General features: G+C 33.1%; 3 protein-coding genes across 5 annotated transcripts; 2 read left to right on the top strand and 1 right to left on the bottom strand.

Annotated features, from left to right (window-relative positions):
• The first annotated feature begins 422 nt into the window (after positions 1-422).
• On the top strand, positions 423-11,676 carry LOC109150584 (trafficking protein particle complex II-specific subunit 130 homolog). Of its 3 annotated transcripts, none has more exons than XM_019298533.1 (21): positions 423-669; positions 1,327-1,556; positions 2,039-2,220; positions 3,078-3,261; positions 3,832-3,922; positions 4,773-4,933; positions 5,441-5,530; positions 5,681-5,842; positions 6,114-6,175; positions 6,260-6,350; positions 6,714-6,856; positions 7,550-7,745; positions 7,987-8,532; positions 8,622-8,834; positions 8,998-9,388; positions 9,483-9,579; positions 9,690-9,774; positions 10,176-10,365; positions 10,560-10,855; positions 10,977-11,067; positions 11,187-11,676. In XM_019298533.1, the coding sequence occupies exons 1-21, from the start codon at positions 606-608 to the stop codon at positions 11,360-11,362; spliced, it is 3,741 nt and encodes a 1,246-aa protein (XP_019154078.1). In that variant the 5' UTR covers positions 423-605; the 3' UTR covers positions 11,363-11,676. The 3 variants fall into 3 exon arrangements, with proteins under 3 accessions (XP_019154078.1, XP_019154077.1, XP_019154079.1); XM_019298532.1 differs by having other exon boundaries at positions 10,557-10,855; XM_019298534.1 differs by lacking the exon at positions 423-669 and adding an exon at positions 897-1,229 and having other exon boundaries at positions 10,557-10,855.
• A 13,473-nt stretch (positions 11,677-25,149) lies between these two features.
• Positions 25,150-26,511, bottom strand: LOC109150365. Its single transcript, XM_019298275.1, has 2 exons — positions 26,254-26,511; positions 25,150-26,136 (listed from the first exon to the last, which is right to left on the bottom strand). Exon 2 carries the CDS (start codon positions 26,092-26,094, stop codon positions 25,210-25,212), a length of 885 nt encoding a protein of 294 aa, XP_019153820.1. The 5' UTR covers positions 26,095-26,136; positions 26,254-26,511; the 3' UTR covers positions 25,150-25,209.
• A 4,229-nt stretch (positions 26,512-30,740) lies between these two features.
• On the top strand, positions 30,741-31,244 carry LOC109150395. Its single transcript, XM_019298305.1, has 2 exons — positions 30,741-30,875; positions 30,960-31,244. The coding sequence occupies exons 1-2, from the start codon at positions 30,741-30,743 to the stop codon at positions 31,242-31,244; spliced, it is 420 nt and encodes a 139-aa protein (XP_019153850.1).
• Positions 31,245-60,948: the final 29,704 nt, after the last annotated feature.

Raw genomic sequence — 60,948 nt, 5'->3', positions numbered from 1 at the left:
GGCGTGATTTTTGTAACACTGTGAAAAATTAATGTGTAAATAACTTCAGATAAGTCTCGTTAATTGAACCTGACACATAAAATAAAACAGAGGGAGTATTACTCAATCAAAGACAATGTTAGTAAGTAGCCTACTAATGAAAACAATTGCGTGCATAATTTTCATAACGAAAGGTGATTCATTGCACCTTTTTTTTTCTTCTTTGATAATTCAATTATTGTTTTTGCTATGAGTAGAATTGCTATTCAACCTTATCTTTGTTAGATTAGAATTAAACAGAATATGTTAATGTGTTAGGATTTTGTGTAAACATGAGAATAGCAAAAAGTTTTGGGCTTAAAGGGTGAACCGAGTAAAAATTCCTAAAAACTAGTGGGGCCAAACTGTAAGTATCAAAACTTGGATCAAACAATATGCAACTACGGTCATTGACGGGCAGCCAGCAGGCTTCCCGCAAGTCGGTAAATCTCAAACATCGGCGGCGAAATTTCACTTTTCACAGTGCACTTAAACCACTGCTTAGTAATTATTGGCGTCAGGAACGATCAGATCTCAGTTGCAAATTGAAAAACTCGCATCAACACATGGTCTCCGCCGATCGGTAAATGGCGAATTTTTTGGCTCAGTTTCAGAGCATCAAAAACACTTTCGATCGCATCGTCATTGCCGGTAATATACGAATTTAACTGCTCGGACTTCAGCTTTCTCACTCGTTTCCGTAAAACCTGGTTTTGATTGAACTTTGTTGTTGTTTTTATTTGGTTTTCTATAATTCCGAATTTGAATAATGCTAGTGCTGCAATTTGTTCCGTTAGTGTTAAATGCAATTGGACTAAGTCAGCATTTTGATCTCGATGTCGTAGCTATGAATGGCTTCATTTCGGGTATTTTGTTTGTCAATTGAAAGCTTGATACATATGTTTTAGATGTTAGAAGTGGAGCAATCAGCACTGTAAAAGAGAAGTGACAATTGTTGGATTTTTGGTGTGCTCTATTTTCCATATATGATATGATGAAGGTTAAGCTAACCTTCTTCTTTTCAATAATGCTTGTCTTGAATGCCCTAATGCTCAATGTCTTGCATGAATTTGTAAAACCTTACTTTATTCTATGGGGTATTACTTTGAGAGGAGGTTATATGTCTGCCCTTTCTTTGTCCGTGCTGATAAATTTCAGACCAAGAAGAATAAGTAGATCAGGCAATGTACGTTGGAGTATCTGAAGCAAATGTAATGCTTACATCACAATGGGGCTTGTGATGTGCACTTTGAGTAGATAATTTGCACTTCTAATAAAAGTTTGATTGCTCCTATAATCACTTTGCAGTTGAAGATGTGAGCGATTTGTGGCCCCTTGTGAGAAAGGAGTTTGAAGAACGTGTACCATTCAAAAGAGCCGTACTAAATAACAAGACACGTAATGCTGTTCTTGTGGATGAATTCCAAGCCGAGTATGTATTGACAACAGATTCAAGACTCCGCAGTCGGTTTCCACAAGAACAATCATTGTTTTGGTTCCGAGAGCCATATGCTACACTGGTGCTAGTCAGTTGCGAGGTGCAGTTGAATCTGGCCATATTTTTACATTCTGTTTCTTCTAGACATGCACATTCCGATTTTACATTCTCTCTACGTGTTTTATATGTTTGTGGAATAAATTGGGTAGTGTAACATTTTCCATGGAAATCTGTTGGAGATGGATTTAGATATACTTGAATTTACTTCTTCCTCCTATCTGATGGCACATTGCCAGCCATGTTTGCCTACTCCCCAAATGTCATTTCTCCTGCAACAAAGTTTGCTCCTCCCGTCCCCTGCTCCTTCCCCTTTTAGTTTTTGATTTAAGGAGGTGATTATGGAAAAGTTGGACCACAATATGATAACGAAGAAGTAGACGTAGTTTCAATTTAGAGCTTAGGAGAACTTAGGGTGATGTGCTGTTTACAAGTCTCTTGGTTTCATGCAATTTGTGTTCTATTGCTTGATTTCTTATAGATGGTTGATAAGCATTTTGTTGTTTTTCATTTTTCTTCTTCTAGGATCTTGATGAATTTAAGACAATTCTCAAACCAAGGTTGAAGTTAATAGTTCAAAATGATGAACGGGAATGGTTTATTGTGTTTGTGTCTAAAGCACAAGCTCACAATGACCAGGCCACCAAGATGGCCAAAAAAGTTTATGCCAAACTTGAGGTTGATTTTAGCTCAAAGAAAAGAGAAAGGTAAACCTCCCCTTGATGAGTACTATTCTGCGTTTTTTTCTTTTAGAAAGTAAATGTAATTGTTAATGGTAAATATAAATTAATAAATGTGTATCCTCTCTAAAGGCTTAAACTTTTACTTGAGGTGTAACATATACTTCAATATGGTATCATAGTATGCAAAAGGTTGTAGGTCCAAATCTTTCATGCTACCTATCATTAAAATATTTTAACATATTTGAACTGTCCAAAAAAAAAAAAAAAGAAGACAAATCCTGCCACATGAGGGGGCGTGTTGAAGATAAGTGTATAAAATAATGTGTATCCTCATTAGATGCATAAGAATTTTAGTTGAGGTAAAACACACATTTCAATAATAACAACTCCTTTCTTGTAAGGAGCATACTCAGTTATTCAGATTTTTCTTCTGCATTCTCTCTCTCTCCTTTTTCTAGTGGGGATTCAATGATTGGCCATTTGTTCAGAAGATGCATCTCTAGCAAATTCACTATCACCACTTACAAATACTTAATCAAATTCAGTATGTAACATGATTGTAAAGAGGCCTTATTAGTTATTATACGAGTATTGAATTAGTTTTCTGCTACCCCAGGTGCAGGCATTACTTCTGTTTTATATCAACATATTATCTGAAACACTTATACCTGCCTTTGGATATTCTATGGCTTTTACGGTCAAAGCAACCAATAATGTTGATAATAGGTTTGGTTCAAGACTGACATTAAAGCTGAAATAATAGCCTTAGGATGAAATGTTGGTATTCCCATGTCTGGTAGTTCTTTCTGGAACAGTTGAAGAAATAATATTATTAATTCCAAAGTTTTTGTCCTAACTTTCTTAACATATAATTTCTTTAGGTGCTGCAAACTGGATTTGCATGGAACAGAGCCAAATTTCTGGGAAGATTTGGAATCCAAAATCATGGAGTGTATTAGAAATACACTTGATAAGCGCATTCAGTTTTATGAGGAGGAGATTAGGAAGCTCAGTGAACAGCGCTTCATGCCAGTTTGGAATTTCTGTAACTTCTTTATTCTGAAGGTAGAAGTTATCATTAGACTCATTACAAATATTAACGGTGTCCTTACTCTGAATTTTCCCCAGATTGTAGCACCCTATGCATGAAATCATCTTAGTATGCCTGGTTTTATCATACTAACTTATTTTGAACCATATAAACCTCTTCTTTAGTCCAAATTCTATGTAAGGTTTCAGCATCCTATGCATGAAAACACCATAGTCTGCCTGGTTTATTGTTACTAAGTAACTAACATATTCTGAATCATATAGACACTCATGTGTCTTATCTAAATTTCAATAACCATTTCAATGTGCATGAACATGGTCTTTGATTTTTACTTTAGAGAGGCTCTATGTTCTAACACTTTTATGTTCTTCAGTTCTGTCAACACATTAAACTTTAAAACCTAATAATAATAAAAGAAAGGAAAATGTAGTTCTATTGCATATTTGGATGACATGCTTACATTTAATAAATGGATATTGCTCTGGCCAAATGTTTTACTAGCATCCTTTTAACCACATATATTGCTAATGAAATGTGTCCAGACTACTATTGGTTTTATGCTAAAATTGTTTTATCTACTACAGGAAAGCTTAGCTTTTATGTTTGAGATAGCTCATCTCCATGAAGATGCTCTACGTGAATACGATGAGCTAGAACTCTGTTACTTGGAAACAGGTACATAAATGACTCCGTATATTTTTGGTTATTCTCCCTATAGGGTGATAATATTCTTATGAATGTTTACTGCCAAATGCCAACAACTACATTGAACATTCATTGGTTCTGATTCTTCTATTTATGCTGTTATGTTGGATTTGAATGGCAGTTACATTCTCTTTGTCTTACCTTTTGACCTTTTTTCATTGCCACAATATAACATTTGAATTTCGCATTGAGAATATTTTAAAGTCATCTTCTTGACATTCATATCTTGTAACTATATGGTTCACTATTCATTTTTGTATATAAAGTCTGGCTTGGGTTTGTCTTATGGAACAAGATTGCATTTTACGAAGAGGGAACAGATTCCTGAAATAAAGTCTGTTTGGTAAATTTATTTTCTTCCATTCAGAATTTTGATAGTGATAGCATGGGAGCATGTTGTTCTGCCTAAGTTGCTCTAGAAATGAAATTATTTGTGTTGAGGATAAATATACGGCAATATATGTGTTTCCTCTGTGATTAGTTTAAGCTTTTAGTTGAGATAGAATATATCAAATCCCATGCACTACAGGTCATACAAAATTTTCCACATGTTTGACCCGTTTAAAAAAAAAATGTCCGGCCCACAGGTGAGGGGGTGTGTTGAGGATTAATATATGAGGTAATAAATGGATATCTTCACTAACTACTTAAGCTTTTAGTTGAGGTGCAAGACATTTTTCAATAATTTGTTATTTATGTAAGTACAACTTAGGAGACCTGCTTTATTTGTTTTATTGTTGCCTTTCAGTCTAGGTCTTTAGTTGAATTCTTGAGGATATGACTGATCATTAACCTGATATATTTATTGTCTGTGAACCAGTTAATATGACTGGGAAAAGGAGGGACTTCGGAGGAGTGGAGGGTGGCGATGATCAGGCTGCACTACTCAACCCAGCAAACAAAGCACTGATGCAGATTGTGCAGGACGACTCATTTAGGGAATTTGAATTCAGGCAGTATCTGTTTGCCTGCCAAGCAAAGGTGTGGAAGAGTGGGAAACAGTAATTAGTTTAGGCTGGTTGTCTATAAACATAAGCCAATTTGATGGTCTACATAGTATCCTCGCCATTTTTCTCCGTAATGTTAAAAAGTTCACATCTCGATTCATGGTCATCTCAATTATCCTGTTGCCTGTTGGGTCTTGGAAAGATTTACACATCCTTTCCTCTGCTTTTTGAGAGATTGGTTCTTGGGCATTGAACCCATGACCTGATGGTCAGTGGTTGAGCACTCACAACTACACCAAAATGACTGAGTTCAAAAGCAATGAGATAAAAATGACCTGACATCTGTTGACCTTTACTTAAAGAACTGAAAATGCAAGAATATGATTATTTTCAAGTTATTAAATTGGAGATGAATTTTCTATGGTTTAATTGTTGGTGTGCTTTCCTGGCAATGAACTGATAGCTACATTCCTTTTTCTTGTATTTATATGATTCCTGCAACTTTTGTTGATTTTATTCTTCCATCTTATTTAATATGTAGTTGTTATTTAAGCTGAATCGTCCATTTGAAGTTGCATCGAGGGGTTATTCTTTTATAATTAGCTTTTCGAAGGCATTGGCCCTCCATGAGGTAATTCATGCTCCATTGATTAATCGTTTAACTGATACTTTTCCTTGGTTCTCTGAGGGTTTAAGATCTCACTGTTTATTATGTACTTAAATTGTCTATTTACTTTTTATTATGTACTTAAATTGTCTATTTACTCTTTCCCTATTTCAGAGTAAGTTGCCCTTCTGTATGCGTGAGGTGTGGGTAATAACTGGTTGCTTGGGTTTAATTAATGCAACCACTTCCAAATATAAAGATGGACTTGTGGCACCTGATACAGAAAAGGAGTTCTACCGACTAAAAGGGGATCTGTACTCCTTATGTCGTACTAAGGTAATGTTGTCTATGATAAATAGCTTTTCTTTTAGTTAATTGTTGGATATTTAGTGGAGTTCTTGGTAGTTTGGCCTATAATGGCCAGAAGCCCAGAACCTTTCATTCAATTAGATCTATCTGGTTATAATAGGCCACCGATCCACCATATATGCAAAGAGGTAATTAGTGCAGTGCTTCTCACTATCCTGAAGGAGGAGCATGTGGTTTAATTTTCCATGTAAATGGTTTATTATATGCTCTCTACTGAAGTGTTTCATTCATGTGGCAGTTCATACGGCTTGCTTATTTAATTGGCTTTGGGGCGCATATTGAAAGAAGTCCTGTCAACAGGTGAATACTGCATTTTCAGGAAGCATTCTGGTAGACATGTCTTTACCATCTTGCAACCTCATGTTTGTTCTTTCTGTTGAACAGTGCTTCACTTAGCATGCTTCCTTGGCCTAAACCTGCAGTTTGGCCTTCTTTACCACCTGATGCTTCATCTCAGGTGCTTGCAAAAGAAAAGGTGTGTCTTGAAAATATAATGCATCTTTGATGGTTCAATGACTCAATCTCAGTTTAATGTGTTGAAGTGTTATCATTTCATTGGAACATTCTTGCTAAGTTCATAAAGATGACTCTTTTCTGATTTCCCTGTGAAGAAAAAGAACTCTGAGAAGATATTAATATTTTCCTCTGCTAAAAAAGTTAGCATTTCCTTGCATAGAAAGAGCAGCATAATAAGATACCACATATATGCTCCAAAGGCACAGATCTTATGTTGCATGTTGAGGGTGATTACCTGAATTAAAATTGTCTTCACTTTCCACCATGGAACTTTGTATTTTATGAGTATGCTTCATTACAGTACATGTGACTGCATTGGCAGATGATTCTTCAAGACTCTTCACGGCCTAAACATTTTGGAATTCAGAAGAAACCACTTCCTCTAGAACCATCTGTATTATTGCGTGAAGCAAATCGCCGAAGAGCTTCTCTTTCTGCTGGAAATGTGTTCGAAATGTTTGATGGGTAATGGAAACATGTTTAAGTTAAATTTATTATGTCCATATTTCAAGTGTTTGCATTATGTGATAAATTGAGCTTTGAAGGTGGGGTGTGGGATGGGGGTGGGGGTCTGTCTATAGACACACTCATATAGATACATCCAATATACATGAAAGCCTAAAATTATATAAAGAAGGGAAAATGACACTTTTAGTCCCCCAAGTACGAGGATATAGTTGACTCAGTCCCTCAATTATTATCTTGGTGGCAGATATAGTCCCTCCATGACTATTGAAGGAGATTAATCAGCACCAAAATATTTAACAAATTTTGCCGCTGAGGGACTATATCTATCACCGAGGTGATAATTGAGGGACTAAATGTGGAGGCCCCAATTATTGGGGGACTGAGTCAACTATATCCCCATAATTTAGGGCCTAAAGGCACCATTTTCCCTATAAAGAATTAAGAACTTGATATTTGTAAGTTGAAAATTCCATTTTAATTGATTTTTTTGCTGATCTTTTGAATAAATAGTGCCTAAGGTGCTTGTTATGGAGTATTTTTTTAAAGTAGACCATGAGATAGTGGCAGAAGTATCTACTTGCCTGCCTCCGTAATTACATAAAATCTGCTTTTGCTGTTTTGTTGATTATGATTTACTTTTTGTATCTCATTCATAAATTAAGCTCTTATCCAGTGGTCATTTGCTGACAGCTCAGGTTCAATATCCCCACCATCCAAAGTACCTGCAGTATCTATGCCACGAACTAACTCTTCACCTGGATTTGAGGGCTCTATCAGTCGGCCTTTGAGACTTTCTGAAATTTCTGTTGCTGCTGAGCATGCTTTGCAGAATACGGTATCTGATAAAGAACTATGGAAATCATTGTCGTCTCCGGAGGAATTTGAGGTTTTTATCTTCTCCAACAACTACACATGTATAAATCTGTATAATATTTAGAGCCAGTTAAGAAGAGTGAAATCTGTCTGAAAATTAATTCTTTTTTGTTTATAAAAAGTACTCGTTTTCCAACAACTCGTGCTTCTAGGAGTTTCAATTAAATGATTCTTTGGGCATTCCTATATGCATTTTATTTTCATTGGAGCCTTTTTTCACACTTGAAATTCTTTATTTATTTAATTATTGTCAGCAAAAATATTTGGAGCTGACAAAGGGTGCTGCTGAGAACTATCATCGCTCTTGGTGGAAGAGGCATGGAGTTGTTCTTGATGGTGAAATTGCATCTGTGTATCATAAGCTTGGAAACTTAGATCTTGCTGCGAAGCTGTACGAAAAGGTCTGTGCTCTTTATGCTGGTGAAGGATGGCAGAACCTATTGGCCGAAGTCCTTCCCAATTTAGCAGAGTGTCAAAAGATACTGAATGATCAAGCTGGTTATCTCGCTTCCTGTGTGAGGCTGCTGTCATTGGATAAAGGATTGTTTCTGACCAAGGAGCGCCAGGCATTTCAGTCTGAAGTTGTCCATCTTGCTCATAGTGAAATGGAGCACCCTGTGCCTTTAGATGTGTCCTCGCTGATAACATTTTCTGGCAACCCTGGGCCTCCACTGGAGCTATGTGATGGGGATCCTGGTTCCTTGTCTGTAACTATTTGGAGTGGATTTCCTGATGATATTGCTCTTGAATCACTCAGTCTCACTCTGACAGCTACAAATATCACTGATGATGGTGTTAAGGTACTATTTTCTTGACTATGTGCCTTCCCCTCAATTTGTTGCTAAAAGAATGTACATTTCAATGCTACTCATTCTGAATTCTTGGTCAGGCTATAAAACGCTCTGGTGCTACAATATTAAATCCAGGAAGGAATACAATCACAGTTTCTTTACCTCCCCAGAAACCTGGGTCTTATGTTTTGGGTGTTCTAACGGGGCAAATTGGTCAATTGAGATTTAGATCTCATAGTTTTTCCAAAGGAGGACCTGCAGATACTGATGACTTCATGAGTTATGAGAAGCCAACAAGGCCTATCTTAAAGGTAAGCATGCCTACTCAATGAAGAAGGCTGTGATCTTCTCCTATATTTTCTATTCTTCTTGCATCATTCATATCTGTATATGTTGCCAATTCTTATAAGTTGTATCCCTGCACAAGCATGTTGACATGACATGATATTAATATTGTCTTCATTTTTGGGTAAGGTGTTCAAACCAAGGTCTCTGGTTGATCTTGTGCCTGCTATCTCATCTGCTTTGCTTATCAACGAACCTCAGTGGGTAGGAATAATTGTCAAACCAATGAGCTACTCCCTTAAAGGCGCTGTACTTCACATAGACACTGGACCTGGTTTGATTATTCAACAGTCCCATGGAATTGAAATTGAGAATCATGCAGATGGATCTCATAATGAATCCGATTCAGGTGGCCTGGAAGGTTTTGAAAATGATGGTACCCAAGTTACTGCAGAAGTAAAGCAATTGTCTCTTCGAGATGGAAAAATTGAGCTTCCTGACTGGGCTAGCAATGTAACTTCTGTTTTATGGATCCCTGTGCGTGCTGTCAGTGATGGCCTTCCTAGAGGAAGTCCTGCAGGTGATATCATATATTTTACTAACAGTTCAAATATTAAATACACAGTCGGTATTTTATCATGGACAGCTTAACCATCCCTTTTGCTGTCTTTCAGGAGAACGCATACCCCAGAGACAGAGTGTTGTGGATGGGATGAGGACAGTAGCTCTAAAACTTGAATTTGGAGTAACTCGAAATCAGATATTTGAAAGGCTTGTAGTTTCCCCTTTTTCACCTTATTTTTCCCCTGGGTGTGGGGGGAGGAGGATAATTTATCTTATGCACTTTTATGGAATTCTTGACACCAATTTGAACCTTGCAGGACAATGGCTGTGCATTTTACAGACCCATTCTCTGTGAGCATACGGGTTACAGACAAATGCAATGATGGCACTCTGCTTTTGCAGGTCCTCTATCTGCTCTGTTTAGATTTCCTTGTTTTCTGTTCTATGTTACCATTGGTCATTCTATGCATTCATAACTCTTCATGTCTTCTATGGGGTTGCTAGAACTGCTCGGCTAAGAAAAAGGAAAAAGAAAATTAAATAAAAACCATAGCAGCTAAGCAGTTTTCATTCTGCAATTCATGATTTAATAAATTTTCTGAATCTCAACTGATGTTATCTGCATTCTGTTGTGGGGAATGGAAAGTTCTTATGTATGTATATACAAGTCTGTGACCAATCTATATTGTATTATCAAGCCAACTAGTCCTAGAATTGAGCTATATAAAGTTAGGGCTACAATCAAAATATACAATGAATAATATATAATCACTTACTATGTTCATAACACATTGTATGGCTAGGTGATACTGCAATCACAAGTGCAAGCTTCACTGACCATCCATGATGCTTCACTTGATCTTCAAGATAGCTTTTCCCACACAGGAAGCAGTGATGGGAGACCAATCTCTGGATTCTTTCCATTGACGGTGTCTCCAAAATCAAGAGCTTCAATCTTGTTCAGTATATCTTTGAAGAATACACTAGAAAAGGGTATGCTTGGTTTGTTCACTTATCCTTCTCATTCTTCACTTTCCACCTGCTTTATATTGTGTTATGGAATAAGCAGTTTCTTTTGGCTTAATACCCGCCATAGTTAAATCTTCTTGCCCAGCAAACAAAGTGAGTTGTGTTCCGTGCTAGTTTGCTTTTCTTATATTGATGTTTTCTTTTTTTGTCCTTAGCAGATGAAGCTAACAAGCAGCTGTCAGAAAGTGTGTTAAATATTAAATATGGGATTTTGGGTGATAGAATGATTGGAGCTCATTCCCCTGTGGCTGAGGAACGCAGTATACCTGATGACACAACACCAGAGCTGATGTTCAGGAGTTATCTTGTTTTACGGAAACCTGTGCTTGACCCTTGCTTTGCGGTTGGCTTTCTTCCTCTTTCTAGTGGTCTCCGAGTTGGACAGCTTGTTGCCATGAAATGGAGAGTTGAAAGGTTAAAAACATTAGATGAACATACAGCTTCTGAAGCCAATGTAAGTTAACAAATTTCTTCACATCTTAGAGACCTTCTAACTGTTTTCTAATAAATAAAAACAATATGGAGTAATAATGAGGCTGGCATTTTCTTTCTACTGTTTTCTATATTTGCAACAGGATGAAGTGTTATACGAGGTCAATGCAAACTCTAATAACTGGATGATTGCTGGGAGGAAAAGGGGACACATGCCTCTTTCCATAAAACAAGGTTCCCTTTTTTCCCCTCAGAAGTTTTACTATTATATTTTCCGTCAAAGATAACTAATTATATTCCTGTTCCTTGAACGATTTTTGTTACTAACCCTCTCTCTCTGGGTTATATAACAGGGTCAAGAATAGTAATTTCAGTGTTGTGCTTGCCACTAGTTTCTGGATATCTTCGCCCTCCTCAACTGGGCTTGCCAAATGTGAACTGGTCGAACATAAGTTGCAACCCTCCCAGTCCACACTTGGTCTGTGTGATGCCTCCCACTCTCAGTTCCTCCTTTTGTATGCCATCCTAAGCATATATGAATACTTTTTTGCATCCATTCCTACAAAATTGAAAAGCGACAGCGCAGAAACAGGACACCAGTTTTTCTTCCTTCCCAGAAATCTTGTACATTGTGTGTATTTTTTTTTTTTTCGTATTGGAGTTGCGGGAATTTACAAACTCAGCCCCTTAAAGCAATGCTTTTACTCTTGTATAGCAAGAATTTGGGGTTGTACAATACCGGTAGAGACTGAGAAGGTTATTGCCACCTTCCCTTGTATACACGACTATGGTTAAGAAATGATAGTTTAGGGGGAAAGAAAATTTTTAAGTTTTCATGGATAATTTGTGCTTGTTTTCATGGAAAGAAAATGTTGAGATTACTACATGAATATTATGGTATTATCATCTAAATATTAAAGAATTATTACTCGTTGACAACTTGACATTATCCAAATAATATTGGGAAAATTGTTAAATAGGTCCTTAAACTTTACTCGAAAAGTCAATTAGCCTTTTAAAAATTGTAATTAAATGTAAAGTTGTAACTTTTAAAAATTTAAGGACCTAATTGACTTTTTGAATAAAGTTTAAAAGCTTAATTGATTTTTTTTTTCTAGCAAGATTTTACTTAGCAACAGGATACAACTATAATACATGAAAACTCTATAGAGTAATTTGGACTAATGTATAATGGTAAGTAGTACCTCGTCCCAAAATGGATGGAGTTCAATCTATATATGTCAAAGACTTTGTGATTGAGCGATAACTCCAGTTGAGGGCATTGACTCTTTATATTTCAATAAATTGAGTTATTGAGAAAGTATGTATAGACATATATTACATTGTTACCGAGTTAGTAGTACGCATTAAAAAAAAATTAATTGAATAATTATCACTTTTATTTATCGTTTAAGTTTATATTTAGTTTCAGCCCTTTTAGTATTATTTTTTTTTTCAATTTAAGTGAAGATATTCAAATTCTTATCAATTTTGGTCTATCTAGCATTAAATGGCGAAGTTTCACCAGAAACAACCACATGTTTGATTTTTTTTAGAGAAATTATCAAGAAATTTTATCACTTTTAGTTCGTCAATAGGCCATTTTCAATTGGGTGTTGCTATTTACACCACCCTTTAACTAAAATGGGGTATAAAGTACATTGAAAATATAAAAAGGTGATAATTTATAATAAATACATAGGTGGTGCAAATAGCCTAATGGGTGGTCAAAATGCTATTTGCACCACCTTAGTAAAACTGCATTTATTAGATATTTAGATTTAAGTAATAATTAATTAATTCAAAATTTAATTCATTAAATTTTTTTTTTTAAAAAAAAGAAGGAAATCGGAGAAGGCGATGGACATGCTTTCTCACCGGAGAAGGCAACCCAGGGGGTCGCCTTCTCCGGTGAGAAGGCAGTCCCTCGCCTTCTCACCGGAGAAGGCGAGGGGTTTAACGTTTTTTTTTTTTTTTTTTTTTTTTTTTTTTTTTTTTTTAATTAATAATTTGCTTGTAAAAAAGAATATAAAATAAATATTAGTCATCACATTAAATGAGAGTGGTGCAAATAGTATTTTTTAATTAGCACCACCTATAAAGTGATTTGACCTATTAAATAAGTGGTGCAAATAGTAAAATAGGTGGTGTGAATAGAATTTTCCTTTCAATTTTAGTATGAGATTCGCTTTTTCCAATTAACATACATTACTTTCAAAGTGCATTGTCACATCCATAGATGATTGCCTAGAAATCCATGACTGCTCAAAGGATTGGGATCATCAACGACAGTGAGAACTTGATTTTTCTATTAAATTTCTAGTTTCATTAATTTTTGTATGAGTATTTCAGATTTTTATTTTTGGGGTTCATGATTAAAGCTTAGCTTCTAAACTAGTATGAATTCGATCTCCATTTCATTCTCTTTTGCATGTTATCATATCAAAGTCCCATTTCTCATTTACAATTGGATATACTTAGCTTGTTCGGATATTATTGATGATGACTTCACTAATTACGTACTACAAAGTATTATTACTCCCTTGCTCATATTATGTAACGACTGAAGTTTAGATTATTCCAAGCCACATAAACTATGCAGGTAGTGTTAATTCGGCAGTAAAATAGAAGACAATTGAAATTATAATTGATATTCCCACCTTGATGACACAACTTTGACTGCAAATGTGCAATTGTATGAAAAATATATACCAGTTTAGAAGGTGGAACAATTACAAATAAAAAAAAACATACATATATAAACTGGAGCTTTGGTAGAGAAATCATATTTTGGCCACCGTTGATGATCACAAAGTTCACAACCTTTGACAGTTTTTTTTTAGTGGACCTCACAAAAAACTCATTCTTACCGTCAAACTCTCTCTTCTACTCTCTCTATCTCCTACCTCACCAAAAACCTACCCAAAAACCCCAAAGCAACCACTATTGTGGTTACTCTACTATTTGTAAAATTATTAAGAATCTTGTTTATTAAATAAATTACTTTATACTGTAGTTTTTATTTATTTATTTAATATTTTGATACATATTACAAGTTGAAAGTTAAGTGATTATATTTGAACGTAGAATAAGTTATTGCTAATTTAATGTTCTATCAATGGGTTCAACTTTTGTGAGCAGCATTTTTATTATTTTTATGTTACTGCATTATTATTAATGATTGACTACTTTTATTGCATAAAGACTAAATTGATATTTTAAAATAGTATAGGCATTAGTACTTAATGTGGAGCATTTTTTTTCCTCCTTGAAAACAAAAAGAAACCAAAATATCATGCCTTGTAATTTTCTTGTTTTCCATTATGAAGCTCAATGACCTAAATGGAACTTTAGATGGTCAAATGATGTATTTGGTAGTATCAAATTAAGGAATTAATAATCACTCTTTGATGTCAATTTTGTTGTAAAAAGTGTGAGGAGAGGTCTACCAACATTGATCGGTCATTATTTGTTTGATGATAAGAGATAATGCTTCGTGAAGCAAAGATTAGAAAAGAAGATACCACTAAAATAGCTAAATGATTTCTAATCATACATGACGCATGAGCATCTCCAATAGTTGTAATTATTTTGAGGAATTTTTGTTGGTGTGACTAGAAAAGAGAAGATGAGAGGAAGAGAAAAAGAAAAAAAAAAAAAAAGCAAAACAAAGCTGAAAACCAAAAAAAAAAAAAAGGAGAAAAACATCATTAACGCGCCCGACCTGCACGTGTACTGGGCGCTGTGTTGCACTTCACGCGAGATGGGAGTGAAATGTAATTTTCTTTGGTGGGTCCCACAATTCTGTCAAAAACCAATGCATTGTAGGGAGACTTTTTTTTTTTTTATTTTTTTTTTAAAAAAAAATAATAATAATAATTCTATCTCCTCTCCCTCTCTCCTCCACATAAGTCAAGCTTCCTAAAAAGTCACACCAAAAATCACATTTGGGGATGCCCTTAAACCACATAGCATTCATCTATCAAATCGTTTAATTGTGAGAAAACACATATATACATCCTCTAATTTAATATTTTAAAGTAAAATCTAAATTTCTCTATATTTCAATCCCGTTTGGTTGAAAGGAATTATAATTCTACTCCTATGTAATTCTAAAAGCAAACAAATTTCTTCATTTAGCGCAGAATTGCAATTCTTTCAGCATTTGAAGATGATATGATTAATGTTGAGCTGAGGATGCTGGAAACTGAAGCAACAAATTAAATGGCAAATCATGAAGGCTGCATGGCAGCCTACACTGAAATCCAACATTACACAGTTTATTGCAGAAGCCTGTCCTTCTTTAATTGGACTATATATATACACATATATATGCTCTTTTTCCAAAATTGATGATGACAAGCATAATCTTTTTCCTCATCATCACAACATGCAGTCAGAAACTACCTGACACAGATCTTGTGGTTTGCCCACACTTTTGCTAGGATAAGAACCCTTGGGATATAAGAAATTGACAAGCTAATTTAGTCTAACAGTTGACTTAATAATTATAAAATTTCAAGTTTAATTAATTAATGTGGGAGTTATTTATTGATTTTCTTTATTTAAGCTGGTCAATTATGAATAATCTAAACTAATTTATCTCATTGTAATTTTTTGTTAGCTAGAGTCACATGATAAATTTCACATAGTGCCCACCTTCAAATACTAGCTTTGAATTTTTTTAGTAAATTAAAGAAATAAAGAACCTATTGTCAAATGAAAAAATAAGAGAAAATATGATGAGAATTCTCTTTCACTTAATATGATTGATTGTCTTTGAAAACATGTAATAATGCAATTAGACATTTAAAAAAAAAAAAGGCTTTATAAGGTAGGATAATATAGTGATACTACCATTGGTAATTATAACGAGAACAATATTCTTTTGTATAATTAGACAGAAGCAAATTAGTTAGCTATAAGAACTTTACACTTCTTTTACCAACAAAAATTTGAGTTGAAAAATCATTATTGTCTCAACACTACAAGACCAATTGTCAAAAAGTTAAAGCACTTTCATTGTCATATTACTGACTGATATACTGTAATATATATGCCACAGGCAAAAGTAAACAAGGGATCTTAATCTTAAAGTGATTTGTAATTCAAAATTTAAATTTCATATTATATACTTTTTAAAAAAATAATAATAATCATATACTACATTTTTTTTTCCATTTTTAATTTACTTTATTAGAGAACTTATATTTACATTAATTATGTTTTAATATATGCATTCTAATTAACGAGAAGTTGGGTTTAATTACTTAGATTCCTCATGTCATGATGAAATTAAAGCTAATTTAAGGGAATATATAAATTAAATGTGATGGCTTCCTAATAATGTTAATCAAATTAGTAATTGGGGAACTGCGGAGATATATGGATCAACCTCCATAGGCTCCATGTGGGTTGAAAGTGCACTCTTTTACTAGACACTTCGTCTCAGAAGGTCAGACTATATTAACTACCTTTACGGGTCTCAATTGCACAAAAAAAAAAAAAGAATTTTAATCTTGTTCTGTGATCATTTTTTTTTAGGGGTGACACTCTTTTACTCTCGGTGATCATTTTTTTTTTTTTTTGATCAAGTAGAGAGGGGGATACCCAAAAAAGCCTAGCTAGGGATGTTAACTTTGCCCCTAACAATGGGAATTCTCCGAGGGAATTTTGCCCCGTGTTGATTGTTCCAAATCATTTCCCGAATATCGAGAGGAGAAGCTTCCAAGATCCGAAGCCCCATTCCATGTGAGAGAGTTCTCGTAGCTAGTTTATCAGGATGGTACTCTTCCATTGCGTCCACCGGTGTTTCCTGAACGACATCAACGGTCGTCGACGCTGGGATCGTCGCATTCACATCGCCATGTTTGGATCTCTTAGTGCTTCGTTCAAGAAGATCTTGGTCCTCAGATGAATGTTGAGATGAGAGCATTTTCAAATTCTAATCTAGTATTAGACAAAGAAGGGGATGTTTTTACTCACTTCCATTTTTTTTCTTGTATTTTTTAGTTCAAATTATATATATATATATATATATATATATATATATATATATATATATATATATATATATATCAATTTATGTTTGTTATTTTTATTGTAATAAGGTTATATTTGGCAAACCTATCTCAAATTGAAAAGTTATAAGGTAGAAGCTGAAAACTGAAAAATTGTTAACTAGCTGATCATGCTTAAAAGTGTTTGGTAAACTTAACTTTTTAATAAGCTGATAAATGTAAAAAGACTAAAAATGAAATTTTCATAAAATTTAAATGGTGTGATTATTATATTATTTTTGTATTATTAAATATATGATATATATTTAATTTATAAATTTTTTTTTTTTGTTGTTATAATATATATGAGATATATATTAAATTAAAACAAAAGATTTTTTTTTTTAATTGGTAAGGTTAAAGGATGTCATTTATTTATTAACGAACGATTGGAGTTAAAACTTTAAAGAATTACTGGGTGGTGAAGAGTTGTGAAAGAGTATGAATAAAAATATAGGAGAAGATAAAAAACCAAAAGGATTTTAATTTGAAAAGGTAAAAGATGTCATTTATTTAAAATAATAAGGATAAAGATGGAAAAAAGTTAGGAAGCTCCTAGCTTATTGTTGAAACGTTATCTAAGATAGCTTTTCAAAATAAGCTCTTATTTTAATCTACTAGCTTATTTTGGGAACATTACTAAACAAAGCTTATATCTTATTAGTAGCTTAAAATAAGATATAAACTTCTAAATGAGTTCTACCAAACATAGTCTAAGTTACAAGTTAAAAATTATTTATTTACATCTTTTTTTATAGCCATAATTAATCTTTATAACTATTAGAGAAAATGTCAAGTTTGGCCCTTGAATTGTTCTATTTTTAAAATTTTAATTTAAACAAAGTTAACTCCTTAATTGTTCATAATTAATCACTTTTAGTCCCTAAGCTAGTCTTATATAATTGTCAAATTCCATAAATATATGAGTTATTTTTATCATTTAGTATCAATATTCACCGTTAAAAATGATGTTCATATGGAGAGAATGAAACTTGAACCATGTATTTTGATTCTAAATAAAAAATAACCTCTCAAAAAAAGAAAGCATTTTTGTATTCTCAAACAAACCCCAAAACTAACAAACAAACTCCGTTTGATTTATCAGCTCAATAACCAATCGTTATGCGTTAGACCCGTGTTCAGCATGCTTGCTGGACACGGGTAACAGTGCCGTTAGGCACTGTTATCTTTTTTTTTTTTTTTTTTTTTTTTTTTTTTTTTTTTTTTTTTTTTTTTTTTCAGACCGCTTTGTTATAGGAGTATATATTCATAATTTTATTACTATATTATTAATAACTGTACATTCATAACTCCATAACTGTACGTTCATAACTCTATAACTGTACATTCATAACTCCATAACTGTACATTCATAACTCTATAATTGTACATTCATAATTTTCGAAGCTCTATGTTCACAATTTTAGAGCTCTATGTTCATAATTTTATCACTATATGTTCATAATTGTAAGTTCATAATGTTAGAGCTCTTTGTTCATAATTCGATCAATAACTGTACATTCATAATTCCATAACTGTAGATTCATAATCTCATAACTGTAGATTCATAACTCCATAACTGTAGATTCATAACTCCATAACTGTACATTCATAATCTTCGAAGCTTTATATTCACAATTTTAAAGCTCCATGGTCATAATTTTATCACTATATATGTTCATAATTGTAAGTTCATAATGTTAGAGCTCTGTGTTCATAATTTCATAATTGCATAACTGTACATTCATAACGGCATAACTGTACATTCATAATCCAAAAAAAAAAATAACGGCGTAATGAATGTACAGGGCATAATTTGCGGCGCGTTTTGCCGTTAACGGCGTTAACTTTTTTTTTTTTATTATGAATGTACAGTTATGCCGTTATGAATGTACAGTTATGCAATTATGAAATTATGAACACAGAGCTCTAACATTATGAACTTACAATTATGAACATATATAGTGATAAAATTATGACCATGGAGCTTTAAAATTGTGAATATAGAGCTTCGAAGATTATGAATGTACAATTATGGAGTTATGAATCTACAGTTATGGAGTTATGAATCTACAGTTATGAGATTATGAATCTACAGTTATGGAATTATGAATGTACAGTTATTGATCGAATTATGAACAAAGAGCTCTAACATTATGAACTTACAATTATGAACATATAGTGATAAAATTATGAACATAGAGCTCTAAAATTGTGAACATAGAGCTTCGAAAATTATGAATGTACAATTATAGAGTTATGAATGTACAGTTATGGAGTTATGAATGTACAGTTATGGAGTTATGAATGTACAGTTATAGAGTTATGAACGTACAGTTATGGAGTTATGAATGTACAGTTATTAATAATATAGTAATAAAATTATGAATATATTATTATATATACTCCTATAACAAAGCGGTCTGAAATTAAAAAAAAAAAAATAAAAATAAAAAATAAAAAAAAAAAGATAACAGTGCCTAACGGCACTGTTACCCGTGTCCAGCAAGCATGCTGGACACGGGTCCAACGCATAACGATTGATAATTTGCCCTCAATAACACTGCCAATTTATAATAATAGGATATGTATGTCCAAATCTTGGCCAAAGTAGTTCAATGTCAAGTATTATAAAGTGTAACATAGTTCATATTATAGGGTTAATCAACAACATAGATATTCATTTTTAGAACATTGAATGCTAAACCTACTGAATACTATTGACTCTATTACAATATAATATCTGTTTATACATACTTTTTCAACCTACTGAACAAGACCTCTCATTTGAGGGGCCACAACTATGCCGCTCGAACACGAGGCCTTTTGCAGTAGGATATATAGTTAGGAGCATATATATGTATGTATATATAGTTTGGGTGGGGTTGATCTGAGAAGGTTTGAGTTGGTTCTGGGGGTTGTCGGTTGCTAATGCAGTAAGACAGTGGTTGAGGATGATCGATGATCATAATTCATAAGAGGAAGTAATTAAGGCAGTTGGGAGGCCACAGTTTAAACCGCAACTTCCATCGCTATCTGGGAGCACCTTCATTTAAAGATTTGTTGTCATCAACATTCAAGTTTTAAGTTTGGATTGAGTTCATTGTACACAAATGTATATAGTTAATATTAATAATTAAATATAATGAATAAAATTAGAACAAATAAAATTAAAAAGACTTTCGCTGTAGTGGCTCTTCCATATGGGAGGTCATGAGATCGAGCCTCAGTAGTGGAGGCATTGTTGACTCTTTGTGTTTCAATAGGTTGAGAAATTAAAATATGTTTGAATATATACTACAATATAATTAATAGAGTGAGTAACATTAAAAAAAAAAATGATCATATAGTCAAGACCTAGGTAGGTGCAGCATCTAGCTAGTAATTACTTAATTTGTGGTCTCATATCTAATCAAAAGTTTGAATTGATTTATTAAATATATATATGAACCGACAAAATGGTTTAGCACATTTAATGATCTCATCACATTGTTGACAAGTGTATTGGACTAAAACAATCAATACACCTAAACTCTACCACCGATACAACGTTGTGTACTTGTGTGTTTCACAAATTATAAACACAATATCTATGGGAAAAGAGTAAACACAACTTTCAAATTAATACCCAAAAAAAAAAAAAAAAAAAAGTACGTACTTTCAAGTACTTTAATTTAATTATTTATGATGCATGGGGTATTTTTATTTTTATTATCAAAAATTATAAAATATACAATTGTGATAGTTCTTTCCCAAAAAGTTGAAGACCCAACTCCAATGGTCCACATACTCTGACTGGACAAAATATTTGGACGGATGTAAATAACAATGATTCAACAGACATGGCCAAATGTCAATGTATACACACAAGGGATCTAAACACTTTGGGCATAACCCCTATAGTGTGACTGTCGAGGTTTAAACTTTGATCTTTTCTTCTAAATACTGTTTATTGAATCAGTAATTAAGCTAAGCCTATGCGGACAAGAATTGTGATAGTCCTGATCTTTAGAAAGGTGGAGATGCTCTGTTAAAATATAGAAATTTCTATAGACGACGTAGTATGTACTTTTAATTCTTTACTTCTATTTTCATTGTAAAATCATCGTTTCATTTCTTTTAAATTTAAATACAAAAGTATGAGAAATTTTGGTAGAAGATGAATGTTTGATTTTGGGTGAAAATGCTTAGTTTGAAGAAAAATATGAAAATATTGATTTTTTTTTTTGAAGAAAAAATTGATTTAAATTAGAAACAAATAATGAAAAGTACGAAAATCCCCATTGAAATCTTTTAACTCTAAATTGTGTAGTTACGTTCTGTTCATTAGAGGACAAAAACTGCTACAATTGTTCAAAGTTTTGTATGAGATTGTTTTATATATATAAAAGAAAAAATGTGTTGATTTCTCTAAAAAAAAAAAAAAAAAAAAAAAAAAAAAAAAAAAAAAAAAAAAGAGAAAAGTGCAATTGTTATATTGTGTATATTAAAGTACATTATGCATATGGTAGACCTTATTTAAATTATGTATATGCAGACATGCAGTGAACATATTATGTACTTTTATTTAATAAAAATTAAAACTTTAAAAAATTTTAATTCCTAAATATGAAAGAATTTAATATTATTTAAGTTAAATTATAAAATATATACTAAGGATCTTGTAGTTTAATAGTACATGCATATGTTTTGAGTGCTATAGTATCTGTTCATATACTTTCAAAGAACCAATAACGCCTCCACTGAGGCTCAAACTCATAACCTTGTAGTATCTGTTCATATACTTTCAAAGAACCAAACGCCTCCACTGAGGCTCAAACTCATAACCTTCCAAATGGCAGTCCAATTCAGGTACCATTAGACCACATAGTCTTGGTGCAAACATGCATATTTAATATAATAGAAGCTCTAAAAAAACATGTAAACTTGCATTGTCAGAAAACTCCAAACAAAAGAGAAGGCACAATATAAGCCTTTTTTGAGGCCATCGCCCAGATAAAAGACGGCATAATACAAGTCATCTTGAAAGTTATGTAAAGTAGTGCACAACATAAACCCTTCTAAAGCTAAGGTTAGTGTTCACGAGAAACAACACACTTTGAACACAATAATAAAGCAGTGTACTTGTAACTAAAATGAAAACCATCCAGTTCCATTTGTGCAATATTTTTTCTATGGGCAATTAATCCCTCAAGGTTTAGCACAATGTCATGATGATGATGTAGTATTGCAGAATAATGATTATAGTATCCTTCAACTATATATTTTCATGTGACTTTCACTATTTAGTTATAATTATATATACTAAATTTATCTTTAATTTCAATAGTACTTGACACTTTCACTTTTAAAATTTGGATTAATAACAATTAAAATAGTAGATTTAGCCCCTCAATTAATTAATATGTAATAGAAAAAACTTAAAATTCTTAATTAATTCTTTAGGGCACAATAATGCAAGTGCAATTTCATGACTTTCATTGATTTTCATCAACCTAACACTTTTGATTCCTTAATTATAGAGTATAACGAAATTAGCCTATCTCAAGGTTAAAGCACTACTTTGTCATGAATAATTTCATAATTTATCATTTTTTAACTAATAAATTAAATACCCCCAACATTTTGAATGTATTATTCTACATCTTGGCATCCTCTTAACCATTTGTCTTCTACAAATATATAAGAGCTTCAATTTTTTATTTATTTATTTTTGGTTGGTCATGTGTCCTATTTTAGATGTTTCAATAATTAACTTTTCATATATATCAATCATTTTCTTGAGATAGCGAAACTAGGAGCGATCACTAACTTTACCATCAACCTAAGTATATTTTAAAAGTAGAGATACATACTTTTGAGAAACTAATTCAAATATATTACAGTAACGGGGAAATTTAAAACTATAAAATCAAAAGTCAAAAAAGCATTAAAATTACACGACTTCCCCTTTAAATTAGAGTTTTAAGCTTTTGCTATTATCTTATAATAATAATTATTAATAATAATGATTATCTTAGTCAAGCCCACCAAATATTCATGGGATTAGGTTGCTTGCCGGCAAATTATTTTGTGGACTCGGAATTCGGATTCAAAATACACAATTTACGTACGGAATGCAGTGGCGGAGCCAGGAAATTTTGTCAGTGGGGGCAGAACATTACAACAAAAAAAGATAGTTTTTACAAAAATGAAACACTTAAAAGTATAATTATAAATATTTTTGGATATAAGTAAAAAATAAACCATATCAAAACTTTATAAAAATATTTATAATAAAATATGAAACATAATTAATTTGATAAAATAATTAGAATAGAAAATAAATTATAAAGTACACATCTCATTTTATATATATGAAATTGTGTTGAAGCAATAGCCTAACAATTAATAATAAAAAGTCATAAAACTTATTTAAGCACAACAAGATTCAAACCCTAGACCTTACCAAAGGCCAAACACACGCCCAACCAACCGAACTGAAGCAACACTTGTTTAAGTTCTTGTGTTTTATTATACTAATACTTAAAACCTGTTCTATATATACATATATACATACAAGGATAATATAGGGGTGGGGTGGGGGGAGGGGGGCAGCTGCCCCCACTGCCCCCATGCTGGCTCCGCCCCTGACGGAATGTTCACAATTTTAAAAAGGTAAATTGTGAACATTTAGTATGTAAATTGTGAATATTCAGTATGTAAATTGTGTATTTTGAACTCGAATTTACCTTGTAATGTGGACCCGAGTCCATGATATAAGCCCGCATCACTTGATTTTTGTTTAATTTGAATGTTTTTTTTTTTTTTTTTTTTTTTTTTTTCAATTTGTATCTCGATTTAGTATGATTTAGAAGTTAAAAAAATAATCAATTGTGTATTTCTACCACAACGTAATGCACACATTTTGTATGTGTGTGTATATTTGGTAAATTATATTGGTTATCATATAACATCAGCCTATAATTCTCAGATATTATTTGGGAAGAGAACATTATTAATTACTTGGTTGTTGAATCTCAAATAGTAAATAAATTGGTTACAAGATAACATCACAGAATAGTCATCATCATTCTATTTTTAAAAAATAATAATAACAACAATAATAAAGTAAAGAATAAAATAAAATTGGCTAGTGCCAAATATTACGTTTGTAATTTCGTTATCATATAATAACAAAACAACAAACATATGATAAATGTTATATCTCTTCCCTAAATTTTCTTCATAATATTCACATTTAATCCTTATATGTCACTAATTAAATTATGTTTAAAAATTTTGACTAGTAAGTTAATTTCTTTTTCAACTCTCCGTAAGATTTACCAATTTACAAACAGAATGAATATAATAATGAGTTTTATTGTCTCATTTGAGGTGGACATTAACATACAAATATATGTCAATATTTTCGGTATATATGAATGTAAAAGTTTACTGTCATAACTCATAACTCTATAGCCCATCATCCTCATCAATTAAGTGATTAGAGAAATTACCATACGTTTTTACCTTTGAATTAATTTATAAAATCTATAATGTTACGTTCTTGTTTATTTAATTGCACTAAAATAATATATAAACAAACATATAATAATCTTTCTTCTTTACATCGCATCTAGTTCCAGTTTGTCTCCCAAAATATATATATATATATATATATATATATATATATATATATATATATATATATATATATATATATAATCTAATTTGCTTAAACCAAAACAGTCGTGAGATTAAGGAAATTAAGAAAGAGTAATACTAGATATTTTTTCACTTCTGAAACATACATGAGATTAAGAAAATTAAAAAAAAATGAGTAATGCTAAACACTCCTCTACTTCCGAAACAGTCATGAGATTAAGAAAATAAAGAAAGAATAATGCTAAATACTCCTATGATCTACTTCCAAAATAGGCATGAGATTAAGGAAACTGAGAAAGAATAATGTGTTAGACATCTACTCCAATTTTTACTGCATTTCTTTATCGCCTAAAATGTAAATACAATATTGATTGGGATAACACATTCCAACTTGAAACCTTCCTTATAAAATATAATAGTAGTGTTATCAGACCACACACCATAATGTACTTAGCCACTATTAAACATTCTTTAATTTTATTTATGAGACCTTTAATTGAGTAACATCTATCAAGGAGAGATTCTAGGAGGTAGAAATATGCGGGGAAAGAAGCATTTCCAATTTCCAGTAAGAAATAAATACAAAAATTATATTGTAAATCTCTTTCCATTTTTAAAAAATTAAAAGGAAATTTAGAATAATTTGTAAAAGTTTGGATTATCCAAAAATTCAACAAATATCATTGAATCTCCAATCTAGTGTAACTTCGTTGGAGGGTAGTATAGGGTGATTGGGCTTCCGAAACGACACCATGTGGCTGCTGACCATGAACGCCGTCACCCTCTCCGACACCCGAATTTCCTCCATTTTCAGTTCATGCAGTCTCTTCACGTACTCCGGCACGTGCACTAGGTCCCACACCACTCCAACCCCGCCCGCCTTCAGCACTCTCACCACCTCCCCAACCACCCTCATCCGCTCCGCCGCCGCCGCCGCCGTCCTCGACCCCCCCGATTCCTTCCCCACCTTGTGCACGAACGCCGCCGACACCACCACGTCGAAGGCGCCGTCCCCGAACGGCACCCTCCGCGGGTCCCCCGCCCGGCAGGTCACGTACTCCTGCACGCCCTCCATACACGCCGTTTTGAGGGCCGCGAGGGAGCGTGTTCCGGCCGGGTGTAACCCCACGACCCGCCCCGACGACCCCGCTTTCTTCAGCTGCAGAGCCACCGCGTTGAGCAGGATCCCCCGGTCGTCGCACCCCAAATCGAGCGCGTGCTTCACACACGTCCAGTCCCCCACCGCCCCCACCATCCGCTGCGCCATTTCCCACCGCAGCGCCACGGAGGAGTAGAACATGTTCCCGGCGGCGTAAAACAGACACACCGCGGAAAGCGCGGTAACTGAACCCGTAAATCCCGCCGCGAATCTCGCCGTCCCCGACCCCGGCACGAAACTCTCGAAAAACACGCAAATGGGTTCGAAGTAAACCAGGAAACCCACAGACATCGCCGAGAAGAACACCGCGTGGAGGAAGAGGAAAAGAGTCGTCTGCCAATCATCGACGCCGTAAATCGCGTAGATCTGCGCACAATCTCTCCCGGTTTTCCCCATTCATCAATCCTTCAAAACCTCTAATCTGCACGCTTAATTCAACTAACACAGATACATAGATATAGATTCTTCAAGAAATGATGGCAGAGTAAAATCCAAGCAATAAAAGAGCGAGCGAGCCGATCGAGGCAAATGATATGATTGGATCCTGAAACTTACAAAACGGTGATACTATGTTTAGTACTAAGGATTATGTCGTCAACTTGTTTCTGGGATTTTGTCAGTTTCTTAGAATCCCAATGGCTTCTCTTCTTCTTTCTCAGTGGAGTGACGACTATCAGTATGGAGAAGAGAGAGAGAAGTGAATATGGAGTAGTAGAATGGCATTCATATAGATCAAGGACACAGGGGACCACATGAGATAATTATTTTGTATGATATATAAATATATTGATATCCGTATTTCTTTATAATAATATATTCACTTTAAAAATTGTTTTCCTCGTTGCAATAAAAAATTTAAATAGAATTAGAAATGTATGTCAGTTAATTAATATATTAAATATATGTATCTTTCAAAATATGGTATTTAATTAATGAGAATAATTATGAATCGAGGTAATACGATATTAAATTTCTTTAAGTGAATAATATTATATTGTAAATGGAGGATATGGAGTGACGGACGTTAAATGAGTTTCTTATATGAGGTATGATTGAATTTTGAATTTGAATAAGAACGTATTATAGTATGTAAAAATAAAACTAGTATCTAATTTTGCTTAATTAGTATTAATTAATTTGATTTTTTTCTATATACTTTATTTATTTACATATATGTGTGTGTGTCTTGCAAATTAAAGTGCATTGAATCTAGGTACGTAAAGTGCTTATGCTTGGTGTATCATAACATGCAAAACGTGAACTTTCATTACATAAAATGTGAATTGATATAAGATGAATATGCAAATTAATGTTAAATATTAAATAAAATAACAAACAAGCTAACAAGTTAATAATGTGTTGTAATGGTTAAACTTGAAGTAATTATATAAGTAAATTGAGTTCAAATATTTTTAATAATATATAATGATGCAACAAATTGAAGGATAAATTGATAATATAGTAAGGTAGATGACAATAAAAACGCAGAAAAGAATGCAACGCGCACTTTACAGGTTTTTTTTTTTTTTTTTTTTAATTATGACAATTTGCTGGATGGTTTGTTACTTTTGTCGATGTTTGGTACCTTTTGATACTATCGCACATGATATTTTTCACGCTTCACGTTTCTAGACTGATGATTATTATATTGTTGTCAATGCTTAATTGGCACAATTTTGATATTGCATCTATCACATTATTCATTTCACACTACATAGAGTGATCCTTTTATACTCCTTATAGAATGCTTTAATTTTATTTTCTAATTTTGTTTTTTTAGTAGGTTTCTCTATTTCCTAGCATTTTGCTTTAGCCTTTAGGACAGACTGACAGATCGAGTCCTTCAATATCTTTTTTTTTTTTTTTTTTTTTTTTTTTTGAAGATTTCAATATCTCATTTTATGTACCATCTATATAACAATCACAAATTGTATTGTGGACCATCACCATCAATTCATCATGTTTGTATGGTGAACCTTAATCTAGATTATGCATATATAATTAATATATATTGTCATTTCACTTTTAAAAAATTATATACATTCAGTTATAATTGGATGTACATAAAATTTTTTTTAACTAAATATACAAAATAAATGAATATATTAATATTTTGTTAAAAAGTATATAATATGTTAAATGTTTGGGTATAATTTACATTAGGGTTCACAATGCTTATGGTGGACCTCGATCTATGATATTCTTTCTTCTTTAAAAAAAAAAAATATTCTTTTTATTTATTTATTTTTTAATTTAATATATTCGTAGTCTACTCTATCATCTTAATTTGTAAGTAGAGTTGAAAATAAGTAGTTCATTCTCACCCTTTTGTCAACACGCCATGAGCATAAGTACAGGACTACCCCTAGCTACTTTCTCTCATTCGTCGCCATTCTTTCAACAAAACTAAAGTTACGATCAACAAATTGTAATTTAAATAAAAAAGAGTATCTGCATGGACAGCTCAAGTGGTCATAGAGGTGAAAATTGAAAAAAATGACTAATGATCGAGTCTCACCAGTGACAGTGTGGGAGCAACCTCTCAAAGGGAGAAGGGCTCTTGTGCACACAGTAAGCAAAAGTCTAGCCTCTGTGGTTCATGTTCAGTTGAGTTACCATAATTTACATGGGATCCTAGATGCTCTGTCGTGGGGGGCCTTTAGTGTTGGGGTTCAACCTTTTGGAAAGAATAAAAAAGAGTATGGTTTTTTTTTTTTTTTTTTTAACGGGTGTTTGGTTGGAGGGACAATTCAATTCCCACATAATTTCGAAGGCAAGTAAATTTCTTCGTTAGAAAGAATTGTAATATGGATAGTTTGGACTTTATATACTACTTATTCCTTTTCAATTCCATGTATATCAAACATTGGAATTAAAATTTCCAGTAATTCTATTTCTGCCAACCAAACACTAAATTTAAATTACGACTTTATTCCACATTATTCATCTCCCGTGAAAATTGTATTTCTTTTTCCACTTAATTTCTTCCCTCCAACTAAACGCCCCGAAAAGAATATGATTTGGATTAACATTATTTATAAAGTTAGGGTTAATTATAGTCTACCGAACCAATTTTGTGTCAAGGGAGGATCATGACCAATCCTTTATTTAGATATAAATCATCATAACGGCAACCTTTATATACAAGTCCCGAAAGATATCAATGCAATTACAGATCGAACTAAATGAAGAATTAGTTGGCTACGCATCATAATAACGTGACATTTAATTTGGCCTTCACGTTTATCATAACCCTCCAATCGAATTTATGTATGTAGTTGCTAGAAGCTGATGCCATTGAATTGGCATTGATGGTCTTGTTAACTTAATTAGATTTGATGTAATTTTTATTGTAACATTTTCATTGTAGGGGATAAAACACTAGTAAAATAATAAGGCTGGAAGAAAGGGCAAAAATGTCATTTTGTAATAAGATAATATAAATCATTTAGAACAAAGTCAAATTATTATTAAATAAAGTTGTTGGATTAGGTGGATTCCGACGGTGAAGAACGCGGGAAGTCTACAACAGAAATTCCAAAATAGAGGTTTCGATCATCTTAAGGAAAACCTCCTCTTTTATTGTTTTTAAATAAATTCTTATTGATTTTCAAAAAAAAATAAAAAAATTCTTATTTTGTAAAGGAATATTCTCATTTCTCATATATAGTATTTGACTATCCATGTCTGAATTACTGAATAGTGAATACGTCCAATATGAAAGTCAAAAGCGTGAAGGCCAGCATTTCAATTTGGCATGCGAATTAGAAGGCAAATTATTTAACTACTAAATGTTCACAATTTACACACGCAATGTTTATAATTCAAATTATAAATATTCTACATGTAAATTTTATATTTTGGACCTAGGTCCATCTTGCAAGGTGAACCCGGGTCCATGGTATAACTGTTGGAATAAGAAACACCCCTTTTAGATATGGAAAATAGTATGTCTACTCTCACTTTATACTCCTAAATTTTACTCCCTTACACAAAATCTTGATGTAGACACTTTATTGGGACCCACATGAAAAATATAGCTTATCAGAACACGCCACCTCAGGGAGTAAAATTTAGGGAGTAAGATTTTGGAGCACATATAGTAGAACTCTTTAGATATAGGTATTCTTATTTATCTTGTTAGCTAAATGAAACTTAGGTTTTATTAGAGATTAAAAGGTAAGGATGTCAACTTTAATTCATAATTAATGAGTTAACTTGCAAAAGGTTTTTTAAAAATTATGGGTTATGACGAAAAAAAAAAAAAATCATCTATAAAGTTTATTAGGTTGATCTTATGAACCAAGCCACTCAAGGCTACTTTTTATTTCATAAGCCATGTGGAACATTATATATAGAGGAGCCTATAAGTAGGCTCTCCTTTCATCTTGATTTAATTTTTATTTTATTAAGGTTTCAAATAAAATTTTAATAAATATATTAATAAAATTATTTTTAAAAACAAATTATTGTTTATAAAAATAAATAATGAAAAATAACAATATATTATAATTATTATATTATAAATATAAATAGATCAAATTTGTTATCTTTTAAAATTTTAAATTAAAATATATAAATATAAAAATTTATTTATATATTTTATACAGATGTCCAAAATAAAAATAAATAATGAAAAATAACAATATATTATAATTATTATATTATAAATGTAAATAGAACAAATTTTTTTATATTTTAAAATTTTAAATTAAAATATATAAATAGGGAAAAACGCACTTTTGGTCCCTCAATTAGTAGCCAATATGCAATGTTGTCCTTAATTTTCAAATTGGACACATTTGGTCCCTCAATTATTCGACCCGCAGTCGTTTTGGTCCTTCCGTGAGTTTGTAATTCTAACACCGTTTAAAGCATGGGTATACATGTAATTTCACATTTCATTTACTCGGCCAATTGTATTTCCTCCCTTCCTCCGCCAAGTCTCGCAATTCCGCCACCACTCCTCAACCCTAACCTTCGAATTGAAGTTGCCATTGACAGCTTTCTACCTCTTCGAATAGAAGACGCTATTGAAGATAATGTCTTCAAGCACTGTGGGTTCAACACAATGGATGGCAGAAGTGCGATGTTGGTGCGACAAATTGGCTCCGGTCAAGATGTCGTGGAGTACTGCGAATCCAGGGAAGAGATATAGAGCTTGTCCACATTATGGAGTAAGTATACAAAACCATTTTACTTAAATACCAACACTTACAAACACAGAGTTCATTTGTTTTTGTTTGTTACACTCATTTCAGGGTAATGACAGCTATAGGTATTTTGAATGGATTGACTCCGATGTCTCAGAGCGTGTTTCCAGAATTATTAGAGGGCTATTGAAAAGATTGGATAAGAAGGAGAGTGAAATCCAAAGGCTAGAAATCATAATTGAAAAAGAAAATGGTGTGATTAAGAAGATGAAGTTGGAGTCTATGTTTCACTTTTTCTATGGGTTTGCATTTGGAATTGCAGTTGCCCTTATTTGTATGAGACTTGGGATGAAAACTGGTGAACCAAGTCCAAAGCTTTTCCAGCTCAATTAGGATTTAGAAATTAGTGGTAGTATCAACTATGTAAGCATTGTTTATGTATGGAAGTATATTTTTGTATGGAAGCTAAACTTTGTTTACTTGAATGGCATGCTGCCAAGTAATGGTAGTTAAACTTTGTTTACTTGAATGGCATGCTGCCAAGTTGAATACTATATGCTACATTGCTACTGACCAAAAAGTTCAAACCAAACTGCTAAGATGCACAAAAACCAAACTGCTAAACTCCAAGTGAGTGTGTCAAACCAAAAGCCAAAAACCAACTGCCAAACCAAAGGCCACAAGCCTACTGCCTACTGCCAGAAACCAACTGCCAAGTTGAATAATATATGTTACATTGCTACTGACCAAAAACTGCAAACCAAACTGCTAAGATGTAAAGTTAACAAATAAAGATTAACAAAAGTCATTCATTAACATGTTGAAGTTAACAAAAGTGTCATTGTTTGGTTTACTTTACCAAAAGATCACATATCAAAGTTGATCACATATCAAAGTTTACAAAGGTGACAACTACTACCAAATTAGACCAAAGTAAACCAAAGTCACTTCTACAACATGTAAATTCCATATGACTATACAAAAATAGACCAAACTGCACTTTCAGTTTTGTTTCTTCTTTTCAGTTGTTCTCTTTTTCCTAGCCTCTCTTTGGACTGCATGAGCCTGTTATAGGCTTGAAACCGTTACAAAATTCTTCCCTGATCTTGTGATGACATTTGGAGTAGAACTTCCAGCCTGTTGTGAGGAAATAAAGTTTGACAGTGGAGGGCCTTGCCTATGAGCTACTTGTGTTGGTTGAGATGTCATTAACTCCTGAAATTACATCAGAAAAAACAGTAAATTCAACCGAGAAAGTTTCAGTATTAAATGCTCAAAGTATGTAGTTCATTCAATTACCATCTCATCAAGTACAAAAGATGGGACTTGTGTCTCAACTGCTATATCTTCTAACTGGCCTTCAATTTGTACATCACTATGTCCAGCTACTACCTCATTAATCTCAGGTACCTACAGATGATAACATTAAAAAATAAGCAAGTTATATTTACAATATGGATTACTCACTGGAAACAAGTACCTGTGGATTCTTTTTTTTTTTTTTTTTTTTTTGCAAGTTGCTTTATTGTGCCCTTTCACTCCACAAACACTGCACCTTTTGACTTCCCCATCTTTCTTTGTTCTTAGTGCAATGCTATCTTTCTTGTTCTCTTCAAGAGGGTTGATCTTTCTCTTTTTTTTAGGCCTCCCAGGTTGTGCCTTATATTTTGGGGGGAGTGGAGCTGGAAGATTGGTTTTGGGCCACAACTCTGAAGATGAAATAGGCAGTATTGCTGGCTCATATGCTTTCAAATAAGACTCCACTGTATAACACTGATGTACATAGTCTTCTGGGCTTTCCGTTTGTTTTCTTATAGCTGAAATGGCATGACTGCAAGGGATGCCTGTGAGATCCCACCTTCTACAACTGCAATGTCTCTGATTTAAGTCCACCTTGAAGGCCTTAAAGTTCTCATCATCAACTTGGTAAATGTTTTCTGTAGACTTATATGTACTGTACCTAGATGCCTTGTCTTTTTCCTCTTCAATCAACTTACATATCTTTGGACAAATCTTCATAGGATGACTTCTAAGTCTTTCTCTATTTTTCTGCATTCTAGTCATAAGATAGATCCTTAGCTTCTCACACATAGTTAAAAGTGGTTTGTCTCTGAAATTTAGGATAGTACCATTCCATGATTCACACAAATTGTTCAAGAGCAAATCAGTCTTAGGAAATGTACTGAAAAAGCCCTACAGTAGTGTTTAGCATCCCTTGCAGCTAACCAGTCAGCAGCCTTCTCATTTAATCCCTTTAACTCCTCCATTTGCCTCTTGTATTCAGCTTCTGTTGTTGCTTTACACACTGCCCACAGTTTCTGTTTCAGTACATTCTCGGTGAAACCATCCTTTACAAAGTTAGCATGCATGTGCCTTACACAGAATCTATGCTCAATTCCACGAAACATTTCTTCAACAACAGGAATCAATCCCTTCTGCTTGTCTGAAATTATTGTCCAAGCATGGGGATTATTTGAAATGTTAAGATCATTGTCCAGTCGCTCTAAGAATCATGACCAACTCTCCTTCAATTCTCCCTCAACAATAGCAAATGCTATAGGGAACAAGCTGTTATCTCCATCAAGACCTACAGCAGTCAATAATTGCCCGCCCTTCTGGCAACCCTTAAGATGACAACCATCTAACCCAAAGAAATGTCTACATCCTCTCAAAAACCCTTCTTTGCAAGCTGCAAAACAAATATACAGCCTAAGAAACCTTGGTCTTCCATTTACAGTAAACTCTCCATCAACCTTCATCTTCACAGAAGTTCCAGGATTACTTCTTTTCAATTCCTCACAGTAATCATTAAGTAAGTGGAACTATTCAGAATCATCACCTTCTAATTGCTTTAGAGCCTTTTTTTTTTTTTAGCTCTATAAGCCTGGTGTTTAGTAACCTGACATTTCAACTTTGATTTAACATGTTCTTGAAATTGTATTCTACCCCATTCTGTGTTAAGTTTAAAGTCGTCTTTGTACATTCTGGCAAAAAAACCAGAGTTCACTGTTTTATTCTCATCTTGATCCCCACATGTGTGCTCTGGATTGTATGTCTTAACCTGCAATGGACTTCTTGGATTGCTTCTTGAGGCAAAAATAGTCCAGTTGCAAATGTCATTATGTCTACACACAACCCTGACTCTTCTACCTTCATTCTTTACAAAGTGGATATCTTTTCTCTTATTTGCCTCATGATACTTAACAGCCCATTTAAACTCAGCTGCTGATTTGAAAATCATTCCAATCACAAACTTAAAGCCTTCTTTTTCCAGATTTCTTTCTTGGAAAACATTTTCACCAGCTGTCAATCCACCATCAGAATCATCTGAATTTTCTAAACTCCTAAACAGTTCTTCAGACAATTCAAAATCTACTTCCTGAACTTCATCCCCTTCCTGCCCAGCATTAGCCATCAGTTGTTTAGAACTTGTCCTAGTATCCATAAAATTATGGTCTTCCTCACCTTCATTTTCACCTTCTACCTCATCCTCCTCAACTACATTTTCAGCACTCTCGTTTATTTCATCATAGAGTAGGCAATCATCTCCCAATTCCCTAGATAGCTCTACATCATAATCCCATTGATCATCAAATAAATATTCAACAAATATTTCAAACTCCTTGTTTGGTGGAAGCTCTCCAACTAAACTGACTATGTCTTCATCATTTATTAGAGGCTTCAGATCAGTTTTCGTTGGCTTCTTTCTACCCTTACCCTTAACCATAGCCCAACACTGGACTTTTCTATCACAGAACCTCAATTGTTTTATCATTCTCCTTAAATCTAGTAAACTGGCCTCATGACAATTGAAATGGTCAAAATACTCCACTCCACCATTCCTATAACCCACTGTTGGATGCCATACTAAATCCCCACCAATATGGAATTTTATGCTAAAGACAGAAGCTGCTTCACCAACATCTATAAAATGCAGTAAAACAATTCTATTTATAGCTTTTCCAAAACAAAAAATGGTGTACTTGCAGTCAAACAAGTAATTGCACTAAAAATAGTCCCAACAACTAAATGCTTCATAGGTCCCAACCACACAAAAACAACACAGAACTGCATACGGTTAAAAAAGTAAATGCACTGCTTTTAAAAAATTTTGGGAAACTAACACAAAATATATATATTCATTTCCATGCAAGTACAAATGGTCCCATATGATTTCCCCATTTTCTATTGAATATTGTATGATTTCCCCTTTTTTCTATTAAACTACAGGGGGTGTGTCCTTTTGCTTTATATCGGAAGTCCTCACAAAGCTTTAGCATAGAACACAACAAAATGAACATGCTAACATCACAAGTAGGACAAAATACATGTATACATTTCAGTTGAGAACAACAAAACAAACTAACACTTGAGTTTAAAAAAAAATTAGGTAGAATACAGATGCCCATAATTGGTTTTTTTTTTTTTTTTTTTTTTTTTTTAAATGTAGGATTGTGCATCGGACGGGTTCGGGCGAATCGAATTTCGGATTGACAGATTATTTCCCTATCCGTTTATTTTTTAGGGTTCAACTCATTGGATATTTCAAATTCGGATTACGGACGGTTGTGTTCGGATTGAATCGGGTTGGAGAAAAAATACAAATTAAGTACTAAATAAGTAAATCAGCAAAATGGGTTTAAGTAAAGCTAAGTTAGCTAACTAGCTAAGTAGTAACTACTAACTACTTAGAAACTTACAACTTAAAAATCAAAACTCATACAACTTAATGAACTTATAGACTAAACATGCTACAAAACTTTAATTACATTTTTCAAGTTTACAAAAGATAGTTCAGCATACAAGTCTGCAACAGCAAGTCAGCAAATCAAGTCTCAAGCAATTCAGCATTCCTCATCCTCCTGCTTAAGATGCAAACTTAAAACAGAGTTAAATAACATAAAAAAAATTAATAGGTAAAAGAGTAAGGTAGAATCATAATACCATATCAGATTAGGCTAACATATGCAAACAGAATTCATACTGAACTGATATTGTTATACTTGTAACCTGTTGTTGACTCAAGTGGAAGGGGCCAAGGATTCAAGGCAGTAACAAGTTAATTGTTGCCAAGCCAATGAAGCCATTGTCATGTACATCTAAAATTCACTTACATAATTGAATTCATATAAGTCAAAACTCATAACAGATTATGATAATCTAATCTTCTAAGAGAACAGAATAACAACTAAATATAAAACTGAGAGCAGAATGAATGAACATTACTGCAATGGTGGATAGGGAAGTTCCAGCACTCCTAGCTCCAGTTGGCAACTCTGCAAATCAAAAAGACAAAAACACATAAATTAAAATAGTAAAATATAATATTATTTAATATTTTAAATACAAAGTAATGAAAGAATTAGTTAATTATCTTTTTCAAGCCTTTCACAATTATCAATATTTTCTTCAATTTGTATTGGTTGATTTGGTAATCTTAACCAATCCTGTGTACAAATTAAAGCTTCCACAATCTTAGGAGTTAAGGAACTCCTAAAGGGATCACTCTACCACTTGCAGAAAAAGCACTTTCTGAAGTCACTGTGGATATTGGAACTACAAGAATATCCCTTGCCATTTTTGAGAGAATGGGAAGTCTCTTAGAGTTCACCTTCCACCATCTAAGGATATCAAAATCATCATTGTCTTCCACAACATCCTCACTCAAATATAGTTGCAGCTCAGTCTATCTAATACTTTCACCACTCTCCAACCTTTGCCTTTTGAGTTCACTTTTCAACCTAGATTGTGGCTTACCAAAAGTAGTAGCACTAGACTGCACAGTTACTGGTTTAGAAAATTGGGCAACAATAGCTAGTTCAGTGCTTACATTCACAGAGTAAGTGGCTGCATAATCATTGAACAGCTCAACCAGTGCAGATTGGACCTTAGCAAAACAATCATTGCCTTTATCTTCACCATAAAGTTGAGTAAACTGGGTTGGCATATACTCAATTTTATCTCTAGGGTCCAAAATATTGACAAAGAATATCACATAGTTCATTTTAACATGCAACTAAGATTAGAGATCTCACTAAAGAAAGTGTTAGATGTCACATAAAGAGAACCAGAAATTCTCACAGTCATATCATAGAAAGTTTTCAGCAGAGTTACCAAACTTTTCACATCAAACCAATCTAGAAAAGTTGGCACAGAGAAACCAAGGTCAACAGAAAATGAGGAATCATTTCCCAAATAGGCATCAAAGACTGCATGGTACTGGATTGCAGTGTTCAGCATCATATATGTGCTATTCCATCTTGTAAGAACATCCAGCTGCAAAGCTGATTTGGCTTCCACCCCAATAAGATCAGCAAGCTCTCTAAACTTTTTTTAGCCTTGCAGGGGAGTTCCTAACCCATGTTACTACTTCCCTAACCCTCTTAACTGAACTGTCAGCAAACTTCAACCCATTTTGCACCACCAGATTCAGAATGTCGGCTATACGCCTATACACCTCATGTGCATGCATGTACTTACACCTTACAGAAGTGCTACCCCAAGACATCAATTTACTCTTAAAAAATCCCATGGCAGTATCATTGGAAGATGCATTGTCAACTGTGACCAAAAAAGACATTCTTAATACCCCACTCAACCAAACAAGTCTCCAAGGCCTTGGCTATATACTCTCTCTTATGAGATGAAATGGGGACAAAGGCTATGATTTTTTTTTTTGTTGAGCTTCCACTGATCATAAATGAAATGTGCATTAATGCACATGTAGTTTATCCTCTGTACAAAGGTCCATGTGTCAGTAGTTAAGCTAACTCTTTGGGAGCTACCTGTGACAACCCAAAATATTTTTTCTCGCGTTTTCAAAAATAAATTATTGTTATTCCTACAATGATTTAGTCCAAAATGATTTTTTTTTTCTTCAAGTCTTTCCAATTTTAGAAGCCCAAACATAGTTATATTCTATGAGCATTCTTGGGCAATTTATATCCATCACCACGACGCGCGTTGCACTGTGCGCCTAGATGCAAAACGACGTCGTTTAAAATTTTTTTTTTTTTCTGAAATTTCCTGCCCCAGTGAATGGCAGTAATTTTTTCTTTAAAAAAAAACCGTTGTTCAAAAATGTACATAATGTTATACTAGAATACACATAATTGTATACATGAATGTACATAATTATATAACAAAATATACATACTCTTTTTAAAAGATAATACACATAATCTAACATAATACATAATAAACATAAACTTTTAATATAATACACATCAACTCTTAACATAATACACACAAATTTTCTGATTCGGATGTACATAATTGTATAAAAAGAATGTACATAATTGTATAAAAAATGTACATAACTGTATGAACAAATACACATAATTGTGTGCAAATACACATAATCACAGCAACTTCCTACCGCGCCTCCCAAAATGACCCCAAAACGACGTCGTTTTGGGAGGCGCGCGGCGCACAGTGCTACGCGCGCTGTGATGTAGGGTATAACGATTGCCATTCTTGAGTCCAAAGAAATATTTTATCCTTGTTCTAGCCCAATTCAATTACTTTTAGCCTAGCCCAACCCATTGATATCAACCCATTTATTCTAGACCTAAATATTTAATGTGTTGTTTGTTGTTTATTCTTCAAGCTTCAGAACCAAACAACCCCTTGGCATTTTTTCTCTCTTAGCTCTCTCGGTCTACAGATGGAGGGCGGTGGAGGTAAAAAAATAATTTGATAATTTCACAATTTTAATATTTTATTACTAAAAAAATCTCATAAATGACATAATAAGTAATATAAGGTAAAAAAAAAAATGTCAACGTGTCATTCAAAAGTCTATCAAATTATTATTTATCACATCATTCAAGAACATTTTCAACAAAAACTAAAATAAAATAAATAGAAGACTAAAATTATAAACTTATCGCCTAGAAATTAAAATCAATTGGATAAAAATGATAATAAACAACTAAATGTGGTAATTTCAGTAAGCTGATTGAATTAAATGTGATTAAATTAAAAGTTAAAAAATAAATATTTTGAAGTTAAAAAATAAATATAATAATGTCATAATAATTTGAGAGTAAAAATAGAACGTTCTCTTTTGATTACGTTAAATTAAACCTTGTGAGTACGTCACCGAGAAGGTTAACATCAAGGTTAGTATACATAAGTATCAGCAATACTATTAGTGAGGGTGAAAATTCAAATTAAGTTCCATGAGATGATTGAACTATTTATTTTTGTGGTGCATAACAATGGCAACATACCGTGACGAGACCTAGGGACATACATATGACGGAATAAGAAAATTTTATTAGTGGAACTAAATCTATAAGGAATTTGCCTGTTTCTAAATCTGGTATAGCCTTTCACAATTAGGCAAATTGCCAAATTATACCATGATGATAAGAAGGATCATTAATATAAAGTTTATGTTTAATATTTTGAATGTTTATTTATGTCCTGAATATTATTTTTTGGTAGTATATATAAAAATAAACTATCAGTAGTCAAAAAATGAATATTTAATATATTAAAAATGATCCTTAAATTAGGTGAAACTTACAAGGTGGATTATGATTCATGATAGAATGATGGTCACAATTAAGATAATTAGGGCTTTTGGATAATATTTAGACTTGATTAAAAAAATACAATTCTTTGGATGGTTGAGCCTCAAACTTAATTGGATTTACAATTCTTTAACAAGGAAAAACACAAAAGAAAAGATCACATATAATAATAATAATAATAATAATAATAATAATAATAATAATAATAATAATAATAATAATAATAATAATAATAATAATAATAATAGGAACAACAACAACAATAAATAAATAAATAAATAAATAAATAAATAAATAAATATATATATATATATATATATATATATATATATATATATATATATATATATATATATATATATATATAAAATCTCGACAAGTTCGATCAAGAGTTACGATGTGCACTAAGTGTACATTAAAAGAAAAAAAATAGTTTATAAAGCCTATTCAACACCCCCACCCCCTCCGTTTCTAAACTTTTACTTTTCTTCGGGACTAATATTTATTTTTATTATAATAAGTTACAACTTTTAAATTATTTATTTACATTGTTTATTATAGTTATTGACTTATTGGTAATCATTAACTAATTAACTCTATAAATTTTGATTGATAGTTACATTTGGTATCAGTGTCATTTTTTTTTTTTTATCTCTGCCTAGCCTTTTGATTAATTGCACAATACAGCTTGTTTACATATGATATACTTTTTGTATAATTTAGAATTTGTATGTAATGTGCAATTATGTTTGTTGGGCTGCTGGAAATTTTTGTGTAAACCTTTTCCGCATTTAGAATTTAAAAAAAAAATAAAAATTTTGCAATTGTTTTTTTCCGGACTGCTACTGCGCACTGTTCATTCACCGGATTTGGTTCGCCGGTGATGAACGATGTTTTGGTGGCGCCGGCTGACTGTTCGCAGAGGACGGCGGTGGTGGCGGAACTGGGTTTTTCCCGGTGGTGATGCCACGGCTGTCTCCTCCTTCAAGGGATCGGTGGTGGCCGGCGGCGGAGACAGGGCACAGCGGCGGTTCGCGAGCGGTCCGGCGGTGGTGGCGGAGTCGAGACCTCCCGGCTTCTCCGCTCCTGCTTCTCCGTTTCTACTTCCGTTTCTGTTCTGCCTCTCTGCTCTCGCTTGCGTAGCAGATGAAGAAGATGATCATTATTATGTTATGGGCTCCATTAAAAAAAAATTCTTTGATTTTGGGCCTGTGCTCATTTGGGTTTTCTGAAAAAAATTTTTATTCATCATATTTGGCTTCTTCTTATGGATTTTATCCTATTGATTTTTTTTTTTGCCTAAAGTTACTATTAAATTATAATTCTTTTGAAAAAATTATTATGTTTCAATTTGTTTGAATTTTAATTTAATATTGAATTTCAGTTTAAGTTGTATTCAGTATTACAATTTAATTGTGGAGCATGAGTTATAATATGCATAATCTGAGCATGTTTTACTGTTTATTGCATTAATTATTTGGTTGTTATAATTATGCATATGTTAGAAAAGCATGTTCTTTTAAGTATGAATTTAGTGCCTTTTAGGTCTGAGTTATATGCCTATTACGCATGTTATAGTGCCTTTTAGGTGAATTTAGTGCCTTTTAAGGATAGATTAAGCATATTATTTTACTCATTCGGTTATTGCTCCGCTCGTGCCTTTCTAAAGCTATAAAGTACATCAAAGTTCTAGTTTACCCAAATTTAAAGCCTTATCCATAGGTGTATAACCATCTTATAGATCTTTCAAACAATTTTACTTCAAATATGAGAATACATGACTTAGGGAAGTTTCTTAGGGAGGTATACTAGTTCTATGGCCCTGGCTTAAAAGCCTTGTTGCTACTAGTCCCCTTGCAACGCTACTCTGTCTAAGGAATTGGTATTTAACCGAGCTTCGTCTCGACCAACTTTCATGGGAGTATACCTAAAGATTGTCTTATCATGTTTTGGTTTAATTTGTTTGCTAGGCTTTAAATTACCCTTTGCCAAGTGATTACAATTTTGTAATTAAAGAGTAGCCACATCTTTAATTTCTTAAATTGTATTTAGATTAACTCACATAAAGAGTTGGCAATATCCTTGTAATTAATTCTATGTGATATGGCAAAATTTAGCCCACAGGCAATTTTGTTGTATTTGTAGGATTGATTAGGATGAAATGCCAGACTATGATCATAATTTGTCCACAGGGATTATGTATCGACATATAGTTTTGATAGTTTTGTCATCAAGGTGGAAAAACCCAAACCGTACCCATTTTGGTTTTCACCATTCAGTTTTGATAAATTCATTGTGCGTAAAAATTTAGCCTACAGGCAATTTTTATGGCATTTGAATTTATCTTTTGCATAAGTTTGCATTGGCAAAATATGCACTTTAGTTCTTTTGTGCCTCGAAAATCAAAACTAACAAACTCATAATTTCCTTTCAAAAACTATCCCAACTGTCTCACACATTCATGTGCCAATGCTTACTCCTAATAATCATAGAGAGTGGAATGATGCGCTCCTGATCTACTTTGGCATGAATGAGATGGACTATGCTATTAACCATCCAGAGCCCCGGCTATAACTGCGACAAACACTTAAGAAGCCAAAGACCTTTGGGCTAAATGGGAACGGTCCAATCGCCTGTGCATGTTTTTCATTAAGTCTCGGGTTCCGAGTAATATACGCCGCACGGTTGATAAGCTTAAAACAGCTCGAGAGTGTATTGAGGCCATTGACAAGAAGTTTGAAACTTCAGACAAATCCCTAGCAAGCACCTTAATAATGTAGTTCACCTCCCTTCGTTTTTCTCATGTCAATGGTGTGCGCAGTCACATCATGCAACTTAGTGATATTGCAGCTCAACTTGACAAGTTGGAGATCAAGCTGCCAGACTCATTTGTGGTGCATTTTGCACTAAACACTCTCCCTCCTGAGTATAGCACCTTCAAAATTACTTATAACACACATGACAAGAAATGGACTATTAATGATCTAATTAATAAGTGTGTGCAAGAAGAAGGGAGACTACGTCAGGAACAAAGGGGGGAGAGTGCCATGCTTGCAATAGCCAAGCCTAAAGGGAGATTTAGAAAGCGTCACACTGCAGCTAAAGGGAAAGCAAAATTATCCCCTCAGACTGACATTAAGAAAACACAGAAATGCTTCTTCTGTAAGAAGAAGAGGCATATGAAGAAGGACTGTGCATAGTTTAAGAAGTGGATGTTTGAGAAAGGTATGATTAGGGATGGCAATGGGGCGGGGCGGGGCGGGGAGTATACTCCCCGCTACCCCAACCCCGTCCCCGTCTCCGGCGGGGATTTGAAAAATTCTCCATCCCCGTCCCCGCGGGGAATTTGCCGGGGACGGGGAATCCCCATCCCCAGTCAACTCATAGTCAAAGTGTCAAATTAGTACAACTTATTAAAATAAAAAAGAAAAAAAATTAAAATAATATATAATATATTCGAATATATACACAATATCATTATGTAAGTATATTCTTTATGCTTAAATTAATAATTCAACATTCAATATTGAATATACACTCACAGTACACAAATATGTTTATGCTTAAATCAATTAAACACAGTATGTTAATATATATATATATATATATATATATATATATATATATATATATATATATATATATATATTATTCTATTTATTTTTAATTATCCGGGGACGGGGCGGGGCGGGGAGGGGTATCCCCGTCCCCGTCCCCGCCGGGGAATTTCACAAACTCCCCGTCCCCGTCCCCGTCCCCAATCCCCGAATTTTTTTCCCGTCCCCGTCTCCGTTCCTGATGGGGACGGGGATCCCCGGCGGGGACGGGGCGCATTGCCATCCCTAGGTATGATCTCTTCCTTTGTCTGTTTTGAATCCAATATTTCCGATGTTAATGCTAACACTTGGTGGATTGATTCTGGTTCAACAATTCACATTGCAAATTCTTTACAGGATAAGCAAAATCTGAGACAACCGATGTCAAATGAGCGAAACATCTTCTCCGGAAATATGATGGGCTCGCCGATTGAAGCTGTAGTGACTTACAGGCTGATTTTAGACAGTGGTTTTGTTTTGGTTTTAGAGAGGACATTTTACGTACCAACTTTTTCACGAAATTTGGTTTCCATTTCAAGACTTGTACCGTTGGGATTCAGTTTTAATTTTTCAGACAAGTATTTTAAATTATTTAATAATTCTGCTTGTATTGAAAATGGTACACTGTCTGAAGGTCTTTATCGTCTTCACTTACAAAACGATACAAGTTATGATTCCTTACATGTTCAAACTGGCACCAAACGGTGTAGTGTTAACGATAAATCTTCAATGTTGTGTCATCGGAGATTGGGACACATCTCCCTTGAGCGCATTAAGAGGTTGGTAAAGGATGGAGTACTTTCTACTCTATACTATACTGACTTTGAGACTTGTATAGACTGCATTAAAGGCAAGCAGACTAACAAGTCAAAGAAAGGTGCTAATAGAAGTTCAACATTGTTAGAGATAATTCATACTGACATATGCTGTCCAGATATGGATATGCAGGGTCAGAAATATTTCATTACCTTTATAGATGACTTATCTAGATTTACCTATGTGTATTTACTTCATCATAAGTATGAAGCATTGGATGCCTTTAAAACATTTAAGGCTGAAGTTGAAAACCAATGCAAGAAGAAAATACAAATAGTTAGGTCAGACAGAGGTGGTGAATATTATGGTAGATACACAGAAAATGGACAAGCTTTGGGTCCGTTTGCTAAATTCCTTCAAGAGCATGAGATTGTTGCCCAATACACCATGCCAAGTTCCCCGGATCAAAATGGTGTTGCTGAAAGAAGGAATTGGACTCTTTTGGATATGGTGCGGAGTATGCTAAGCAACTCCACACTTCCAAAATCATTGTGGGCGACGCTCTCAAGACGGCAACGTATATATTAAACCGGGTTCCGACCAAGGCAGTCCCCAAGACGCCTTTTGAGATTTTCAAAGGTTGGAAACCGAGTTTGCATCATATGCGTGTTTGGGGTTGTCCGTCTGAGGTGAGGATTTATAACCCACATGAAAAGAAACTTGACCCGAGGGTTATAGGTTTTATTGTCCAAAACATACGACTAGGATAGTGGAATCGAGAAATGCTAAGTTTCTTGAAGATGACTTGATCAGTGGGAGAGATCGATTTAAGGACTTAGTTCCTTTATTTGATCATGTTGACTCTTGCCCTTCAACGTCATCTAACGGAGTTGTACTTATACGCAACGCGCCTTCAGTCCCGCCTGCGATTGTGCAACCCATTTTTGACATTCCACAAGCTGTTGAAACTCAACCATTGGAAGAACAAGTTCAGGACTTACATCAACCTCCTGAACTAGACTTCGAGCCAATGGTTGAACCAATTCAGGATTTTCAGCAAGATCCTGAACCCACACAGACCGAAATTGAACCAATTCAAGAACTACATCAAGTTCCTGAAAAGGTAGTTGCGCCACAACCTTCACAAGGTACTGGTGTTCCAACATTAAGACGGTCTACTCGGGTGAGGCGTTCAGCAGTTCCTAGCTATTATGTATCGTATCTACAAGAATCTGACATTGGAGCTGAAAATGATCCCGTAACGTTTTCACAAGCTACGAATTGTGCACAGTCCGATTTGTGGTTAGAAGCCATGAAAGATGAAATGAATTCCATGAAGAGTAATGGAGTTTGGAACCTTGTTTAGTTACCTAATGGGGCCAAGCCGATTGGCTGTAAATGGGTATTTAAAACCAAAAGAGACTCATTAGGTAACATTGAGAGGTACAAGGCCAGACTCGTTGCTAAGGGATTTACTCAAAAAGAAGGAATTGATTACAAGGAGACATTTTCTCCTGTATCAAAGAAAGATTCTCTTCGAATCATTCTGGCTTTAGTTAAACACTTTAATCTTGAGTTGCAACAAATGGATGTGAAAACCGCGTTCCTAAATGGTGATCTAGAAGAGGAAGTTTATATGAAACAACCTGAAGGTTTCTCTTCTAGAGGTGGTGAGGATTTGGTGTGTAGGCTTAGGAAGTCCATATACGGTTTAAAACAAGCCCCCCGTCAGTGGTATATTAAGTTTGACGGGGTCATTTCATCATTTGGTTTTGTTGAAAGTCCCTTAGAGCCTTGTATATACCAGAAAGTTAGTGGGAGTAAAATCTGTTACCTTGTTTTATATGTGGATGATATCCTACTCGCCACTAATGAGGTGGGGATGCTTCGCGACGTGAAACAGTTCTTTTCCAAAAATTTTGATATGAAAGATATGGGTGAAGCATCTTATGTCATTGGCATAAAGATTCATAGGGATAGGTTCCGGGACATACTGGGTCTATCGCAGGAAACCTATATTAACAAAGTTTTGGAAAGATTTCAGATGAAAAATTGTTTACCGAATGTTGCTCCCATTGCAAAAGGGGATAAGTTTAGTTTGGACCAATGTCCTAAGAACGACTTGGAGAAGGAGCGTATGAAGGATATTCCATATGCTGAAGCGGTTGGATGTCTTGGCTATATTCAAGTTTGTACAAGGCCCGACATTGCCTTTGCCGTTGGTATGTTAGGGCGGTACTTGCATAATCCAGTCATGGACCATTGGGGAGCTGTGAAGAGAGTTCTGAGGTATCTCAAAGGTACTAAAGACTTCAAGTTGGGTTTTAGGCAGACGGACATCCTGGATGTTGTTGGTTATTCTGATGCGGACTTCGCTGGCTGTGTTGATTCTCAGAGATCAACTTCCGGGTACGTCTTCATATTGGCTGGTGGGGCTATTTCATGGAGAAGTGTTAAACAATCCTTAGTAACTACTTCTACCATGGAAGCCGAGTTCGTGTCCTGTTTCGAGGCTACTTCGCAAGGTGTGTGGCTCAAGAATTTCATCTCCGGGCTTAGAATTGTGGATTATATCTAAGCCATTGAAAGTTTACTGTGACAACTTAGCTGCAGTCTTCCTAGCTAAGAACGAAAAATGTGGGAGTCGAAGTAAACACATCGACATCAAGTTCTTAGCCATTAGGGAGCGTGTCAAGAATAAAGTTGTATTCATTGAACACATTAATACTGAGTTGATGCTAGCAGATCCCTTGACTAAAGGCATGCCTCCGTCTAAATTCAAGGATCTGATTCAGAAAATGGGACTTTCGTCCACTTTGTAATTTTGTATATACATTCAGTTTAATAATGAAATTCTTTTGCACTTCAATTTTTCTTCAGATACTTCAGATATTTTCTTTGAGTGTGTACACAATTCAATTTTATCTCAATAAGAAAATATACTTCCGTGGACTTGAAATGAACATATGGTTTGTTTCATTAAGTTTGATTACCTAAAGGACTCAAGGACAATTTGCATAATTGCATTTGATCATAATGGATATTACTTGCGCTAAGGAGGACATATCATTATGGTTGGTGTAAATCTTGTTCTTGGGTTCCGTATTTGCACCAAGTGGGAGAATGTAACGTTTTCCCTTTATTATTATTATTATTATTATTATTATTATTATTATTATTATTATTATTATTATTATTATTATTATTAAGATTATTATAACAATAATCATATTAAATAAGTGGTGCAAATCAATAGGCTGACTAAGTATTAGAACTTAGTCAGCATTAGGTAATTAGTTACCTACATTGATGGGATGTAGGTTATTTAGACTCCTAAGTCCTCTCACTGCTTAGTTGACGTATCATACACCATCTAGAGTCACTGAGAGAAGTGAGAGAAACACAACCAAATCTACGGTGATTTTACAGCAGCCCGAGGAACTCCCGCCCGTCAGACTACGAGTCTAGGCGATCAAGGTTCTATCAAGAATATAAGCTATGGCTGGGGGTTAGTGGACCTAACTTTTATTTATTGCCACGTATATAGTATGCTCTACGTGGATCAATGTGCTTACAGGAAAAACACAAAAGAAAAGATCACATATAATAATAATAATAATAATAATAATAATAATAATAATAATAATAATAATAATAATAATAATAATAATAATAGGAACAACAACAATAAATAAATAAATAAATATAAATATAAATATAAATAAATAAATAAATAAATACATAAATAAATAAATATATATATATATATATATATATATATATATATATATATATATATATATATATATATATATGTATATATATAAAATCTCGACAAGTTCGATCAAGAGTTACGATGTGCACTAAGTGTACATTAAAAGAAAAAAATAGTTTATAAAGCCTATTCAACACCCCCTCCCCCTCCTTCCCCACTCCGTTTCTAAACTTTTACTTTTCTTCAAGACTAATATTTATTTTTATTATAATAAGTTACAACTTTTAAATTATTTATTATAGTTATATATTGACTTATTTGTAATCATTAACTAATTAACTCTATAAATTTTGATTTATAACTTTATTTTAATATAATAAAATCATAATATATATAAAAAGTTTAAACTCTTTAAAATATAATTACTATTATCATTATTAAAATAATTAATATTTTATAAAATAACTTTGTAATGGACTTTTATTAATTTTTCTTAAAATAAACGAAACAAAAGAAATATACAATTTTTAAAAACTTTCATTCAAATAGAAAAAAATAATTTTCTAAATATCAACCAAACACTAGAAAAATAAAATATGTTTTTGAAAATAATTTATTTTCTAGATATCATTTTTCAAAAAAATATTTTTTCCAATTTCCTAACGGAACCTAAATGATTTTTTGTTTAGTATATTTTACTTTTGATCCATCTACAATAGCAGTATTTCTACTTTTGATCCTTGTTTTTCATTTGTTTTACTTTTAATCCTCAATTTTTTTAAAAAAAAAATATTTCATTTTTAATCTAAATATCCTAAATTTGTATAATGCTTGGAGAATGTCATCATACTATATTTTAGAGTATTTTGGATATATTTTAGACTAAAAGAGAACACTAGTACAGAATGAGCCATCTGCGTCTGAAGTAAATGACTATTTGCGTCTAAAGTACTTCAGACGCATATGCTCCAGACGTAGATTGGTTGAACAACTTGTGTCTGATCCTACACAGGATCAGATGCAGATTGTCATTTTTTATTAAAAAAAAAAATCCGTCTTAGCAATCTGCATCCAATTCTAATTTAACTGGAGACCGGTCGTGACCTTGCGGCGAGGGGGCTGGAGGCCGACGGCAACCACAATAAACGGTGAGGGGCGGAGGCCACGGCGACTGTGCGAACGTCGAGAAGGCAGCTGTGCGAACGTGGAGCGGCGGAGGGGGAAGACGATGGAGGGAGGTGGAGGCTGTTTTGTTGGCTTGGGAAGATGGAGGGCGACGGAGAATAGGGAAGACGACTGGAGAATGGAGAAGAGGAAGAGGAGGGCTAGGAGGCTGGGGAAGATCACGATGGGAAAAAATTAGGTGGTGTGTTGTTCAAAAAACCCTAACAATCGACGTCTGATGTTCTCCAACATCGACGCAGATTATATTTTATTTAATTTTAAAAAAGACGCGTCGACTATCTGCGTCCGAAGTTCGAGAACTTCAAATGCAGATAGTCTAATATTTAAAAGAATTAAAGTTTTAATTTTTAATTATAAAATTGCCACGCATCACTTTATGTGTCCGGTGTTTAAACACCAGACACAAATTGTCTTAATTTTATGGTAGTTTTTGTACTAGTGGAACAAGCTTCATAAAATCTATGACTAAAATTGAACTGTTTCAATGACGATTATTAAAAATAAAATGTCATGATAGTCGATGAATTAAAAGTGGAATAAACTTGTTTTTATATAGTTAATTAAGTAGACAATCATTTAATAAAAAATACACAATTATTACAATATATCTTTAGCTCGACAATTTGATGGGTTAGTAAGCGACTTGCTAGTCCATCTACAAGGTCAGAGGATCTACTCGTCCTTGTGAACGGATTTCAGATTAAATTTGAATTAATTTTTTATATGATCCCATGACCCAAACCTTATATATTAGACCAAATTCTCATTAGAAACCGATGTGCGATGCAGCGCACAGTAATAGAGATATCGAATGTTATATGGGAAAAAAAATCTTAAGGATGAAATTTCCAACCCTAAGTGTCTTCCACACCTCGGTCTGACAGAGCATTTGGGAGGATATTAATCACGATGACTCAATGCCTCAATAGATATGGCCAAATGTCGGTGCGCACGAAGGTTCTGCCTACTTTGGGTATAATCTCAACACTGTCGCTGCTGAAATTTGAACATTAGTCTCTTCTTCCAAATACTATCTACTAAATCAGTGAACTAAGCCCGTGCAGGCAACACCCATGTTAATATATAAATATTGCATGACTGCATTTAAGAATTATAAGGTCAATGTACATGTACAATGTAAGTACGTATGTAACGGTGAGTTCATGCACCGCCCCACATGCATGGTACTACGTTAGACTTTGGAACCCTTTAATATATCATCAATGGAAGTATGTAACCAACTTTTTTCTTTTCAATTTTTCCCACGCTTCATTTATAATGTGCAATCAATAACAAAGAGCATACATGCTCTTTATTTATTTAATTATTTTCATTTGTGGAATACTAGAATTCTTTTTACCAACAATTTTTTTAAAAAAATATAAAGTTAGAAATTATATATTCTTTGAGATTCAATCAGTTCAAAAATCCACAAATACTTTTTCACTTTAAAAATATTAGTTGGAAATTATAGACTTCCACTACTGGAAATTATAGAATTTCCGACCACCTAAAAGTGATTTTAAATCAAGTCGAAAGCAAAAAGTGGTCGAAAATAGCAATAAAAGTTTTTCCGGATACCAAAAGTGATCGGAACAAGGTTTTCAACTTGATTTAAGATCACTTTCAGGTGGTCGGAAATTTCATAATTTCCAGCCGTGTTCACCCATGTAATTAATAGTAGCATATATATATTTGGTTCACAAAATAGTCTTAAAATGGAATAGTATTTCCAATGTATTCGACATGTTTAAAAAAAAAAAAAAAACAAATAGTGGCTATGATATCATTACAAAATACATACAAAACAATTTTTTATCATTCCAATACATACATTCCAATATCATTACAATTGCATATTATTTAAATAGTTTTTTAAAGTGTTGACCTACACTGTTTTTTGTTTTGTTTTATTTATTTATTTTCTATCGTCTAGTATATATAATCACACATGCTATGTCACAATCAAGTACTATATCAAGAGATAAGTGTTAACAATACTAGTAAAATTGAATTGAATAGCATGCTTGTTTGTACCCTATGTAGCATAAAAATGGCAATTGAGAAACGGAAACGGTAAAACAACTATGGAGAAAAAAATTGTAGAAAACAAAATGCTGGAGAAATAATGTGTAAATATTTTTTTTTAAAATATAGAAGTATATTTGTAAATATTTTTTTTCTTATCTTGAATATGCATAAATATTAATTATCTATTAATTTCATAATTAAAAGCAATACATTAATGAATAAAAATAATGCACTAAATCACTATAAAATAGTTAAATATAACAAACTCTATTTGAAATAATAACAAGCTATCTAAAATTCAAAATACTCTTCTTCTTTTTTTTTTTTTTTCTTTTTTGAAAGGTTCAAAATACTCTTTAAACTTAAATATTCTAATTGTTTACATTTTCATTAAAAAAAAAATATTTAAACTCCAACTCAAGTTCGATCATCTGATCTAAAGATAATTTGGCAAGTTAAAGAATACCAACATTGTCCTACGATGATATAGCAGAATAAGAAAGTTTCGCTTAAAAAAAAAAAAAAAAAGTTTCGCTTAATTAATTGTGTCGTTTAGACGCATGCATCTTGTCATATAATGGGTCAAAATACATACATTGAAGTAGAGTTCAAACTAGACATTGTACCAATCAAAACGTGTACCCACAGAAGTATAAAATCTGTCACTTAAAGCCCCAAGTATTGCTTATATATTGTGTCCCTTTCATCAAACACAATTTTTGCACTTCCCAACTGTTACTGCACAACTGGCATCAATGCCAATCACTTCTTCAATGTCCACCACCTTACCCTCTTCAATCTTGTCATTCTTGTGTGAATATTATCAAATTTTCAAACTACCAAACTACACCTTTATTATATATGATTCCGACTCAAGTTGAATCACACTTAGGGTGATTTGGATGGTAAAGGGTTTTGGTGAAAATATTCTACATGTTTAGTAGTAGGGTGGAAATGAAATGATTAACAATATTGATGTTTGGTTATTTATGATCGTATAATGAGAATAAATATTTTAAAAATACAAAATCAAAAAATCAAGATAATTGATCCTAATATAATGACATCCAAAGTGCCAATATGAACCAAAAAAAAAAAAAATCAAAACAAAAATCTAAAAGCACTAATCCAAACTTAAAAAATCAAATTACCAATAAAATGGAATGATACTAGTTTTTTAATTAGACAATGTAGTTTTTAATTGAAGGATAATCAAATCCAATAGTTGTGTTTTAAAAAGTTGTCAACCAAACACTATGTTTTGAATTCCTATTCCGGCCTACTGTGTAAACCCATGAACCAAACACACACTTAATATAATTAAGGTGGCGTGCGATTGATTGAGACTTTTGTATCCTACTATCTGATTTGATATCAGTGCTTGTCTCCTTATTTTTACTATCATACTAATAATTTATTAATCATAAAACTCATTACATTTTCCCTCCTATACTTTTAAACAATGAAATAATTTAAAAATAAGAAAAATAAATAGATAAATAAAAAATAAAAATTTCGGTGTCCACACATTTAATATGAAACTTTTATATATATATATATATATATATATATATATATATATATATATATATATATATATATATATATTGAAAGGTTCCAGTGCAGTTGAATGCTTCCCGTGCAATTGTGCGGTTGATTAATGTGCCTGAGATTTGTACTTAATGTGCGTGAGTGTGTAATGTTAATGTGCGTGAGTTTTGTACTTAAGATGTGTGAGTCTTGTGCCTAAGGTGCGTGAGTTGTGTGCTTAATGTGCGTGCGTGTGTTCTTCATCCACTGCTATGAAAATTATGCGCATCCACTGCTGCATTTTCTTCTTGTTTTTGTTTCGAAGTGGTGAAGGAATGGATTTTGTCTTGTTTTGCTTTGTATACTGAGGGTCCTTTTGAGTTTTCTTACCACCCTCCTCAGTCTGCTTTGTTTCAGCCTCATTCACAATGTCTTTTATGCTCTCACAGATTGAAACATCTGTACAGGAGTTTTTCTTTCCTTCTTTCTCAATCTTTTCTCTCTCTCATGTACAGGTAAAACATAAAATCAGAACAACCATATGTGCGTTTACATATATCCATCCATTCACACACAATCAGAAAAGTTTCACCACCTTCTCTTTCTGTTCTGCTTCTTTCTGAGCTTGTAATTCCGAACTCAACTCACGCACATTAAGCACAAACCTCAGGCACATTAAACACAATACTCAGGCACATTAAGTACAAAACTCAAGCACATTAACATTACACACTCATGCACATTAAGTACAAATCTCAGGCACATTAAGCACAAGACTCACGCACATTAAGTATAAAACTCACGCACATTAATCAACTGCACAACCGCACGGAAAGCCACAAATGCACCTGATCCCTTCCATATATATATATATATATATGTATATATATATATATATATATATATATATATATATATATATATATATATATATATATATATATATATATATATATATATATATATATATATATAAATGGGTTCCTGTGCGGATTGGATTTTCATTTGAAAGGTTGTGAGTATTGGTTCTTTGTGTTTCAGTAGGTTGAGAAAGTATATGAACAGATACTACATTGTAATAGAGCAGTAGCATTCAAAAAAAAAATGGGTTCCTGTGCGGTTGAGGGTGCCAGGTGCGGTTATGCGGTGAAAGGAGAACCATTGAATTTGTTTAAATCAACGTTTAGATTACCAAAATTAAATAAAAAAAAATACGGTGGTATTTTGGTAATTTTTTACATTTAGGTCAAATGTAAGGTGCATGATTTTTGTGAGTAAGGTGCGTGAGTTTTGTACATAAGGTGCGTGAGATTTGTGCTTAAGGTGCGTGAGATTTGTGCTTAAGATGTGTGGGGTTGTGTACTTAATGGTAGTAATTGTTGAAACTTAAGGTGCGTGAGTTTTATGCTTAAGGTGCGTGGGTTTTTTGCTTAAGGTGCGTGAGTTTTGTGCTTAAGGTGCGTGAGTTTTGTACTTAAGGTGCGTGGGTTTGTGCTTAATGTGAGTAGTTGTTGAAACTTAGGTGCGTGAGTTTCCTTCTTAATGTGCGTTGTTTTCATCTTAAGGTGCGTAATTTGTATGCTTAAGGTACGTCAGTTATGTGAAACTTAAAGTGAACCATTTTTAAAACCTTAGGTGCGTGATTTGTATTCTTAGGGTACTTTGTTATGTGCTTAAGGTGCGTGGTTGGTGTTCTTAAGGTGCGTGACTTGTGTTCTTAAGGTGTTTTGTTTTTGTGCTTAATGTGCGTGTGTTGTGTACTTAAAGTGCGTCAATTTAATGCTTAATGTTCGTCCAACCGCACGGGAAGCATATATATATATATATATATATATATATATATATATATATATATATATATATATATATATATATCCCGTGCGGTTGTGCGGGTGATTAATGTGCGTTAGTTTTGTACTTAAAGTGCGTGACTCTTGTGCTTAATGTGCGTGAGGTTTGTGCTTAATGTGCGTGAGTTTTGTACTTAAGGTGCGTGAGTCTTGTGCCTAAGGTGCGTGAGTTGTGTGTTTAATGTGCGTGAGTGTGTACTTAATGTGAGTTGTTGTTGAAACTTTAAAGTGCATGAGTTTTGTGCTTAATGTGCGTGAGTTTTGTGCTTAAGGTGCGTGACTCTTGTGCTTAAGGTGCGTGAGTTTTGTACTTAATGTGCGTGAGTGTGTACTTAATGTGAGTTGTTGTTAAAACTTAAGGTGCGTGTATTTTTGTGCTTAAGGTGTGTGAGTTTTGTGCTTAAGGTGCGTGAGGGTTATGCTTAAGATGCGTGAGTTTGTGTTCTGAATGTATTTTGTTTGTGTGTTTAATGTGCGTCTGTCGTGTGCTTAAAGTGCGCCACTGTAATGCTTAATGTGAGTCCACCTGCACCTGATCCCTTTCCTATATATATATATATATATATATATATATATATATATATATATATATATATATATATATATATATATATATATATATATATATATATATATATCACAACTTTACATCTGGGAAAATTGAACGCAGCAGATCAGATTTAAAATAAAAAATACGATGGCAGTTTCGTAATTATCACCAACTTTACTATGCAAACATGAACACTAAAATATGTAATTTTTAGAATTTTCCAGGTTTGCACATTTAGTATTAACATGTTGCATAATTAGTGTTAACATTTTGCATATTTAGTATTAAAGTTTGCACTTGCAAAAATGCGAAAGTACATTGCAATTAGCGTTTTATGACTGAATTTTTTATTTTATTTGGTCTAGTGGTTCACTTTTTACTGCTTAAGGTCTAATATAATATTTACGGTTTAGATTTAAAATTTAGCATTTTTGTTGATTTTATAGAATTTACTAGGTTTGCATATTTAGTTGTTAAAGATTGCATATTTAAGTGTTAAAGTTTAAACAATGGAGTTGATGATAATAACGAAACTGTCAACGCATCTTTTTTTTTTTTTTAATCTGATCAGATCCATCAAATTTTTACAGATGTAAAGTTGAGATTGATTCTTATTTCTCTCCTAATATGGAAGTGTTCTAACAGGATCCATCACACACACACACACACACACACACACACACACACACACACACACACACACACACACACACACACACACACACACACATATATATATATATATATATATATATATATATATATATATATATATATGTATTATATATTCTTCCAAAAGGCTGAACCTCAACCCTAAGGGCCCCCACACCCCGACCCGACAGAGCCTTTAAGAGTATTATATATCTATTTATTTTTTATTATTGATTATTTATTTTAATTCCTATTTATTACTAACCAAAAAGACTTCTTTTATTTAAACCCATTATAATTTTCAAGTATTTGATTTCAATTTTGACTCCGATTGAATCCCCTAAGTATTGTTAGGTATTTTATCATTTTAGACTTCATTCATATATTCAAATTCTAAATGGATGTTACATTCAAAATATTATTTATTATTTTTAAAAAAATATGTTGAACTTATTTTTATAAATAATAGAATTTAATATGAAGTATTAAAATTGTACTTAATTACAGTGGGTTGAAATTGATTTGTACACTCCAATATATTATCTAATTTTATTTTTTTTTTGTTTAGAAATCCATCGCTATCTACCCAATTTAGTTCATAATTAATATGGACGGTTTCAAAAATTGTCTAGTAATGTTAGGTTAAATACCCTTCCAATTGTCACTCACAAGTCACAAGCAATCATTTTCTGATGTGGCAAAATGTCACATTACAAGCACGCAATAATTACTACTAGGTAGAAGATTGGAGGGTCGAATTCAACATCATGCTATTAAAACAATGACTATTATACTTATATAATAAAATGAAATTATAACTTCGCTTACTAGTTGTACATTTTGATATAGTGATAAATACTTAATTTAAATCATTGATAACACGGATCTTTGGGCAGAGGGCATTGAAATGCAGCAATTATATTGTGGACCATGGTTCAAAAAGAAAGACGTTATAGTGTATCTAAACTGACACTGTCTCACGTATTATTTTTATTACATTATCTAATGAAACTGCAATTGAATTGAAATGAAACTGTAGTTGTGTTGAAATGAAACTGCAGTGTATACAAAATGAAACTGAATAACAATTTCACATATTCGAGTGTATTTAATGCGTACATACTTCGCACGCGGCATCCATCTTCTTCTTTTTTTTTTTTTTTTTTTTTTTGTAGAATTGAATATAATGTAATTACTATTATACTTATTTCAACGCATAAACTATAAATAAATATATTTCCCAAGAATGGCATGACATGATTTATACACATAACACATATATAATTAATTCGTAGTATGTGTAACTTGTTACACTGATCAAATACTATAACGACACTTTATATGTCGACCGTATTCTAAATGAATCAAGAAGTATATATATAATTATACTTGATATAAAATATATCGGTACCGATTGACATAATAAAATATTCATTTAATTAATTAGTAAGAAGCGTGCGAGATGATATTTTTCCTCTACTTGTCGATCTTCCCTTCAGTTGTTTCTTGATAGGAAAAAAAAAAGATTAGACATTTTCTTTTATATATATATATATATATATATATATATATATATATATATATAGACTAAGCAAAAGAGAAAAATTAAATATTAGGTTTTCACCCCACACTCTAACCATGACAAATTATATCATGGATCACGATTTATGTAATATTATATATCCAAGTTCATAAAAATAATTCTGTAAGGGATGAGATGTGGAGCGGGTACGGACCATTTTTAATGTCCGGGATGCTAGCTTGATTCTGAACATTCCAATCTCTTTACGAAGGCCAAGAGATTCGTGGTACTAGTATTGGGAACCGAGGGGCGAGTATACTGTTAAGTCATGTTATAAACGGCATGAAGGGCGAGTTGCTAGATGTGCAGCCGTGGTCTCGGATATGGAATTTACAAGTACCACCAAAGGTCAAGCACTTTTGCTGGCAGTGCTACTTCGTTTTTGCCTACTAATGATGCTCTACAAGCAAAGAATATTCACTGCGCTTTGATGTGTCATATGTGCAGGAGGGTGCCCGAGAGTGCTTATCATTTGTTTGTGGAATGCGGTGTAGCGGCTCGTGCCCGGACTCTCGCGGGTGTGCCGACCGTGGGGGTACTACATGGTAATGTTGTTGATTGGTTCTTTGCTTTATTGTCTCGTTTGCATGGTAATCTAGTACCAAAGTTTGTTATGGTATGTTGGGGTTTGTGGCAAAGCCATAATGAAAGTTTGTTATGGTACCACATGGTAATGTTGTTGATTGGTTCTTTGCTTTATTGTCTCGTTTGCATGGTAATCTAGTACCAAAGTTTGTTATGGTCTGTTGGAGTTTGTGGCAAAGCCGTAATGAAAGTGTTTGGAACAGTGTTGCTTTTAATGTGGAGATGGTGGTGCACCGTGCACTTAGTTTCTGGACTAGTTGTTGAACATGGATGCTTCCGTACTACCGGACACCAATAACGCCTTCACTAAGGCTCGAACTCACAACCTTCCAAATGAAAGTCCAACCCGGGTACCATTAGGCCACATAGTCTTGGTATATCGTTGAGATCTTTAAATTAACACTTATATTGACTTTTTTTTTTCAATATATCATTTTAATACATAATGTATGATGAACTTGTAGTAATTATTTTATAAACCTGAAGTAATGATTTTATAAATATATAATATTGATCGAGTTTTTCAATATGCAATAGTAGCTTAATGAACATGCAACAATGATTTTATGAATGTACAATAGTTATTTCATAAGCCTATAATGACTTTATAAACGATTTTGGCCATGTTTGGTAACATAGCTGATAAGTTAATTTTGGCCAATTTGATTGGTCAATAGGCTACTTTAGTTTGGTAAAATGAGTTATTGCATTAGCTTGTTGGGACAATAAGCCAAAATTTGAAAAACTAAGAAGAATATAGAGTACATTTTTGGTTAGCTTATTAACCTTAATTTAAATGACCATTTTACCCTTGTCATCCCTAACATTTATATCTCTCTTGTTGTTGTTGTTGTTTATCTGCCTTGCCCGGTTGCCCTTTTTCTTTCTGTTTTCGTAACAACAATAATAATGTTTTTCTTTATTTTTGATTTCACACATAATAATAATAATAATAATAATAATAATAATAATAATAATAATAATAATAAAAGTAATTTTAATTTTAATAAATTAGCACAATATATTTATGTCCTTATTGATCATTTTATATACAATTGGCTAAAAATTAAATCGCTAATTTACCAAACACTTGTTTTACAACTAGCTAATAATATCAGCTGATCAAACCAACTAACCCAATCAGCTATCAGCCATTTGCTAAACACCCCATTTATGAACTTACATAAGTAACTCTAAAAACTTCTAGATTCATTAAAATTTTGAAGAAGAAAAAATATCAATATGAGTATCATTTAAAATATCTCAATTAGAGTTATTTTGTGATATATTCTTTTATCAATTAATTTTATTTGTTCAAAAAAAAAAAAGGAAAAGAGAAAAATGAATTTAAGTTTAAAAAAAAAAATTAGGTAAGAAAATTATGGATGACTTGGGTTCATATTATTGGGTAATGGTACATGGATGGGACTAAAAATCTGACATGTCAATATGAATTATATTTAATTAAATATATATTTCTTTTTTTAACATATAGTGGTGTCAGCAAATTCATGTAGGCAATGAATACAAACAATTTTATTGATTGTGAAAGATTTAGATGAATTTTTTTTTATCTATAATATAACATTACCCCAATTATCTAGGTTCATGTTATAACTATTGCTTAATCATAGTCAACTAGTCCTCTACCCCAACATGGTTAGAAACTCTAGAATACATGGTACGATCCACTTTAATTAATGCAATATACACATAATAATGTGTTTACGTATTCAAATAAAATGTAGTACTATATATGTATCCATCCACCGGTCCAATATTGAATAATCAAAACAAACTTTTCCCATTTCCCATACCACTTCACGTGTATATATATAGAGTAGCATTACGTACGTCTTCTAGCTAAGAGGGATCGGAGAGCAAAAAAAAAAAAAAAAAAAACAGTTGAAGATCAGAGGTAGAAATTAAGCGGCGAATTGAAATGGTGTGCTTTTGCTTCTTGGTGGATCAGAAGAGGATGATGCGGCGGAGCAAGCCGGTGGCCGGGATGTGCTCCCGCTGCGGCTGCGCCGCCAAAGTGGCCGACATGACGACGGCGACCAGGTTCTGTTACATACCCTTTTATCGGAAATCATGGAAGGCTATTGTCTGCACTTTCTGCGGTTCCATTCTCAAATCCTACACCTAAAATCACACTTCTTCCCATCCTGCCCTTTCAATTCGTCTTGGATATCATCATCTCTTTACTCACTTTCTTCTGAATATAATGCTAAGCTAATTGTATATATCTTAATCTCTACGTACGTGTTGCTTATTCACGACGGTTGAGTTGTACGTTCAAACCATTTAATTTGTTTAGAAATGAGTGAAGAAGCCTATACGGATAACTCAATTAGTTTCTGAGCGAGGATGAGGAACAATGTCTAATCTTTCCTGGATAGGAATCACGGAACCAGACTTTCTGCGATATGCAAAAAGGTCTGTACAACAGACACAGAAAGCTGTTTTTGTACTACTGTATTTTGGTCTTGAAAATATCATACTACTTTTGATCTGATTTTGATTTTGATTTTTTTTTTCTTTTTTGACAACGTATGAAATGGACAAATGGTGTACGGTGTTCCCTTAGAAATTACGTAGAAGATGTGATAACCTCCGTGTTTTCTAAATGGTATACTTAGGTGAATCATGAATATTGTGCTGCTGGGAAAAGAACAAAGTAGCCATTTTGGTGGAGTTTGTTCATGCTAGATTTCTTAATCAGATTACGTTAAGTAATATTTGTGCATATAGGAATTATATGCTCAATTTATGTTTGATTAATTAACATTGTGAGAATTTAATATTAACTTGTTTGGCTTAGTATTATCTTTTATATTAAAAGATTAGGATTACTTGTGAAATATGCAAATTAATCTCATTTACCTATTATAAAATAGTAGATGAATGGGAATATGGGATTTATACTTAAAAATATAATATATTTTTGTAAATGTGTCAAACTTTTATTGTATTATTTAGGAGAATAATATTATAATTTTGCAAGGTGAGCAACTACACATGACTTCCCATTTTTACAGGCTCAATTATATATATATATATATATATATATATATATATATATATATATATATATATATATATATATATATATATATATATATATATATATACTCGAAACAATGAGATTCATTAGCACAAATCAAATTAAGAATGGGTTATGTACAAAGCTGGGCATACAATATAAAGACCAAAAAGACAAACTTGCATGTTAGCTAGCCACAAAAATATATCAGCAATAAAAATAAATAAATACAATAAAAAGTAGTCATTTTCACAAAGCAAAATTGATGAGGTATAGATAATAGATCCACCCAGCTGTTTAGCCAAAAACACATAGGTATAGTTAATCATAAACTCCAGGTCAACTATAACCAAACATTATTCAATTTTCAGTTCCCAATAAATTAAACTATTCACTTAAACCAATTGTCACTATTTCCTCATCCTCCTTCTTTTGAGAAAAATGACACTCAAGAGAAAACAATATCATTTGGGTGAAAAA

Source organism: Ipomoea nil, unplaced genomic scaffold (genome assembly GCF_001879475.1).
Source record: "Ipomoea nil cultivar Tokyo-kokei standard unplaced genomic scaffold, Asagao_1.1 scaffold2279, whole genome shotgun sequence".
Classification (NCBI taxonomy): domain Eukaryota; kingdom Viridiplantae; phylum Streptophyta; class Magnoliopsida; order Solanales; family Convolvulaceae; genus Ipomoea; species Ipomoea nil.
This window is presented reverse-complemented; position numbering and strand designations above follow the sequence as displayed.

Excerpts from the sequence above, each read along its gene's own strand:
- LOC109150584 (XM_019298532.1), top strand. The coding sequence starts at position 606 with ATGGCGAATTTTTTGGCTCAGTTTCAGAGCATCAAAAACACTTTCGAT. Across the intron at positions 5,843-6,113 it reads ACTCCTTATGTCGTACTAAG|TTCATACGGCTTGCTTATTT; the intron begins GTAATGTTGTCT and ends TTCATGTGGCAG. Across the intron at positions 11,068-11,186 it reads GCCTCTTTCCATAAAACAAG|GGTCAAGAATAGTAATTTCA; the intron begins GTTCCCTTTTTT and ends GTTATATAACAG.
- LOC109150365 (XM_019298275.1), bottom strand. The coding sequence starts at position 26,094 with ATGGGGAAAACCGGGAGAGATTGTGCGCAGATCTACGCGATTTACGGC.
- LOC109150395 (XM_019298305.1), top strand. The coding sequence starts at position 30,741 with ATGTCTTCAAGCACTGTGGGTTCAACACAATGGATGGCAGAAGTGCGA. Across the intron at positions 30,876-30,959 it reads GAGCTTGTCCACATTATGGA|GGTAATGACAGCTATAGGTA; the intron begins GTAAGTATACAA and ends CACTCATTTCAG.